The 72,089-nt window shown below is 38.0% G+C and overlaps 1 long non-coding RNA gene across 2 annotated transcripts; it reads left to right on the top strand.

The window, feature by feature from the left end:
- The first annotated feature begins 21,318 nt into the window (after positions 1 to 21,318).
- On the top strand, positions 21,319 to 55,099 carry LOC111091969. Of its 2 annotated transcripts, none has more exons than XR_005376983.1 (4): positions 21,319 to 21,380; positions 48,449 to 48,591; positions 50,632 to 50,772; positions 54,747 to 55,099. It is a non-coding gene; the product is annotated as an uncharacterized LOC111091969 (long non-coding RNA). The 2 variants fall into 2 exon arrangements; XR_005376984.1 differs by lacking the exon at positions 54,747 to 55,099 and adding an exon at positions 50,926 to 51,118.
- Positions 55,100 to 72,089: the final 16,990 nt, after the last annotated feature.

Raw genomic sequence — 72,089 nt, 5'->3', positions numbered from 1 at the left:
GTCCATGAGATAGTGACATCTGTCCTATGTCCAGGAGAGTGGTTCACCAGTGGGCTCTGCTTCTGGGAAGCATGTTGGGTATAGTTAGTGGGTCACCCAGAACTCGAGTCTATTCTAGAAGAGAATGTGGCTAGATGGGTGACTTTTTAAAATTCTATGCTTCTGTTGGCTTAGCGTGGTCCTCTTTTTAGATAATTGGTTGGCGGGGGCGGATGGGGTTTACAATGTTCAGTATCAAGATAATGTAATCTAAAGATACTGGGTTTGTCACAGATTAAATCTAATTATGTTATATTTGAATGTATCTTTGCTGCTTAAAAATCCCATAGAATGACAACTTTTTAAATGGTCAAATAAAGTGACCATTTCCAAGGGAGTGTTCTACTCTGTACTTTTAACACCATCAGCAAGGAGGTAAATGATGATATACGGATAGCTAGAGAAAATTTAACAAAATTTAATTATCTTAAAATTGGAAGGCATATTTTGTGGATGTGTAGTTAGGATATATTGTTATATACAGACTTACTACATATAACAATTGTCCAGTTAATGAATTTTCACTATGATAAGACTATTTCTCAAACAACTATTTTGTGTGTGTGCATCAACTTTTAACCCCCCATACCCATGAGTTAAACATGCTATTAGGAATGATGTTTTGACATTATTGTTTCAGGCAAAAACATACTAATTCATTCAACATAAGTTTCCAGTCAAAAGAATAACACGTGGAACAAATTTTAATTTCATGATATATTTGGATGAACCCCTAAGTTTTGTGTTGTATGTACAAAGCAAGTGAAAGGGAGAAAGATGTAGCATTTCCTATGATCCTATAGCCATGTGTGTCAAAGCTCAACTTTACTCTTTTTTGGTCAAATTTTCAAAGGAAAAAAATGATAAAGACAAGGTTGCATGATTCTGATATTGAGTGTGTGCATGCAAATCAGTTTCATGACTTTCCATCACCTTCCAAAAAAGGCTCTCCTCTGTAGTGCATGCTGTGATGCACGGCATAGGTTTCCCTGTAGCGCTGAAGAATTATTTTCTGACAGCCCTCAACTCGCAATCTTCTCTGGAAATTGCCCTAGTTGAAGTTGAAGTACCTTGACCAAGCTATTGCCACATTCCTGGGAGGGGGCGGGCAGCCTCACCCCAATGACTGGTCAAAGTGAGGGTATAAAATCCAAGCCCCTTCATCTCAATTGAGGGCAATTTAGGAGGTCCATCCCAACTCCAGAACTCCCAGTGAAATTGGTTGAAGAACTTGAGACCACTATGTCTAATCTTACTTTCTTTCCTTCCCTTCCACAATTTATTGATCCTGGAATCTGTCCTTAAACTTTTGGCATGCTAATCTCTGTTTCAGAATCTTGCTCCCTAGAAAGAGACCCTGCCTGCAACACTGTTTTATACCTTTCCAATAACTACCACTAATCACTACTTTTGATGACTACAATAAACCTTATTACCTTACAGTTTGTGCACAAAATATATTTGTTTAGTGTCATCTTTTTTATTATTTATGTGATTTTTTTCATTGTTTGATTGATGATTTTTTTCAATCCATGAAATTATTTGGATACCTTAGATTGAAATGAAATGCAGCATAATATTCCCCCATTAAAGTTAACAAAGGTATATTTTATTCAAATGCCTTCACATAGCAATGAGACTTTGGGAAAAGTGGAAGTTGTCAAGTGAGGCATAGTTATTCTTCAAGGCTGTATCAGAGAGCTCTCAGCTATGTGTAACTGAAGACCCAACCCAAAGTGACTGAACAATAAGAAAAAAAAATATTCTTTCAATTAGTAAGAAATCCAGAGGCAGTAAAGTTCCAGGCTGGATAATACTTTGGCTCACTAATGCCATCAAGGATCTAGCTTCCTTCTGTCTTTCTGTACTTCATCCTCAAAATATCAGGTATGCCTCATGTGGTTACAAGACGATTGCCACCATGATAGGCATGTCAAAGACTAGAAGAGGGGAAGAGAGCATGGCCCTTCCCTGGGACTATTTTAAGAACAAGAAAACCTTTCTCAGAAGCTCTTTTAGGAGATTTCATTCATATCTCTCTGGCCAGAATTTTTGTCAAGTGTTCATCTTAAACCAATAACTGGAAACAAGAATAAAATTACCATGATGTCTTAGATCAGTGTTCACCTCTTGGGGCTGGGGCTGCACTGGGGTTCATCCTTTCCTGAAGCAGAAGGCTATCCAATATTTGAACAGACTTGGAATTTTGTTAGTTAAAACAAGGGGGAGAATGGCTATTGGATAGATGTTTATTGATGTTAGAAAATCCCATAATTCTTCTTGCCAAGGATTCCTTCGCCTGTTCTTGACTTATAGTAATTAATATATGGCTTAAACCTAAGAACCATGATTCAGTAATGACTGTAGAAGCAAAATTATTTTATAAATTCTTTATAAATAAAAAATTCAACATATGCTTAGTGTGTGTGTGTAGTATAAATGTATGGATATAGATATGAATACACAACCATGCACCAAGCCATGAATGTATGTGTTCATGACTTCCAGGATGCCATTAATTTTCTGATTAAAAAAAACTGTCATAGGTATTGTTTTAAAGGATGTTGTATAAAAAAATTATTTTCCCATCTAATTAAATTTCATTATAATGGTACAGTTTATATATAGGATTAAATATTTTATTACTATTTGCAATATAACATATCTTTCTTATTATAGAAAAATTCACTCTAGATGCAGAAATCTGTGAAAGTCTAAAAGGCACTGGTGACTTGTTTTCCAGAAGGTCTATAACAGTCCAAGGAAATTAAAGTCAGCCATAATTCAGATGTCCAGGGATGACCCCTTTCTATGCCCATCAGGTATTAGTCTAGCAAAATGTTTTACATAACACATAAACTCAGCCGTCTGTAGTCTCTGGGATTGTGTGAAGTAGCTATATGGTACATAGCAGCTTATTATGTTTTAAAATTTAATAATATAAGTATTTTCTTTCATGAATAAATGAGGTTACATGATATGATTTAGAATGCTGTATTCTACTATATGGAAGTAACAATCAGATAATTTATTATTGAATATTTAGACTTAAAAATCTTTATTTTTAGCTATTATAAACATGTTAGAGCACATTTGGGTATGCTTACTCAGAGCTTAGGTCATTTCTTGAAGGTAAGTTTCTTGAAAAGGAATTGCTGGATCAAAAGACACACCCATTTTAAAGATTTTTGATCCAGATTTCATTTGAGAAATCTTCCTGAAAAATTTCTGTTTCCACACTGTCACTAGTGCAAGGGATAGATGATGTTTTAAATTCCATAGGGGAACAATTGTATCTCCTTTTTGTTGCTTTACAAAATTAAAATTTATTATTTTTTTATTAAAATAAAGGTTATTGATGTAATGTACAGCATGGGAAATATAGTTAATAATATTGTGTTGACTTTGTATAGTGACAGATGGTAACTAGACTTACTGTGGTGATCATTTCACAATGTATGTAAATGTCAAATCACTATACTGTACACCTGAAACTAATAGAATATTTTATGTCAATTATATCTCATTTAAAAAATCCCCATAGGATAAAACAATTAACAAAAATAACAAAATAAAATATATTTTAAAAAAAGGTAATACATACAAATGATACAAAAGTGAGAAGTGAGAAGTAAAACCCTATCTTACCTTTACTTCCTTATCCATCTGGTTTTTCTGGAGAGAAATGATGTTAGAAAATAGATTTTTGCTTCAGTTACCTATTGCTGTGCAACCATTCACTCCAAACCAAGTGTCTTAAAAAATTGTGATTTGTTATTTCTCATTCTGTGGATTGGCTTACTAGTTCCACCGCTAGCTTTGTCTGGGTTTATTCATTGGGCTGCATCAGCTGGAGAGTTGGCAAATCCAAGATGGCCTAGCTCACATGTCTGGCAATTGTGCTGGTTGTCAGCTGGAGGGCCTCAGTACCCTACATGGTCTCTTATCCTCCAGTGAGAATAGATCAAGCTTCTTCAGTGCACAACAGTCACAAGGTTCCAGGAGGGCATAAATGCAAGTTATAAGGTATGTTAAGACAGTGTCTCAGAAATCACATAATGATATATCAGCTGCATTCTATTGGCCAAAACAAGCCACAAGGTCAGCCTTGAGTTAAAGGAGGGGACAGGTTTCACTTCTTAGTGAAAGAAGCTAATTGTGGCAAGTGACTAAGTTATGGCTAATGGCATATAAGTAATATAAGTGTGAGAAATATGTGTGGTTTCCCCAAATTCGTTTTTAAAGAGTGGAGACTTGCCATTTCCTATATTTGTTCTTCCTGCTTCCGGAATGTGAACATAATGACTGGGTTCCAACAGCCATCTCCAATCATATTGACAAGAACAAGATGGAAGGAAACTGTGTCCTTGATAAACCAACGGAACTGCTAGAGCAGCCTTGTACCAACCTTCTGAGAAAATAAAACCCATGTGCTTAAAGCCTTTTAATATGAAATTTTCTCCACACGTGGTCAATTTAAAACCCAACTAATAGGGTATCCCTTTATTTTCAACCTTTCTGTTTTATTTCTTTTTATATGTATCTCATATCATCAGAATATAATTAGGCTTTGCTTTAGATTTTATCTACATTCAAATTTAGCTTACCTTTGTTTCTTTTTAATGTCTAGTTGTATAGACTTAAGTACAGTGAAACCTCTATTTTTTTGACAGATCTTTTTCTCTATGGTTACGGTGCATCTTTTGCCAGGAACCTATAAATTTGATCAAATGTTTTTTGGAAGTTGAGAAATATCTTTTTCTCTTTGGTCTATTGTCATTATGTATCACATTAATAAAATTCCTCTTATTGAATTATCTTTGTACTTCTGAAATAAACTATGTCTGTGGAATATTATTCCTTTCACTAGAGGGATAATGCTGTGTATGTTTTAGGTGTTTTTTTTATTATTATTTGGGACATGGTTGTAGTATTTTTATTGGTGAAGTTGAGCTGATTATCTTGGTGTTAGAGATCTGAGTTTTAGTGACAGAATTTTGCTGTGTTCTAAAGTGATTTTGGAAACGTTCCACTTTTCTCATGTTCTGGAACATTTACACAATCTTGGACATAATTGCCTGTATTATTAGACCTGAAAACTTTCATGTAGATAATTTTGGGGTCAGTTTCTTCAATTTTTTTTTTTGTCTATTCGGGTTTATTACTACTGCTGCCACTAATAATTCTTCCTCTTCTTTTTTAAAACTGGAAAAAGCTAAATCTGATTTGACTTGACACTTCACAATGATAATACAATGTTATTTTTCAGAGGATTTCTGCCTCCTGGTAAAATTTGGTATACTTCTGAATGTTATTATACTATCCACTAATTTAATTTTAGTGGGTTAGTCTACTAAAATGAAAAGTGATTTTGAATGTATTTATTGTCACAAGTGGATTTCAAGTAAACATTTTCTTGGTTAACATTTACTGAAAAATGTATTAATTAGGTCAACTCTAGTCCAAAAGGTGAAGTTGAAATCCCACTCTAAAAATTGGCAATTAACAGGGCCATTTGGGTGGCTCAGTTGGTTGAGCATCTGACTCTTGATTTCAGCTCAGGTCATGATCTAGGATCTTGGGATTGAGTCCAGTATCAAGGTTCTGCATGGGGCATGGGGTGTGGAACCTGCTTGGGATTCTCTCTCTCTCTCTCTCTCTCTCTCTCTCTAAAAAAAAATAAATAAACTTTAAAAAATATTGGCAATTAACATAAATTTATATACTCAAAAAGCAATGTTAATGTGGCACAAATGCTGCAAGTATCACTGAACTGAAAAATTCTAGCATTTTTAAAGCCAAAGAGTTAAAACATTTTCTCCCCAAATTTAAAATTTCCTATTTGACTTTTCCTATTTCTCTTCTCTGATTTGTCCCCAATTTTTCCCACTCTCTCCTTTTCCATTAGTATGTTCTCCGTCTCCCTTTAGAATGATAATACAAGTAGTAATAGGTGTTTTTAGTTAGATTTCTAAAAAAACATATCTATAAATCTCTCTCTCTCTCTCTCTCTCTCTCTCTCTCTCTCTATATATATATATATATATATGATCTATATATATCTCATAATGCCCCCTCTTTGTATGACCAATTCATGTTAGGCATTATCAGTTTAGGTATACAAACTCTTCAGACTGAAGGTTTCCTTTGCTAAAAGGAGGTAATATTTATTTCTAAAATAAGGTAACTCAAACTGAATTTCTTAGTTATTAGAGAAGGAGATAGTGACAATATTTTAATGATATATTAAATAAAATTTGATGATATTTATTTTGTCTGCTAAAGGCATCACAAATTATCTGTTGATCTTTTAAAAGGGACAAATTGGATGAAACCCATGAATGGGTGATGATATTTAAACTCTATAATTAATATAACCCAAACTTTGTATCTATTGTAACTATTTAAGGCCATACAAACTATTCCTTCAGTTTTCTTTTTAATTTTTTTCCCTTCAGTTTTTAAAGATGAGAAATGATTGAAATGTAGTAGTTGAGGCATAGGATTGACTGCACCATTGGCTGGCTGAAAAAAAATGATTGCAAGGACTCAAACTGGAGAGCTATGATTAGGCACTTTGACTCTGTTTGGTAAATTAAAAATGAGGTTAATTACCAAATTTAAAACAAACAAACACAAAATTTCATGAAGATGATGTATTTCAAAAGAGTAAGCTTATCTCTCAACAGGTGCCCCAGTATCTGTGGTAGCGTGTGGACTGTGATAGTAAGAGGTCTTCCAACTTTTAGGGGGAAAAATGCAGGTAGAGGGAAAAAATCTCAGTATTCTCCACTATTCTCCACAATTGCCTCCCTCAAAGAAGGACATCTGGCATCATCCATTCTTTAATTTAGTATTTATAGTGGGTGTGGACTAGATGCCCAACACTACACAAAGTGCATAGCTACAGCACAATCCCTGTATTCATAAAGCTTACATTCGAATGGATGAAACTGAGAATAAACAAGTTAATAAATTAATTTAAAATAAACTTACATGAAATAAGTACAGATTCTTTATAAGTCTAGGAAGGAAATTAGCAGGGTAGTATGATAAAGAAAATTCAGGACTTATTGAGGACAGATGATCAGGGACACTCTCTCTAAGTAGGTGATACTTAAGCTGGAGGTACGTTCTCCTACCTAACAGAAGAGCTATGTTGTTGGGAGGAGAACCCAAGATGAAGCTGGGGATATAGGCAGAGGCCAAATCATGTGACATGTTGTTAGCCACAATGAGAGCTTAGATTTTATTCTAGGATCAATGGGAAGCAACCGAACAGTATTAGCAAGGGGATGACATAATCTGCTTTACATTTTAAAGTGTATATAACATTTCATAATGGCTTCCAGATTTCTGGCTTTAGTAATTAGATGGGCTTTTAACATCATTATTGAGATAGGAATGACTTGGGAAAGATCAAGGATTCTGATGAGACAGCCAAGGAAACTGTCAAATAGTTAGGCTATGTGATCTTCAGTGCAGAGAAAATTTTGATAAGAAGAGGAAAACAGGGAGTTGATAGCATATTAACATGACAGTGGTTGAGACATCTAGGGATGGAGTGCAAATCAACAGGAGAGCCCAGGAGTGAACTCGATAGAATTCCAACAGTTGATGATAAAATAGAGGTGTGAAGCCAGAAATGAAACAGAGAAGGAACAGTCCATGAGGTGGGAGAAAAATCAAGAACATGTGTGATGTCACAGAAAAATTTTCTGTGTGGGGGCAAGCAAGTCTTAATCTGGCCCCATCTCACATACTTTTTTCTTCCTTTCAAGTTCCTCCCACTGGTGTCATCTGAAACTCCAGAGGGGTCTAGGTAATGTTAAGCATTCTCCTTTCCTGACCATTCTTGAATTCCCCCTTTCTTTCACATCAAATTCACTGCTTTCTGTTATCTGTCTCAGCCACTTCCCTTAATTCATGGAGTACACACAAGCCTCAACATACCCTATAACATCCATCATTTTTGGTGATTTCAATATGTAGGTAAATGAGCCTAGCTTCTCAGTTCCTTAACTTCCTCCTCATCCAACACTTTCTCCACCACCACAGCCATCATCACATATAGTATCTTCTTATCACTAAAAATTTCTCCAACTCTGAACCTGAACTACTCTGTTCTTAGGCTTGTATCTTTCCTACTCACCTAGGCTAGTTCCTAGGCTAAGTGATCTCCTGCAATTCTTTAGCCACATTAAGTCTTCCAATGGATTGACCCCACCAGTTCTGGTTAATCCTCTCTTCCTTATCTTCACTTACCTTTTTGTTCAGAATCCATGGTCCAGCATTAAAATTAATCTTCATTGTACTCACAAATATTCCTAGAAAAGTCTAGGAAACTGACTGATTTCACTTAAATCAATGATCTCAAAATCAAATAGACATTTACAACAATACTGCTATGTTTCCTTATTAAACTCACTTTAGCATGATGGTTGGAGGTGGTGAGGACAAATGAATTTTTCAATTTCTCTTCATGGATTCCAGTTTGTCCTTATGGGTTCTGGCCTGTGTTCATGCATTCTAGTTTGTCCTTGCTGTCTTCCACTTCATGTCTAGTTTCTAAATTTCTTTCCCAAGTAGAAAATATGATACCAGGTCTGATGCTACATACAGAACTACAGCCTTCCATGGACTTCACCAGCTCCCACAATTGTGTACAGTCTAATCATGGTAATGAATCCCTTATTTTGTAAACCCATATAGTTCTGCTTCTTTAATTGAACTTTAACTGATAAAAATATTCTCTCCTCAACACTTCCCATATCCCTCTGCCATTATTATTATTCTTTAAAAGATTTTATTTATTTGTTCATGAGACACACACACACACACACAGAGAGAGAGAGAGAGAGAGAGAGGCAGAGACACAGGCAGAGGGAGAAGCAGGCTCCATGCGGGAAGCCCAATGTGGGACTCAATCCCGGGACTCTGGGTTCACACCCTGAGCCGAAGGCAGATGCTCAACTGCTGCCATTATTGATGAGCATTCTTCATATTTCATTGCAAAACAGAAGTCAGCAGAGAGGAAAATGTTCTCATCTATTACTGCACCCATGATCCATAGTAGAAGAGTGACCTCTATTTCCCCACAGACTGATCTCTCCAGACTCCATCCTCTCTCTTCTCCTCTCTTTTGATTCCTCCTGCATCACCTACCTTTTCGTTTCTACTGGATCACTTCAATCAGCTCTAGTACCTCTCATCTTTAATAAACTTTTTCTTGACCCCACATTCCCCTTCACAATCCCAATTCTCAGACTCCTTCATAGAAAAAGTTCTCAAAAAGCTTTCTAAATACACTGTCCATACTTCTTTCTGTCCTAGATGCTCTTGAATCCATTCCAAAGTGGCTTCGTTTCACCTCAGTTCCACCAAAAACTGATATTGAGACATCACCAACAAGCTCTACATTGCCAAATCCAAAGAATATTTTTTTTTTCTCTCCCTGCTTACTTGAACATTAAGTGCCATTCTGCTGAATTGGCTTCTCCCTCCCTCCTTCAGGTCAAGGAACTGAGAAGCTAGGCTCATTTACCTACATATTGAAATCACCAAAAATGATGGATGTTATGGGGTATGTTGAGGCTTGTCTGTGCTCCATGAATTAAGGGAAGTGGCTGACAGATAACAGAAAGCAGTGAATTTGATGTGAAAGAAAGGGGGAATTCAAGAATGGTCAGGAAAGGAGAATGCTTAACATTACCTAGACCCCTCTGGAGTTTCAGATGGCACCAATGGGAAGAACTCGAAAGGAAGATAAAAGTATGTGAGATGGGGCCAGATTAAGACTTTCTTTCCCCCACACAAGGAGGAGAAGCTGTATGAAAATGGATGGATGAAGGCTCAGAATTTGATGGTCAATGCAGTAACTGTGATATAAGACACAGTTGGGATAAAGCTTTGAGGCTTGCTGGCAAATGTTCCTCACATTTTCACCCCTCATATTTTGCTCTGTTGAACAGGAGCCTCTGGAATTGTACCTCTTGGAGCTACAGGAGGCTGTATGGGAAGGTTTTATGCAGTGGAATGGTGGTGTCCATAGACATATGAAGCCATACAGTTGAAAATCCCACGTTCACTATGCTGAAACAACTGCATGAAATACAAGAAAGATTCTTGTTCCTCCTCTCATTTACCCTCCACAAAAAGGGCAAAGATTCCACAGAGGCATATTCAATCATTAAAGGTACTTTACTCTTTATCTACTGTTCCTTTAAATGTGTTCTGTAGGGCCAAGCTCTTGCCTTGCCCTTATGTGAAATCTAGGGCAAGCCCTAGGATTCTTCTAGTCATCTTAGATAATCAAATGTCCCCCAGTCTCTCCAAGTTACAAAATACAGACTCAGGTTTGTAATTAATATCTCCAGTCTAGTATAATAATAAGACTAATATTAAAAACCAGAATTGTAGGGAGGTAAGCAGCAGATAGTTTCTACCTTGATAAATACTGTTGTGATAAAATAGTTTCCATAGTCTTTGAGTTTGTCAAATTTAAAACTGAACTCTTCTTCAACTAATGTTTTTTCAGAATCTTTGGAGACACCCTATGTATCAGACATTTCTCATTCCTTACCTCACACCTTAACTCAAGTGCCTTGTGTTTCAGTCATTGCTATGGCAAGCACGAAGTGAAGGGGTGACCTGGTACCATCTCACCTCTGGTAGACCATGCATTTCTTTCTTTCTGTGCTGAAGATTTTTTGCTGCTGCTATGTAGAATACTTCTGGGAACCCACCTGAAACTCACATGTAAGTCTGAAGGAATTTATGTCCCATGGATAAATGCTCTTTTTCCTGTAGACAATTCTGATGTGCATTGTACCCAAGGAGGTCATGGCAGTCTTGCATCCCAGTTGCTCACAGCTAAGCTCAAGAATATACTTGTATAGGCTTTCCCTCTTTGTTGTTCTTTCTCACTCATTCCCCACTGTTTTCATTTGCTTTCTTAACTAAGCTACCAGTCAGCCTCCGGCTCTGTGACTTGGGGTAACCCGTACAAAAACAGCCCATCGCTAGGGAGCTCCCTGCCACAGTTCCCCTTAGCACAAGTAAATGCATCCTCCCAGCTGATCCCTGACTACCTCTTAGGCTTCTTGGCTTCCCATGGTACACTTTCAAACTCTTTCTGCTAAAATCTTTTTTGTCCCTTTGGCAGAATCGTCTTGGTTGGTATCTAACATGACCCCTACTTCAGCTCTCTGTCTTTTCATAGAAAACTTGCCAGTTGTAAGTCACAAAACCTGTATATGCAGGCTGATTTCACCATATCCAAGTTTTTTCGTTCTACCACTAACCAGCCTTTCATATATTAGATATTTTAGGAGTGAGGAAGACATGAAGTCACTGTGACATCCAGGCTCAAAAGACACATCTTGAGTTCTTCAAGTGGTTTCCCCCAAAATCCATCCCCTGACCCTCATGGTTTTCATCTTGAGCACAGAGTGGGATTCATAGCACACCAAAAACTCTTTCCAAAATATTGTTTTTTCATCGATTCTTTTTTTCCTTATCTTCTCCACCTTTCTCATGGGATAAAGGTGGGTGGTCAGCTAAGAATTGCAAAATTGGGCATCAAACACTTCCTTTGTATGGCTCTTACATGGAGGTCTCACACTTTGGCTTAGAATGCTATTTCTATTGTTTTGGGACCTTAGCTAAAAGTAGTTCCAACTTAATATTATTACATATCCAAAGGACAGAAACTTTATGAGTGCTCTGGGTCTCCAAAATCTGATTGCTGGGCACAGAATTCTTTGACTATGATTAACTTTGTGGTATATTTTGAATAAGTATAAAGATAGACAGTTCCCCATGTTGAAGGAAGTGTCAAGGAGATGACAAAACTTAAAGACCCCTCTCCATTTTAGGAAATAATTGATTGGCAAATAGATACCAAATTAGTGATGTGTGGTGGCTTTCCTACAACTCAAGTCTTTGTTTAGTTCTTTGTTGATGATTAAAAATATAATCATTCCCTCATGTAAAGCTGTTTTCACAAACTCGCTGTAACTCTTTCTGTATTTTGGGGCCTCAAAAGAGAAAAAAAATGATCAAACTGATGAAGAGAGAATGGGGAAATAAATGGAGTAATTATGAGCTTGAGTAACAAATACTACTTAGGCATATACCAATTATTTCTGCAAAATCCACAATTTATGGAAAGAAATCTCAATGTTTACATATTGATCAGCTTTTATTCATACCAGAAGAGAATACTTTGTAATAAAGATTTCTCAGTGATTTGGAGGAAAGTGTATTCCACTAAAGTGTTAGATTACGGCTTCATCTCATCATCTCTTATTTTTACTACCGCAACAAAAACAGCTTATGTGAGGAAAATATTGTACTGTGTAAATCTCTTCATGAATGAATGAGCCTAAAGAGGAGAGAATTGTCCAGGTTCTGTTTACTATCTGGCTATTCATGTTAATGTATTGTCTGAAATGAAAGTAGATTTGGGTAACTCTTGTATCAAATCTTCTGACAAAGATTTATAAGGTTTCATCACAATGAGTAGGCTTCCCTTTGAATAATGATGTAGGGGAAGCAGTTTTTATCTTATCCATGTTTTACGAAGATGATCTTTGGTTCACAGAATTAGGGAAGTGAGGAAACCAACTTAGAGATCATCTCATTTATTCTCTTCTTATTATGAATGAAGAAAACTGAGGCCAGAAAGATTAAATGAGAGGCAGTGGGCTAATGGTAAAAGACCATCTAGAACTCAACTCCTCTAATTCCAAATCTATCAACCTTTCCACTGCACCTTTATAATACTAATTAGTTCTTTTGCCAAGCCTAGAAAGGCATTACAACATTACTCTCTGAAATAGACACATGCTGGTTAAAATACAGTGGAGAGTTCAAGTTATAAGTGAAATACAGGGCTTTGTATTTCCAAAATGGAAAGGAGGTCAGCTTTCAGTTTTTATTTGATATTTGACAGAGAATTCTTTTCCAAATATTTGTAATCTTACCCAGATCATGGTAGTGATGAACCAAACCACTGATGCTTATAAACAAGCCTTTGTCATTTTTAGTTATCCATGAGTATCACCACAAAATCGTGCTCTAGAATGTCTGTATAAACATCTAGGATACAACCCTACAAGAGAGTTCATTAATCTAGCAGCAGTATAACTGAAAGAACAATCTTTCATCCTCCCACCCTAGTTTCCAATTCTGGATAAAATGAAAATATATATTTATTCTTACCACTTTCCACTTAGGGTTATAGCGGCTATCCTACTTAAAAATCTGATTTTAACACTGTGCAAAAAAGATGTCATTTCAGTGTTTGTACCTAACTAAAGAGGGCTAAATAGCTTTGTTACTTGTAAAGACCCTTATACACCAGCAAGCCTATAGTCGTGGTCTGGAAGTCAGAGAACAAATAGAAGGGAACCAGTGATGTACTGCACCACGAAGTGAAGCATTATTTCTGCTTAGACAAGAAGAAGATTACATTACATACAGGATAATTTTTCCTCTTTTGTAGTTTAGGTGTGCACTGCATTGTTTCTGAGAATTATAGTTTTATTTTGGTAGTGTGTGTTAGGTGAGGGAGATACCCTCCTGAATATTATAGAAGATGAAAAAACATTGTCACCACACTTGGGCGAGGAGATCTTGAAAGGGGATTATCTTAGACAAAATAATTCAGACTTTGGGAAGTATAATTTGTGGGTTATCATATCTGCCCCTCTTTCTTATGAGGAAAAGAGTGTAGATCATCTGCCTATGATATAACTAAGTCCTGTGGAAAAGATATCAAGAGTTCCAGAAAGGAGGTAAATAGTTGGAATAGGAAGACATTAGAAGGGCTGCTTCTTCTTCTTCTTCTTCTTCTTCTTCTTCTTCTTCTTCTTCTTTCTTCTTCTTCTTCTTCTCCTATCTTCTTCATCTTTTTCTTCTTCTTCTTTCTTCTCTATAGATATAGATATAGATGATAGATATAGATTATAGATATAGATATCTTTCAGGGGAAGCAAATCTAGGAATTAAGGACTACCTTCAGAAAACCCCAGGAGGAGTTTAATCTTTTGTTATATACCCTTAGACCAGTGGTTCTTAGCCAGGGGTGATTTTGCCCTTTAAGGACCACTTAGCAATGTTTGGAGACATTTTTTATTGTCACAGCATGGAGCATGGTGGGTAGAGAACAGGGATGCTGCTAAGCATACATACAATGCTCAGGATAGTCCCTTACAACGAAGGATTATCCAGCTCCAAATGTTAATAGTGCTAAGGATGAAAAGTCCTATCTTAGATTAACAATCACTACATTATGCATCCTAATTTAAGTTCTTTTCCTTATGGTTTAATTCTCAGCCCATCTGTAGAGTGTGTTCTGCACATATTGTCTTGTGTTTATAGTGCTATGGAAGATGATCAGGAAGGGGTAGCATAGGGAAATGTGGTCTTCTTCATATCACCCTCTTTGAGGTCTATGCACTGGTAGAAGCATCACATCTAGGAGGGAAAAAAGGCCCCAGTTCTGAAAAGTCATCACCTGCAGAGAACACAGCAGCCTATGTATTCTCTATTTCCTTGTTGTCTCTGAGCCCGAGGCTCACCTTTCCTCTCTATTCTACTAGGAGTCTGTAAACTACATTTCCCATATTCCCTTGCTACTTAGATTTCTACTAGGTTCGTTCTGTTAATGGGTGGCACTAACAGGAGATTCAGAGGATGGGAGAAGGGCTTCCTGTTTCCAGCTCCTGGCACATTGCTCCAGCAGCAGAGAGCAACTCGTTCTCTGGTCTCCAGTTTTTTAAAACACTTCTAGGCCCAACCTGTGGCACTGCTTTATAGATACCATCACTAGCCCTATGGCTGCACTCCTTTGTGATAATAAGTATACCAGCTCTACCTCATCTTCCTCAGAGACCTGATTATACCAGTCATGTGGCATCTTCTTACCTGAGAGCTAGCAACATAGGGCCAGCCCTTCCTCTCAACGCCTAAGTTCTGTGAGAACAATCTACCCTTTGCTTTCCTCAACCCTGAGAGTAGTACCTGCTTCCAATAGTTACAATTATTTTTAGGCCTTCTTTTTGTTCTTTTAATCTTCAACACCTGTGTAACCAATTGCTTGTATTAAATTCCTTCTGTTTGAATATGCTGCATGGCATCTACCTTCCTGAATGAACACTGACAGATATACCTATGGTAGGTGAGAGTAATGGGCAGATGCTGACAGAGTAGAATAGAAGTCACCGACTGCTTTGGAGGCCACCATGAGGTAACATTCTTTTTCCTTCAAACACACATCTAGTAACACTGGAATCTGGGGAGGCTAATGCTGACATTGTATTAGTGAAATACAGAAACATTTGCTCCCAGTCTCTGTGGTACAGAGAAAGAACTCTGGAGTTAGCTGTCCCTCTTGCATGGAATGATATTTATCTTTACCCTGGGATAATGGTGAGCAGGACAGTTCTCATTTTCTTCAGCTCACATCTACTCTGGACTGGTAGCCATTCTAGCCCCTGGCAAAGAAGCTTCTTGACAAGAGATAAAAGAAATAGAGAACTCAGTTATTCTGGGAAGGTACACAATGGAGATAACCCTGCCCTGTATTTGTGGTGGGAGCTACCACAAATATTACCCTCTGGGTCAAGGGGCTGAAGTTAGTCAGGCCACAAGGAGTAACAACCAAGTTTGCACAGACAAGGACAACAAAGTCATGAAGGGTTCTAGCCAACCAATGACCATCAGATGTTGGTAATTGTCTGACACATTCCAATTTCAGAGATGTTAAAAATGTGAACAAATGTTTGTCATGAAAATGATTAAATATTGAAATCCAGAAGCCAGAGAGATAAATGGTAACCAAGGAGGCTAATACAAATAGAGTGGATATAAACAGAAAGACAAATACACAACAACAAGGACAAATGCCTTGAAAATGGAAACAGCTCTCCATCGCAGAATTAGAATTTGATGAAAGCTTAGTACACAGCAAGTTCCTCATGGAAGTCTCCAGATTCAATCGAATGCCAATACCTCATTGGCATGAGGTCAACTTATGTTTAAAGCATCTTTAGACACCATTCCTTTACAGGTTGTGTATGACCCACACTCCTACTTATAGATAGAAGCAAATTGGAAAATCAATGATTTCTGTCCTAGAAAGTGCTTCTATTAGAGTGCTTTGGTTTCTAATAATACCATATATTTTCCTTGTAGTCTATCTAATACTTAATATGAATGTCTATAGTTTTGAGAAATAAGTCATCCCTTTTATGGATTAGTAATAGAATCTTATATGATAGCAGAATTTCTCTTCCCTTCCTCCAATACTTGGCTGTGATTGATTACTACTTAGACATAACATAGAGCAACATGAGTTATCATGGTAGCATTGGGCAAAGGAAGAAGTTAGGATATGGTTCAAGATCTGTATGACAATGCAGGATAGCTAGGATATGTGGCCCAGCTGTAACGATGGACCCTGGAGAGTCAAGTGGGTCATTAAAAACTGTGTCCTGGTCTTCAAAGAGCTTACTGTCTTGGATGGGAGACTGAGAAATGAACAAATCCACTTTAAGCCATATGCTGAATCATGGCATATGAATGTGTTCTAGGGGGCACCAGGTTCTAGGGGAACATAGAAAAATGATATATTAAATGTTTCTGGAAAGCATGGACAAAATTTGAAATGGATGTAATGTTTGGGTTGAGTCTTGATGGATGGCTTGTGATTTCCCAAAAAGACAAGTTTGAAAAGAAGAGAGGTTAAATTCCAAAAATAATGAATAGCATGTGCAAAGTCAGAGTAAAAGATCATGTGTGAGCAGTCTGGACATTTCAGGAAATTCAATAAGAATCTTAAGGAATAGAAATTTTATTCTGAAAATGATAGTTTGAAGAAGGGAGTGATGTGATCATACTTACATTTTAGTGTAACCACTCTTTTAAAATTATGAACAAGGTAGAAACATCAGTAGGTGGTCATGCAACTAATCTAAGCAAGAAAGAAGAGGGCCTAAACTAAACAAGGATGGAAAAAAGCTATTAAGTAAAAAAAAAAAAAAAGACAAAATAATAGAAAATGGAGAACTTGGTGACTGGCTATTTAGCAAGGCTAAAGCTTAGGTGAGAAGAGGGTGATTTTGTGGATGGCATTACTAGTACCTCCAATAGAAATGCAAGAGGATGGAGGAGAAATAAAATCATTGAGGTGCCTCTCTCAGCTAGAAGTATGGCCTTAGAGCATAAGAGAAGGGCCAGGCTTTGGGCATAGATTTGGAAACAATCAGCATTCAGGTGTTAGCTGAAGCTTTGGGCATGAATGAAATCATTCTATGATTTAAAAAAGAAAACAAAAACAGGAAGGGGCACCTTGGTGGCTCAGTTGGTTAAGCATTCGACTCTTGGTTTCGGCTCAGGTCATGATCTCAGGGTCATGGGATTGAGCCCTGCCTCGAGCTCTTTGATCAGCATGCAGTTTGCTTGAGATTCTCTCTCTCCCCCTCCCACCACTTGTGCACATACAGTCTCTCTCTCTCTCTCTCTCTCTCTCTCTCTCTCTCTCGATAAATAAAATTTTAAAAAGAAGAAGAAAAGGAAAAAGAGACCCCTGTGAACAGAATGCTGAACATTTTGTCCTATCATTTGTATGGAAGGAAAAAGAGAAAAATGGAAAGTAGTTGAAAAATAAAGGTCAAGGAGGCAGGGGAAGGACAGAAGATAATAGAGTCATGGAAACATGAGAGAAGAAAGTTTCATAAAGGAAGCAAAGTTGCCACATATAGCAGAAAATGAGAATGGAAGAACAAAGTGTTTATGGGATCTCCCAAGTGGGATGATGATGATGATGACCCATGGGTCATCTCAGCATGAGTATTTTTAGTGGAGTTGTTTAATGAAAATTGGGTAAATCAAGGAACAAAAAGAAAATAGAAAAAGCTAGTGCAAACTGGTTCCCATGACAGTGGAAGACACCATGTAAGAGTAAAGAGAAAGAAAAATAGAGTGTTGGTTAGAGGTCAATGTGATATTGAGAAGAGATGAACCAGACTTGAACATGCTTATATGCTGAGATGACAGCAAGACAAGAGGGAGAATAATGGAAGAGAAGGAAGGGAATGGAATCTCAAGCACACAGGGAGGTAGGTCTTTTATTCTTAAGAGAGGTGTCTTTTATTCTGAGGTAGAAGGGAAGAATAAGTTTGATATAAATATATATTCATCTAGTAGATGATTGATTCAAGGGGAGAAAGTATGACATGGTGGCAGGGAATCCATATGGCTGTCAACATTCATGAGTAAAGTGGGAACTCTGCAAAATTTTTTTCTTGAAAAAAAAAATTTCTAGCCATGGTAGGCTTTTGAAATACTGGTTAAAAACATGGGCTTTGGAGGGTGACAGACTAGTGAGTACTGATTCTGATATGTGCTAGCTGAGTGACCCCAAATTATTTAAATCCTTTCTAGGATTTAATTCCTTCATGTGTAAATTGGGGGTTATAATAATATCAATGTTATACAATTTTGTGAAGATTAAATGAAAAAAAATGCATGTAAAGAGTCTGGTACCTCATAAGTATGCACATATAATTGGGCTAAAAAAAAAAGTAAGAGCCAAGGTAGAAATTCAGATAGATGTATGGACTAGGCCAACTTGGAAACAGGAAAAAGAATCACTGGAATTTAACAGTAACTCAAGAGACCAGCTGGGATTGGTAGCAAATGATTTCTGGGAGCCACGTGGGAGTCCATCAGTTATGGCTGACCCAGTAAATAATAGATCTGCATGGGCACCCCAAATCTAAGCCCTAACAGAGTGATTGCTGCAGCCTCTGAGACACACTCTGCACATTAAGATTTTCCTGTTCACTTCTAGGCAAAGATAGCATCTTAGGCCCAGGAATCTTCCAAATGCCAATGAAAGTGTCAAAGGGAACAGAAGAATTGGGGAACCTTGCATCAGTGTTAGAGGCTAGAGTAGAACACCTTTTGCATGCAGAAATGTCAGGGAACTTTTTGCAAATGGAATCCTATTTCTTAGAAACACTATATATTTCTTGAGAAAGTGAGATGGCCTCTCGAAGAAAAAAGTGAAGGAGATCTTGAAGACATTTTAATAAAACCCTGGAACATAGGTCTGTGGTGGGAGGACCCAATGGGTGGTGGAGCTAGCTGTGAATTTCTCGCTTGCAGGTTCTACAGAACCTAAGGGCAGTCGCAGCTTAAGACCAGGTACCTGTGGCTGTGCCATGTAGTTAGCAGTTGCATTAGGGAGTAGGGGATTCTCCATAACATCAAAAGGGTCTTTTTCAGTCTGTTTTCTGTTTTTTGATATCAAAAAGAATAAGGCCAGACCATTCCAGATCAGGTCCCTGGCACAATGGCTTTGCCATATACAGAGAAAGCTATGACCTCACCTCATGTAAAATCAGGATAAATTCTTTGTCAGGATGTTTAACCATTGGATGAGTAAGTGCTGTATACTGTAAGGCCTAAGAGAAGATTAGAACAAAAACCAAGTAAAGTATAATGGGATCCTAGAAAAATCTATTCACTCTGTTTTGCAGAGAAATAACAGACCAGATAAAATAGTCATCATTCAAGGATGAATAAACAGGCAAAATAAAACCTCATTATGAGGCATATGAAAAATTCTGTAACTTTAAGAAATGAAAATATAGCACTCAAGAGGCAGAGGAAGAACATACTTTTGAAAAAGATTTACTACAGGAAATGGGAATAAATTTTAAACAGCATATGCTTTGTGATCTAAATAACATTCAAGGACCCCATGAAGCAGGAGATGAAAAATGAGAGCAAAAAATATATTGAGGTATGTAGAAAACTGGCTGAGAAACTAGAATATAGGGAGAGCAAGATGAAAGAAGAGAAAATGCTGTAAAGCTGAATATGAAATATGAAAATTGAAAATATATTAGAAGCACTAAAGTACTTAATTGACAATGCTTATAATTAATCGGTAATATAGAGAACAAATTTGAAGCACTCTTCCAGAATTAAAAGAAAGTGAATATGAGATAAAAATATTGAGAAAGGAGATGATAAATTCTACTGAAATGCAACATGAAGAAAACTAATATCTGCGAGGAAGGCACCCAAACAAATAGAAAAAATTGCAATGATTCCAGAGTTTTTAAAAATAAATTCCTGAATTTAATACGTAGATGTTCAGATCAAATGGGCTTGATGAGTATTAGACACAATTTATATGAAGAGACCAGTTCCTATGGAGATTTGGAATTTTAATTTTTCAAAATAAAATCCTGGAAGATAGGAGAACAAAACAAAACAAAAAAAATACAATAAACAAATTAACCACAAGGAAGAAAAAAATCAGGACCAGAAGTTAATGGAGCAACATCTTTGGAGGCCCAATTCAAGAAGAAGACTAAGATCTAAGAATGTTAAATCTAGACATGTTATCATTCACATTTGAAGGAAAAAGGTCATTCTCTGATACCAAATGTCAAAAACTAAATCATTCAGGTTCTCTTCATGAGAGAAAAAAATCAAAGCTTTCTAGACAACTATGAAATGAGCTCAATTTTTTAAAAAAATTTATGTACAAGGAAGATGTACTTTGGGGAGCCTGGGTAGCTCAGTTGGTTGAGTGTCTGACTCAGTTTTGGCTCAGGTCATGATCTCAGGGTCCTGGGATTAAGCCCTTTATTGGGCTCCATGCCCAGCAGGGAGTCTACTTTGAATCCTTTCTCTCCTTCTGTCCTTCCCCTGGCTCACACACTCCCTCTCTGTCTCTCACAATCTAAAATAAAATAAATAAATCTCTTAAAAAAGGAAGATGACCTTATACAAAAGACTGGCAGTAAGTTCTAATATATTTTAGTGAGGAATCAAGTACAAATTGGAGCAGATACACTTTAGCTAAAACAGAAGTTGCAAACTTCATCAATAATCCTTGAAAAAGAAGGTATAGCATGTACATACAGTAGTCCCTTCTTATCTGCAGAAGATGTATTCCAAGACACCCGAATGTCTGAAACCACAGACAGTACCAAACCCTATAAACACACACATTTGTGAAAAGTTTAATTTACAAATTGAGTATTGTAGGAGATCAACAACAATAATAAAATAGAACAATTATAACAATATACTATAATGAAAGTTATGTGAACGTGGTCTCTTTCACTCAAAATACCTCTGTATTATACTTACCTTCTTCTTCTTGTGATGATATGAGATGATAAAATGCCTACATGATGAGAGGAAGTGAGGGGAATGATGTGGGCATTGTGACATAGCATTAGGCTCTTACTGACCTTCTGACAATTCATCAGAAGGAAGATCCTCTCCTACCAGACCATGGTTGACCACAGGTAACTGAAACCACAAAAAGTGAAACTGCATGAGGGAGGACTACTGTAATACCATTTAGCAAATTAGAAGTTGAGTCTAAATTTGCAGGCAGAGAAGGAGATGTAGAAAAAAAAAATAGTATGCTAGTATCTCTATTGTGCATAAAAGAAAAGTGGTAGACACTGATTTATTCTCCTTGACATGGACCGAAAAGTAGAACTGTTTATTTTTAAAAGACAATAATTAGCAAACTTAAAAGGAGGATGTATGCTATTATATTAGAAGAGAGAAAAGTGAAAAGAAAACAGATATGAGAGAGTCAAAGATAAATATCAAAAGAAATAGCAAAGAAGTTGAAGTAGAATAAAATGTGCTGGTTTGAGTAAGCACAGACATGTAATTTATGGCAAATAAAACTTTAGCATTAGATCATAATCATCAATATTTGCCTACCAAAGATACCTCAGAAAGAGTAACTCAGGAAAACTCAAAGTATATGATTATGTTAAAATAATAACTACTCTCCCCACCAAATGGTTGGAATTACAATCATATAAGATGAAATAGATTTTCAAGGAAAAAATGTAAATGTTTCATATGTACTCTTTTTGTTGTTGTTAGTAAGAAGATCCCAAATGAAAATGTAACAGGCTTCAACTTTCATGTGCTAAATGACAGAGTATGTAACAACCATAAAGCAAACACAAGAACTAGAAAGAGAAATTGACTAAAATAGATGCATAGTAAGAAAATGAAGCTTTGTTCTGCTCTCCAGACTTAAAGCAGGCAATAAACAAGGAAATAAAGGATTTGATAATATAGTCACTTGAGTTGATTTGAAAATACACAAGGAAAATTAAAACCCTCATACTGATGATATATTCTCTTTGTTAAATATCTTAGAAACACTTAAAATTTCATATATACTGGATCATAAAAAGAAAGCATCAGAATTTTCTACAAAGTAGAGCTATACAACCATATTCTTTGATCAAAATGCAACAAAATTAATGGTTGAACAACAATAATTTTTAAAAAGATTTCTCAAGCTTTAGATGATGACAAAACAAAACAAAATTCTTCTATGTAACTCTGGATCAAATAGGAGATTTAAGTTGTAATTACATCAGCCATCAAAAAGAATGAAATCTTGCCATTCCCAATGATGTGCATGGAGCTAGAGTATATTACACTAAGTGAAATGAGTCTGTCAGAGAAAGACAAATACCATACATTTTCATTCAGGGATCCCTGGGTGGCGCAGGGGTTTGGTGCCTGCCTTTGGCCCAGGGCGCGATCCTGGAGACCCGGGATGGAATCCCACGCCTGGCTCCCTGCATGGAGCCTGCTTCTCCCTCTGCCTATGTCTCTGCCTCTCTCTCTCTCTGTGACTATCATGAGTAAATAAATAAAATCTTTAAAAAAAAATTTTCATTCATATGTGGAATTTAAGAAACAAAACAGATAAACCTAGGGGAAGGGAAAAAGAGAGGGGGAAGAAAACCATAAGAGATTCTTTTTAAATGTTTTTTAAATGTTTATTTTATTTAAATTCAATTAATTAACATAAAATGTATTATTAGTTTCAGAGGTAGAGTTTAGTGATTCATCAGTCTTTTTTTTTTTTTTTTAATTTTTTAAATTTATTTATGATAGGCACACAGTGAGAGAGAGAGAGGCAGAGACACAGGCAGAGGGAGAAGCAGGCTCCATGCACCGGGAGCCCGACGTGGGATTCGATCCCGGGTCTCCAGGATCGCGCCCTGGGCCAAAGGCAGGCGCCAAACCGCTGCGCCACCCAGGGATCCCTCATCAGTCTTAAATAACACCCAGTGCTCATTACATCATGTGCCCTCCTTAGTGTCATCACTGAGTTACCCCATCCCCTGATGCCCCTCCCCTCCAGCAACCCTCAGTTTGTTTCCTACAGTTAAGAATATCTTATGGTTTGTCTCCCTCCCTGGTTTCATCTTATTTTTCCCTCCCTTCTTCTATGATCCTTTGTTTTGCTTCTTAAATTCCACATATGAGTGAAATCATATGATAACTGTCTTTCTCTGATTGACTTACTTTGCTTAGCATAATATTCCCTAGTTCCATCCACATCATTGCAAATGGTAAGATTTTGGTTTTTTGATGGCTGAGTAATATTTCATTGTGTATATACACATCTTCTTTATCCATTTATCTGTTGATGGACATCTGGGCTCGTTCTGTAATTTGGCTATTATGGACATTGTTGCTATAAACATTGGGGTGTACCATAAAAGATTCATAACTGTAGAGAACAAACTGAGGGTTGATAGAGGGGGAAGTAGGCAGGGGATTGGCTACATGGGTGATGGGAATTAAGGAGGGAACTTGTTATGTTGAGCACTGGGTGTTATACATAAGCAATGAGTCACTAAATTCCACTCTTGAAACCAGGATTACACTACAAATTAACTAACTAGAATTTAAATAAAATTTTGAAAAAAAAAAAAACCCTAAAACATACTTTTTAAAAATATATAGTTACAAAATACTTAGAAAATCACAATTATAAAAATACTACACATTCAAACCTATGGTATTTAGTCAAAGCCCTAATTGGGCAAATTCACTGGGGTGCCTGGGTGGCTCAGTTGCTTGAGCTTTCAACTATTGGTTTCTGCTCAGATCATGCTCTCAGGGTTGTGAGATCCAGCCCTGCATTGGTCTCTACACTCAGTGGGGAGCCTGCTTGAGATTCTCTCTCTCCCTCTCCGTGTGCCCCTCCCCCTACTCACACATGCTCTTTCCCTCTTTAAAATAAGTAAATAAATCTTTTTGAAAAGCCATAATTGGGCAAATTCACAAAACATACTTTTATTACTCTTAAATAATAAAAGAAACAAATGAATTAAGCCATTAACTTGAGAAGCTTGCTTGAAAATAAAGCAAGCCTAAAGAAAAAAGGAGAAGAAATTATTATAGATGAAGCCAGAAATTAAAATTTAGTGAACAAAAGGGAATAGAATAGATAAATAAATCTTAGAGTAGTTCTTTAAAAAAAAAAAAGCAAGCAATAAATAGAACAAAAAGCATAAAATATACAAACCTCTATTTATTTTAATCAAGGAAAGAACAAGAGATGAGGAAAAATTAAGGATAAGAAAGGAAGTGTCATCTTAGATACAAAAACATTTGAAAATCTTGATATAATGAATCATTTCCATTCATATTAAATGTGAATATTAACTGCAGAAGAGGCAGGAAACATTCTTAAGAATGAATTGAAAAACAAATGTAAATATTTACCCTTTAGAGGATTAAAGAAAATTATTTCCAAATTTAAAGAGCATATAATTTTCTCACTTTGTTAACTCTTCAAGTCTATTAAAATATATGGACAGAAAATCCCAATTCAAATACAAAACTCTAATGCTAAAAACTTTTCAAACTAACACAAAGGAGAAAGCACAACAGCCTCATACATATTTAGATTTTAATGCCAAAATCTAAAGTGCAATACTAAATTTATCCAGCTATATGAAATAATGAAAAGAAACCCCAGTAGGTTTTGTTTCAAAAATGAAGATAATTCAATATTATAAATTCATTAATATAATACAATTTTTCACATTGATATGTCATAGAAGAAAAATGAAGTGATTATCTCCAAGTATGACCAAAAAGTAATTTGAAAAAAAATGCAATGTCCATTTTTAGTAAAAGCACCTGATAAGTAGGACAAGAATAGGAATGAAGTCTTCTTTTTCAAGTTGGTACAGATTATTCATCTTAGTAGATGATACCTAATAATAACCTCCAGGAATATTCACTTTAAGAGAAGAAAAAAAATACAAAGATTTTTTTTATTATAAATATTATTCAGGGATCCCTGGGTGGCGCAGCGGTTTAGCACCTGCCTTTGGCCCAGGGCCCGATCCTGGAGATCCAGGATCGAATCCCACTTCGGGCTCCCGGTGCATGGAGCCTGCTTCTCCCTCTGCCTGTGTCTCTGCCTCTCTCTCTCTCTGTGTGACTATCATAAATAAATAAAAATTTAAAAAAAAAATAAATATTATTCAACTCTGCTCTGCAATATCTAATCCACAAGATAAGATCAGAGGGAAAAAAAAGTTTAGTAATTGTACAGAAAGAGGAAAAATACTATTATTTACTGATGTTATGATAGTCTATCCAGAAGTATTGAAAACAAGAAAGAAGTTGAAACATTTATATCCTTAATAAGAGATTTTGTCTAAGCGACCAGTCACAAACTAAATATACAAAAATCAATTGGTTTTATGTATACAAGCAATAATTAACTTGAAGATTTCATTTAAACATCCCACTCATAATGAAATGAATAAATTACCTAGGAATATATTTAATACGAAATGTTTAAGACTCACAGGAAGAAAACTACAAAATGTATTACAGATTTAAAAGAAGACTTGAATAAATGGAGAGAAACACTGTACTTTGCTCCAGTTTGTTTACTGAGAACTTGTAAAGCTGTCAGTTTTGAATGGGGCTCAGAGCAACATAATCTAGTTCCACTCATGAATGTAGATGCAAAAATCTTAAGCAGAACAATATCAAATCAAGTCTAGCAGCATATTAAAAGAGTAACACATCTAGAACAAATAAGATTTATTCAAAGAATGCAAAGATTGATCAATTTGGGGGCAGAAAACTTGTCTGTCTTGTTCTCGTTTATATTCCTGGTATTTATCATAGTTCTTGGCATATAATAGGTGCTCAGTAAGTACACTTTGATTGAATGAATGAACATTAAGTAATTTTTTATTTTGCTATATTAACAGATTAAAGGAGGAAATCACATAAAATCTCAATAGATGCCCCCCAAAGTTTGATAAAATTCAAATCCAGTTTTCATCCAACTCTGAGATAGAATGAGCCCTTTTATCTTGCTAAAGTTTTCCACCAGAAACACACAGCAAGCATTATACTTGGTAATGAAGGAACAAGAAAAGTATGTTTACCTTGATGTTTCAAACCTCACTGGAAGTCTTAATGAAACAATAAAGAGAATTAAAAAAAAAAAAAAAAAGCTATGAACCTGGGGGAGCAAAAAGACAAAACAGTCATTATCCACAGAGGACACCATCCTATGCTCAGGAACTAGAAGAGGGTCAAGTGACAACTGATAAAAGATTGATTCCAAGATCAACATACAGTCATCAGTGGCTTTTTCCTATTCCAGCAATAATCAAATAAAACTTTAATAATTGTCCCAATCATGATTGCAATAAAACAATTAAAGTCTTAGCAGTAAACCTGAGAGAAATATGCTGAGACTTAGGTGAAAAATATTAGAAAACTTTATGGAAAACTTGAATAAATTAAGAGGAAACCATGTTCCTGGATTATAGATATTACTTCCCTATAACTTATCTATAAATTCAATTAAATCTTAATAAAAAATCACATATGAATTTTTTGGAAAGGAACTCAATAAATCACTTTCCACACTTGGGAATTAAAAATAAAAGTCGTCTTTTTTTTTTTTTTTTTAAAGGGACAACTTGCCCAAGGAGCAACTTGCCTTGCAGTATGTGAAAATAAACTATAATCTCTAGTAACTAAAAAAGTACGATATTAGTCAGGAGCCCAATCAATCAATAGATCTAAATGGAAATCTAGATGCCTATCCCACCCTATTCACTACGAGAAAACTCCATATGCATTAAAAACTGTGACATTTTTTAAACATTTAAAAATATAGAGGACAAAGATAATATTTTTATAACTTTGGCATGGAGGCCTTCATAAGTAGGATATAAAATCCAAAAGACACGAAGTAACAGATGGATAGATTTGCCCACATCAAAATCAAAATTGTCTGTATGACAAAAAACAATATGAAGCTTTAAAGCAGGTTTAGGCTTAAACTGTTTTTGTACCATATTTAATAGAGGATTCATAATCTGAGAAAAATGGGATCACCTTTAAATAGTAAAGGAAGGGAAACAACCAATTTTTAAAACGGGCAAAGGATAAGAATAAAAATTTACTGAAAAAGAATTATAATTAGCCCCTAAAGATGTTTAATGTCATTATTAATTGGGGACATGTGAATTAAAATGAGAGAGTTTTGTTCCCAGAACACTGACTCAAGTATTGGTGAGGATTAGGGAATAGGCACTCTCATGTGTTGCTGGTGGGGATAAAAATTGGTGAAGACAGTTTTGCAGTAAACATGCAATTCTCCCCAATTATGCTTTATGGGCTTTCCATTGAAGGAAAATACATTGTTCATCATAGCCAAACATTGTTCATTATACCCAAACATTGGAAACATCATACATATCTGACAATATGAATCATCTTTAGTACTCTAGTATGTGGACAGAAGAAAGAAACATTATGTGGACACAAAAAAGGAACTATATTGACCTGTATATATGGACATTTAAAGCAAGACATTACTTTAGTCCATGAACTTGAGGACTTTGTTTTGTTCATCCTATATCCTTATCACCTTCAACAATGCTTGGCATGTAGAAGGTTCTCTGTTAAAAATTTCTTGAGTCAATGACTGTTAAAAAAAAAAAAGCAAATGTGTGAACAATGTAAATATAATAGTCTTGTTAATGTTTAAAATTGAATAGGTACATATATTTAAAAGTATAGAAAAGGGACCTGAAATGAAGCAGCAAATTTTTCCAGTGTGGATTTATAGGAATAAAGTACAGAAGTTACTGGTGAAGAAGGGGATCTTACTTATCCTCTTCTGTGTAACATACTACTCTAATTCAGGGGCAGAAGACCACCATCATTTTATTATTTTCTCTGATTCTGTGGACCATGAATTTAGACAGAACAACAGAGATAGCTTGTGTCTGCTCTAAAATAGCTGAAGCCTCAGTTGGGCAGACTCAGAGGGCTGCGGATATTTCAAAAGACTGGCATTGGATCATCTGGAGACTTCTTACATGTTGGTGCCTAGGTTAGGAAGGCTCAAAACCTGTTCAGCTGGGACCGTCACCTGGAGCAGCCACTTGTGACTTCTCCAGGTGGCTAGGGTATCCTTGTAGCATGGTAGCTTCAGGGTATTTGGAGGAGTTATGGCAGCTTAGAGCTCCAAGAGCAAATATTCCAATGCAAATAGTAGAAGGTGTGTGACCTATTATGACCTAACCTTGACAGGCACACAGCATCACTTCCACTGTACTGTATTGGTTTAAGACTTCACAAGCCCACACAAAAATTCAAGGGGAGGAGATCTAGATCCCACCTCTCAGTGAAGAGAATGGTAAAGAAACTGGCTGCACTTTCAAACTACCAGATAAGGGAAGTGCTTATTTCTTATTACTCTTTTAAAAAATGTAATCTTTGCGATTTGAGGATTTATTCATGGCAATAAAAGAAGTAGTTAAAAACACAGACTTTGTGTTTCAGAGCCAGGCTTTGAACTTCCGGTTCAAAGCCTGGCTCTTCCATTTAATAGCTGACGGATCTTGAGCAAACAGCCTCTCTGGGCCTAGGTTATGTGATATGTAAAATTAGAGGTAATGATAACACCTACCTCACAGGACTCTGCTGACAATTTCATGGGTCAATACATTGAAAAGTCTATAGAACGAAGTCTGACATGTAAGTACTAGTTATAACTCTTGCTTGTGTATTAAAAGGAAAATGAAAAAGAATGGAGCATGCATAAGAATTGGTATTTTAAAAATAATAAGAGATAAGGCTTCATATTGATTGAACCCTTAACCCTCAGCTGAGTTAAAAATCTTCTGTTCTAGACGCATAAGAGATCACTGTAAAACTAGTCTGAGCTTCCTCACAACATGGCCACCTGGTGCATCTTACACAACCATTCGTGGCTGCAAAGATGAGTGTCTCAAATGAACAGAATGGATGCTGAAAAGCCTTTTCCTACAGCATAACCTCTGAAGACAACAGTCTTTTCTACCATACCGTATTGGTCCACCACTCCCTGAGCTTAGTTCAGATTCAAGGACAACACTTACAGGTTACCTGTTCAGGAATACTTATAGATCACCTCTCCATAGGGAAAATCACAGAAAAATGTGAAGATATGTTCTAAAGTCTCTACTCTCTCACTCAGGATGGCATATTGGAGTAGAAACAGCTTTAGGTGTCAGATCCCCTGGTTTGAATACCATCCTAGTCACTTACTATTTAGACTTGTTCTGACTGTTTAATAAATTAACACATGTGAGATACTTGGTATATATCAAATTCAGTGTGATAGTTAGCTTTATTACTTTAGCTAAAAAATATTGATTTATGAATAAAGGATTTATTTGAATAATCATAGTTATTATCTGTTTCTTTTGACAAAGAATAAATCTAGGGCTGCTATGCTATAGGCCAGAAAATTTCAAAAAATAAACAGTAGGTAAATTTGTATGAATTTTATATGAATATAAAATATGGTAATAAAGTTCAACTCAGGAATTACAAAAAATGCACTGAGTAAATGTCTAGTTTCCCACTTTTAGGGTAGTCTAGCTTCAAGCAAATGAAAGCTTCTGTCAGATTTGAATATATACTTCCTCTTTCTCTTTCTAATCACCTTGGCATTATAGCCCATTTCTAGAAAACTTAAGACTCCTATAGAAACCCTTCTCAGGATTCACCGTTCAATTCTCTTCTTCTGCCTAGATGGTGAACAAGGGCTCATAAAATGCATATCATATCATTATATTATGTTTAAACATTTTTATTTCTCCAGAGAATTTAAAATATACAAACATGTGACTCTGTGAGGAAATGATCCAAAAAAGATTATAAATACAGCCATAAATGTCAAAGTTCCTAAAACATTTCACTGGCTCTATCTTCAGAAGAAAGTGTTTACACAGAGAACACACGCCAGCATGTTTTATTATTGTTATTGTGGGCATTAAATGTTACAAATGCAATCTGTTTGACATATACATAAACGATGGTCTCCACGAACCTGTAAGAATCACCTCCAACATTGTGGAGCCTGGGAGCAGAAACAATTCAGGAAAAGCGTGGGCGACAGGCTCTCCAGAACAAGCAAGATATTGCCATCCCAAGGAGACAATTCGGAATTCCTCTTTGGCTTTTATCTTACCAAAGGCTGAATTTAAAATGTTATCTGTTTTACTTGCAGATTTTCTGGGAAGTTATTATATAGTAAGTGATTAATCATCACTTGCTTTTCTGTTGGACCCATTCAAGATAATCAAGACTTTTTCTCTTTTCTTAAAAAAAAAAAAAAAAAAAGACAGGGAAGAAAGAAGGAAGGAAGAGGGAGAGAAGGTGAAGGTGGAATAAGAAGGGAGAGAGGAAATCAGAGAAAGGAAAGGAAGGAAAGGAAATGGAACAAGGGAGCAGATGTGTTCTCCACCCGACAGTGGTAGGTAGCTAGAGGGTCTCTTTCCTTATTGGTTTCCCTTGCTCTTCGTTGGGTCCACAGAAAGCTTTATCCATGATGCCATGTTCCTTTCAAGAGGGAACTGCCCCAGGGCTCCTGGGTGGCTCAGTGGTAGAGTCTGGGACTCTTGACTTGATTTCTGCTCAGGTTGTGTTCTCAGGGTATGGAGATCAGCCTGTGCTCAGAGGGGAGTCTGCTTGTCCCTCTCCCTCCCTCCCTCCCCCTGCCTTGTGCTCACTCTCTTTATCTCCCTCTCAAATACATACATACATACATGCAAATAGAAACTGCCCCACTCTCAGTCACTGCTGCTTTTCTGTTTTGTACAATGAGAATCCCTCCTAACCTAAACCCCAACAGAGACATCTCTAGAGCTGTGCTGTCCGGTAGAAATAGGACAGGAACCTCAAATGTGAGTCACCTCTATAATTTTACATTTTCTCTTAGCCACATTATGAAAAGTTAGAAGAAATAGGTGTAATTCTTTTTGAATAATTTATTTTATTTAAGCTGATATATCCAAAATATTATCATATCAACATTTCATCAATATAAAACTGAAATATGTTACATTCTTTTTTTACCACTGACTTTATGAAATCCAGTGTGTGTTTTGCATGTATAGCACATCCCAGTTAGAACCAGCCATATTTTCGTTATATCCCTGTCCTCTACCTTGCTTCTTATTCATCCTTAAAATTATCCTCTCCTCTCTTGAACCACTTTGAGTTAGGCTCTGCTTCTTCAAACCAAAGCTGAACACAATAGCAAATGGGGGATTTGGTCATGGTGTCTTATTTACATATCTCTGGCCTTTTAAAGAATTAATGGTATAGCACCAGACTCCTTTTATTCAGCTATGTGCCAATGGAGATGTTTGGGATTATTTGTGGCTCTGTGGGATGATAGGGCTTAACTTTGTTTTTTATTTTTCCTATCATGTACCCCTTTCTGTTCGGTGTTATATTTTGTTTGCAAAAATCCTGGCACAATGCAATTTTTCATCAGGCAATTTGGAGAGTTCCTCTTAACAATGCCCTTTGAGACTATTACAAAAGTTGTTAACATTAAATCGCCCTAGTGAGGTGCTGTCTTTGATACTGTATAATTTCATTAACTGAAATCCAAGATCAAATTTTCCAATTCATCTAAGCTATTTATTAGCCCTACCTTTCTTGGTGATTAACTTTGATGACAATAGCATTTCACACAATGTTCAAACATAAAATTCTGTTTCTTATATTACTATGGGGTTATCTTTTGGTAAACATTTTACTCAGGAGCAGCTTAGAACAACCATGAATTTACGAGTTAATGATCCAAATATCAGTTTACCTATTAGTTAAAAGGAAGTTTTTTGACTGTAAAATGTGCTGAAAACAACAGATCTCAATACTTATGAGTGGTGTATGAATGTGCTGTGACACAAATATTATGATTGCTTTAAAAAGTATTCTAATATCATCTATAACATTGAAGAGTAAGATGACTACTCGTGAAGAATGAACATTTTTGTTATTTGTAAAATTTATCCCGATTGTAATTATTTCCTCACCTTTTACGCCCAGGAAGGTTGGGACTATGATCTTGGGTGCACAATTTAAGGGATGCCCCAAAACTCAGTAATCAAGATAAAAAAATATTTTAATATAATATTTAAAAAAATAAAAATTAATGCCAAAAATGTGTGATGAAAAAGTCAAGAGTTTTAGATAAAGGCAGGATCAGAGATTGCAGGGAGGAGAGAACACTGCTCCCAGACCATTATGGGAGATCACTATCGCCACATTACTGTGATCTGCATTAATTTCAGAAGCTTCCGCCATACACAGAGCTCAATCAATTTTAAGCTCCTAAGCAATCACTGGGCTCTAATATCTTCTCTTACGTACTGTTGTTCTCCTCTCCATCCTCGCACTTTGGGGTTCTCCCCAAATATTATATTAGGAAATTCAAATGTATTTCACTCTTCAGATCAAAATTAAAGAAGTTCTCTGTTGGTGCTGCATGATTCTAAATAACTGTGAAACCTACTTTTAGGCAGAGTATAAATAACATGGTTGAGAATAGAAATCTATGAATAGTGCTTTGAGTGAAAGAACGGTGTAGCCAATTTCACTCCATTGAGGTAACGCTAAACAAGACGAGCTTGTTTTATTTCATACAAAGGAATGACCAAATTAAGCATGAGAAAATGTGAGAAGATTTTCAATCGTGACTTTTTTTTTTTCCAGCTTGAATTTTTACTCTTCTGTGCCGCTAGAAATAGAATTCTGGAGAGCCATCCTCTCTTTCATGAGCTTTAGAAAAACCAGTTTGCTCTAGACTTTATCAGTGGCCTCCTAATGCCTCGGACTTTCATCACTGTTCTAGATATTAAGGGCAAATGGGAAAAAGTGACTAGTAAGTGTGGTAGTTTGGGATCTAAAAGCTAAGCCAGCACTTCTCAAGTTCTCCAGTTCCCCGGATGTTGTTAAAAATGCAGATTCTGGGATGGGCTCTGAAATTCTGCATTTCTGACAAGTTCCCAGGTGACGTCAGGGTTGCTGTTTCATGCACCAGACTTTGAGTAGTAAGGATCTATGCTAATTGTGAATTTCTATTGTTTCTTTTGGGACTGAACGATTAAGAAATTACTGTACTTAGAAATATAAATTAAGTTGCTACTCTAGAATATAAGGTTCTTGAAAGTAGGAATTCTGCCTTTTTTCTAAGATCTTATTTATTCAAGAGAGACACACACAGAGAGAGAGAGAGGCAGAGACAGAGGCAGAGGGAGAAGCAGGTTCCATGCAGGGAGCCCGACGTGGGACCCGATCTCTGGTCTCCAGCATCACGCCCTGGGCCGAAGGCAGGCGCTAAACCGCTGAGCCACCCAGGGATCCTCTGTCTTGTTTGTTCCTATATCCCTAATGCTTAGAACATTATAGGGCCTGTTGAAGGTACTCAAAGGTTGGTTGTGTCAAATGAAAGGAAATAAAAGAGAATTGGGGCCAATTTGAGAACAGGGGCTCTTAAGGCTTTTGGGGGCCTGGTTTCCTATCCCTTCAGCAATCTGGTAAAGACGACGGACCCCTTCTCAGGTTAATAGTTTTAAATGCATAAAATAGAATACATAGAGATTACAAAGGAAACCAATTATATGGAATTATAGTTATCAAAATATATAAAAGTCATATGTGTAATGTAATAATACGTGCTTTTAAAAGACAAAAATTTAGCAGATCTAATGATTACTATAATCGTGAAGTGATGAATATAAACAATGTTTTCAGATATCTGCAAGAACTGTAATTTGATAGGAAAATATCTGTGATTTGGGGGGTATGAAGAGACAGGTACTGCTAATATTACTATCGGTTATTGCCCTATATACATAATTGGGAGATGTACTCAATTCCAAATGGAGGTGAGTGAAGATAATATAATTGTCTTCACATTCAAGTTCACAGTGCATCCTGAATTCTATTCATAAACCTGTTAGGGTCTGTGAACCCCAGTTTAAGAACTTGTTTTTAGATAGTTTTTACTTATTGAGCTTTTCCAATGTTGGCTAAAAATTGGTGTGTGAAGAGAAAAAAAAACAGTGATACTTCAGATTATTTCATTTTATCCAACAAAGTGTCTAGTGCTGGATGTATTATTTCGCTTTCTTTTTTAACACAGCACTTCAACTTGCAGAAATCTGAAATAGCTTTTTCTAGTGATAATTTTCCTCCCTTTCATTCATGTCTACAGCAGTGACAAAAATATAATGGATACCTATATTCACTGAATAAACAACTCACAAATGCAACTTTGTAAAGTGCATTCCCATGAAACAGATCCATAAACCTGGTAAGCACACCAAGACCCCATCAGGAATGTTTGAACTAAATCTTAATTTGTTATTCTTGAACACTTCACATGGCCTTCTAAATGAATTATGTGCTGCCTCATTGACAAGAAATGTAACAGACTACACATTCGAGAGACAGAACAGGGCTTGTGGGATTGTTTTATTGAGCAATTTCACAGGTGTTAACAATAGAGGTGGGCTAAAGAGTTGCAACCGAAGAAGGTAACTCTGAGCCTGGAGTTATTCAAACACCTGTTGGCAAGTTGTCCTCTTTCCTCTACCTCCTATCCTTTGGAATAATTTTGAAGGGCTGCCTTATTGTCTTTCCTTGGGAAGACAGAGAGTACAAAGAGGGGAAAGAAGAGAGACAAGGAAGGAGGGACATGACAAACCCGAGAGTCTAACACCTAGAGCCAGGGTCTAAACTCAGAGCTGGCTACGGGAGCACATGAGCTCTGTTTGACAATAACCATTGATAAAAATGGAGTTTGAATGAGCTCAGGAGGTAGTGTGCAGGTACATATTTAATAAGCAGCTCCCTGGGGGTGGGGGCAGGATGGAAGCCCCGATGGGTATTGTTTGCCAATTCTGCGGTATAAATGGTTGATTTCAAGCTACCAAGGTGAGGATGCTGCAAGGGGATTCAGGAAGAGATGTATGTGTACCATCAACTCGGGTGCCCTGCACACCAGCTCCAGCACCACCTCTGAGCAGGGCACGCCCTCTCTTGGGTTTCCAGCTCTGCACGGCGCCTTCACCTGACTCCCCTTCCCTTGTCCCACCCCCTTGGTCCAATGGGTGCTGGATCCCATGACTTCTGCCTAGAGCTTTTCTGGGCTCCTGACGTTGGTCAGAAAACCAGTGTGAGGAACGTGCTGGCTATTTTGAGGTGCGATCGGAAACTTGCGTTCATTGTGAAGAAAGCAGGGGATTTGGCAGAGAACAGCAAGGATTGAGCCTGGATGCAGCTGCTCCAGGAAGTGCGGCTTGGGTGTCACTTGATTGGCTGCTACCTGCCTCTGTTTTTCCATCTGTCAGAAACAGCTGGGAGGTCACAGCTAAATGAAAGGTGGAAAATAATTTGAAAAAGTCATGGGGCCACACAGAAAAAAACAAAAAAAAAGTAGTACTATCACTTCGTCTCCTCAGCTTCCCCACTCTACTAAATGAGAGATTCTGCAAGGATTGGATACTATTTCTGTCTTTTCACACTTTTTCTCTTGCTAATTTTCAGTGGGCTTCTGAGATCTGATATAAATGTGCAGGCGATGTGGAAACTGATCAAGAAGCAGAGATTTATATTAAAAATGATATGCATATATTTTACCACCCGTTTTAATGTTGCGATTTTGGTGATGATCCATTTGCTTAAAAGGAAATAAAGACTTCAAGAACACATTACTTAGAAAAAAAATCATATCATGTGTCTTTTGGCCTCACATTTAAACCAGATTACAAAACCTATATTTACTGGTGGTAACGCTTAGAAGAGAAGTAAAAGATTTTATGCAGCGTTCCTAAATCAGTAGATCAGGATCTATCAGGAGATTGCAAAGCCCTATTGAGTTCCAAACCAGTTACCGAAGAACACCCCCAACTTCCCTCCTCCTGCCCAACATATACTTCCCTCCTGGCTGATTTATTAGAGGTGCTCTGCTGGGGAGGGAGCAATGAAGCCAGCTGCTACGCTTCTCTACAGCCCATTTCTCCCCTGGACGTTATTGTCAGCACCCCGGTGACACTAACAGAGTGCTGCTTCTAGCTGGAAGTTTGGGAACCTGGCTCTCTCTCTTTCTTCACTGAGTCTTCTGTCTAGCTTCAGGGCCACCTCTTGCCCTGCCAGCTACCAGAGGGATGAGAGGAGTAAAGTGGCAAGCAGCAAGATGTGAATATTTGTTTAAAAAGAGCACTTTAATGGTACTTCAGGAAGATAAATGGTAAACCAGGTTTAAATATAGTAGCACCCCTTGCGAGGTTGGGGGTTGTGCTCTAAGACCCCCATTGGATGCCTGAAACCATGGATAGTACCAAACCCTAGATATGCTATGTTTTTTTCCTTTATGTACCTGTTCAAGCTAAAGTTTGATTTATAAATCAAACACAATAAAAAATTAACAATAACTACTAAAAATAATTCAACAATATATTGTAACAAGTTAGGCGAATGTGGTCTCTCTCTCTCTCTCTCAAAATATCTTACTGTACTGCACTAACCCTTCTGGTGATGCCATGAGATGATAAAATGCCTATGTGATCAGATGACATGAGGCAATGATGTATGCACTGTGACGTCAGAAGGCAGGTCATCTGTTTCCAACCTACAGTTGACTGTGGGTAACTGAAACTGCAGAGAGTGGACTCATGGATAAAGGGGAACTACTATAACGATAAGAATTCTAGAAACCATCTCCTACTAGTTTGTGATATTTACATTATCTCATTTAATTCCTCCTTCACATGTCCATGATCTGCCTATGGTCCCAAGGGCAAGTCAGTCTGAAGGGGGAGAAAAGACAGACTCATGAACACTTGGATAAAAGAAGCTACAATGATAAATGTTGTTCTTGTCATCCTGTTTCTAGTCTTGGCACTAATCTCCATGCCCTGGATGCCCAGCCTGGCTAACTTCTACTCATCTTCTAAGATGCATTACAGAGACTATAGCTTTCGGGAAACTTCCCTGTTAGCTTTCCCACCGGCACCCCTTTAGATGGACTCCTCTGATCATCACACTAACCACAATATATGGTCCTTCTGTCCAATCAGACCGCATGCTCCTTGAGAGTAGAGAATGCAACCTGCTCTTCTCTCTGCCCCATTTTTTTTTTTTTTTTTTGGTACAGAGAGCACCCAAAAATGTTTTGTGAATGTGTGTGAGTGACTGAGCCCTGGAGGGATAGTGCAATAAAGGAAAAGAAACCGGATAAAGGTTATAGCAGAAAGGACTTTTGCACAGAATTTTAAAGAAGACAATGTTTGGGGTAGGAAGATATGTTTCTATAGGGAAACGAAGAAGTAAGCAATATACCTGTAGAGGGAAGTGTATCACTTTGTTTAGCTTAAGGTCTGAACTTCAGATTCACAGGAAAGAAGGGAAGGCAATTGGTAGAAGTTAGTTTGAAGCCACTATGCAGAGGAATTTAGCCATGACAAGGACCTATTGATGCCACAGTGAATCTGGATATGCTGTGCGTCTTGAATGTTCAAGTGCATGCGAGGTTGTCTTGCAAAGTCAAAATTCCCAAGAGTGTTATAGGCACCCTGGAAAGGAAAGGAGAAAATGCTGGGCTCTAGGTTTTGTCTGGGGCTGCCTCATTCAGCAAAACGAACCTCTTGTGGAAGTCCACATGCCCCCCTTCAACCTCTGGAAAGTAAAACTCAGTTGCACATATGTATTTTCACTAAATTATTAATGGCATCAGAAAATGTTCCCATTTCCACTTTTTATGATTAAATTTCATCTTTCATGAAAATCATGTGTAGTTTCTTCATCAGCTGGTAGGCAGCACAGCTTGATACCTCAGAAAATCCCTTATGCCTTAGATTCTTTGTTCTCTCATTAAGCACTTTTGAGAAGGATTACTCCATTTTCTCCTAAGTATACAAGCATGCGCTCTCTCTCTCTCTCTCACACACACACACACACACACACACGCGTGCGCGCACGCACACCCTTATGTCATTAGTGGTGTATCTTTATCTTCTACAGCAAGCCTGCCATGTATTTTTTAAAATCTCCACTTTGTAGCTGTTATTGCCAGGTTGATAAAGAAGACATGAAATCCTTTCTGGCACCAGAAGCAGCTAACCAAAAACCTGTACTGCCCCTTCAAACCTCTTCTTCTACTCTTTAAGAACGCTGGCCCCTTTCTATCTAATTTATTATCTTAAGAAATTTGCTATTTTTCCCCCAAGGGGAGGGACAAAAACTCACTCTTCAAGATGTTACTTTGTTTACTCCAGTTAATTATTTAAGAGGATTCTTTAAGCCCTCACTACTCAACCTTTACAATTCCACACAGAAACAAAGATAATTTAGAAGGCTGAGAATCTTTATGCAAATTGAGATTTTTCAGAGCTGGAAAGGGCACATCACAGCTTCAGCCTGGTGAGGGTTGGACACCGGGGCATCGTGGTGTTTGGTAGCTCATGATGAGGGGGATTTTGGCCACGAACGTGGAGCCATTTGTAGAACATGTAAACAAATATTAATAATACAGCATTAATTTATTGCTTCTGCAGATTATTTCTAATACAGACTTGCTGACTTGTACATGTATAATACATAAACACATCCATAAAAGTTTAATGCCTGCCGACTAGTACGTTCACCCACAACACTGCCTGTTGACACATTTTCGCTCTTCCTAACACTGCTTCCTGAAAGAGTCAACATGATGTCAAGGTGGCAAAATTAAGACTGACACCAGAGGAAGGGTCAGCAAATTAACTTTTTCAAAACTTTTGGGTCAATTAGACATTTGGATAGACATTCAACAAAATGTGTGGTGATCATGAATGTGACTTTAGTTTTTATTTTCAAAACTGGATCCTGAATTACTCATAGGAGCAGAAGAACCTGTCTATACTCTGAGGACGAGTTGCAGTGAGTTCCAAAAGCCATTCTGAAGAGTACCCTAGACATTTTGGCTGAAGACATTTTGTACCACTTGATAGAGCCTCATCAATCTTGAAGGAAAAACCTTAACCCATGTATTCCTTTCAAAATTAACACTTCTAATAAACAAAAAAAAATTTTTTTAATTTAAAAAAACCAAAACGAACACTTCTAAAAAGGGAAGAGAATAGAAGAATGGTGATAATATGTTGCAGGATCTGAGTTCTAAAGTTTTGGGCATACATGAATCCTGCCTCTCTTTCTGTCAGAGCAAGATCCCTCCCTTACTGAGAGCTCAGATTTCCAAGCATAAGCCCTCATTCCTTATAGGAAACATAGGATACAATAGAAAAGCATTCCAAATCATTTGCTCTTCACCCTTTGCTGATTGGAAACCAGACTCACCCATAGTTTGGATTGTTTTTAAAGGCATGTGAATATACATTCTGCTTTTTCAGCTTCTGTGTGTCTGGCACAGAAATGGAAATTGGAACCAGCCGGCTCCATCCGTTGTCCACCCCCAAACAGTCTCTGAAATTTCTGTTCCTCTCTGGATAGTGGATGTTCAGTCATTTTGCAGCACTCAGCTCGGCTCTAATAACAACTCTATTATGGCCCTGTGGCCTTTTTCATAACATTTATTTTCAGGTCCGCCATGTGTTGGGCATCCATAACAGCCGGGCTGACTATCACTCTGTGGCTCCAAAGGCATCGGCAGTGAGAGTAGATCTGGACTCCTGCAAAGTCTGATAGAATTGGCTGGATTTCATGCGACAAGCTCAGATTATGGTCCTTTGTCCAGAGCAGGCATGAACGAAACAGAAAGGCTTGACGGGGCCTGCTTCCTAAGAAAATAAAGGGCCATTTGTGGTGTTGTTTTAGATTAAAGCTCAACTTTTTTTAGATCTTAAAGCTCTCTCAATTAGGTAGGCAGCTTGCTTTACCGGGAATTTTCTTACAATTACAATTTGTGGAGGAAGTTATTGCTCAAGTGAAGCTGGTTCCAGCTTATGCCTGAAACTAACATTTGGATAGCACCTTAGCAATTTCCTTCCTTTCAAATTAGTTATGACCACATTCCCCTAGAATCTCGACCTAGGATCTCTTCATGGAGATTTCTGAACCACCTGCTTAGAGGTAGATATGTATATATTACTTATATCTACCAGTGATTAACAAAGTAATAGATTGCTTCTTTCATTTTTACCTTGTACTGGTTCTTTAATCATTGCACTTATCAAAAGTTTTTATCATATTCAAAGGCTACGTGAAAACCCCACAACCATTGGCCTGGGCAAAAAAGTAATTATAATTATAATTTATCACTGTCCTAAACTACTTGTTTCAGTATTTGAATAGCTAACTAGGAGAACAGCCATCTTTACATAAACATACTGTTAGATTGAGCCTATTGAGAGCAATTTATAGTCAGTATACCAACTTGCTGGACCACTGATGGACAGCCAATGCCCAGAAAGCAAAATGAAGCTGCATGATTTAAACCCCCCAAAAATACTTTGAGTTGGACAATTCTCCAGGATAGGCAATCACCTACATGATGTCTCCACTTGGATGTCTAATATAGGTCTCTCAAACAAGTCATGTCCACACAAAATTCTTGATTTCCCTCGCACTCCAAAACCTATCCAGTCTTAGGCTTCAGTGTCTTTTTAATGGCATCATTTTGGCTGAGATACTTAGGTTAAAAACATGGGTATCATCCTCAATTCTCTTTTTATCACATACCCTATAAAAGAGAAAAGCATAAGGCGATATTGGCTCTCCCTTCAAAATCTATCTCAAATCTGAACATTTCTCAACATCTTCATTCCTCCACTCTCATCCACACCACTATCAAGCTGGCCTGAAAGGACTTCTAACTCTTCGTGCTATCCCATTGCTCACTGTTAGTCTCTTCTCCACCCAGTAGCTACAGTGGTGATTATTTCACAATGTTTTAGGATTACATCGCCTCCCTGCTCAAAACTCTCCAATGGTTTCTTTTTTTTTTTAAGATTTTATTTATTCATTCATGAGAGACACACAGAGAGAGGCAGAGACATAGGTAGAGGGAGAAGCAGGCTCTCTACAGGGAGCCGCATGTGGGACTCAATCCCAGGACCCTGGGATCATGACCTGAACCAAAGGCAGACGTTCAACCACTTAGCTACTCAGGTGCCCCTCTCCAATAGTTTCTGATCACACTAATGATCTATAGGATCCTACCTGATTTTCTTCTGCCCCATTCCTTCAATTCATTGTGCATCACTCTTCTCCCCTTATACTGTATCCTAACTGGACTCACGTTCTTGCTCTTCTTCAAACACAGCTGAGGTTTGTTCCACCTCAACATCATTGCACTTACCACTCCTTGAACCTGGAAGGTCCTATCTCTGTATCTGTGCCTGGCTCACCCCCTCACTTGATTCGGGCTTCTGTTGATATGTCATTTCCCCAAGGGAGCCTGTCTTGACAACCTCACCTAACTATATCCCCCTCCCATTTCCACAGCATCTCTCCATTCCCCCCTGCTTCATTCTCTTCATAGTACATGTCCCCCCCCCTGCCCCCACTAAGGGCTCTCCAGAGAAACAGAATCAATAGGATCCTTCTGCATATGAACATGAATAGATTTATTTTGAGGAATTTGTTCGTGCAGTGGTAAGGGTTGGCAAGTTTGAAATCTGTATAGCAGATCAGCAGGCTGGAAAGTTAGGCAGGATTTCTGTCAGAGTGTGGAGGAATTTCTTCTTGTCCAGGTAACCTCAGTTTTTGCTCTTAAAGGCCTTCAATAGATTGAATGAATCCCAACTACATTATCATATTTAATCTCCTTTATTTAAAACCAACAGACTCTGGCAGCCCGGGTGGCACAGCGGTTCAGCGCCGCCTTTACCCCAGGGGTGTGATCCTGGAGACCCAGGGATCGAGTCCCACGTCGGGAGCCTGCTTCTCCCTCTGCCTGTGTCTCTGCTTCTCTGCCTGCCTCTCTCTCTCTCTCCGCCTCTGAATAAAAAAACAAAACAAACAAACAAACAAACAAACAAAAAACAGACTCTAAGTGTTATAATTTAAAATACAAAATACAATATCAACCATCATATCAACATCTAGGCTAACGTTTGACTGAACAACTGGGCACACATAAGATTTGACTATCACAGCACCCATCATTTTGTGGCATCATACAGACACTGGTCTTACTTGTTTATAATAAATCTTCTTCACTAGAATGCAAGGGCCATGGCAGAGAAGATCCTGTCTATTTGTATTAACATCATAGTCCTGTGGCTATAAGAGTAACTGGCTACACAATAAACACTGGATAAATAAATTAATTGATCTGTTTTCTTATCTTGCATGAAACCAAAAAGTCAGAGACAGTATTTTGACAGCAAAGCCATCACCAAAGTGGTGTCAACTACTCAGAAGTTATTGAAAATAGGTCTTCTGGTGTGCTGTTAATACTTGCTCAGGTTTTGTTTTGTTTTTTTTTTGTTTGTTTTTTTTTAAGATTCTATGTATTTATTCATGAGAGACACACACATACAGAGAGATTGAGAGAGCTGCAGAGGGAGAAGCAGGCTCCATGCAGGGAGCCTGATATGGAACTCAATCCCAGGTCTCCAGGATCACACCCTGGGCTGAAGGCGACACTAAACCGCTGAGCCACCCAGGCTGCCCACAAGTTTGTAATTCCAACATCAATTATTTCATTTGAATATGAGAGAAGAAAACTATTAATGGACATTCACTTTGTGTTTTGTGAAATAGTAAACAAGTCCTATTTTAAATTATTTTTCAGAATAAAAATTAGCACCTCAAGATACTCAGCTGTTTAAGTTATAACTTTATTCTGACTTTGAGTTTTGGGGGACTACATGGCTAATTGTATAGTTTTGATAAGATTTTTTTTTAAAGATTTTATTTGTTTGAGAGTGAGAGCAAAAGCCAGAGACAGAGAGAGGGAGAAAGTAAGAGAGCGCACACATGAGCTGGGGCAGAGAGGGACAGAGGAAGAGGGAGAAGCCGACTCCCTGCTGAGCAGGGAGCCAGACTCAGGGCTCAATCCCAGGACCCCAGGATCATGACCTGAGACAAAGGAAGACCCTTAACTGACTGAGCCACCCAGGACCCTCTCTATGAGATTTTTAAGAACTTTATGTATATCTTCATTAAAGGATTTTTTTCTTAGTTAATTTGATAGAGTGGGAGGAGATAAAAGTGACAAACATCAAGGGACTCAGGAATTTTAGGCCAAGCACCAGTAATAAAATAGGACATTGTATGCTCTGGGGATGGAGTCAGGTGGTTTTGAGCCAACAAGTTTTTCAAGTTGTGATGTGTTTGCCAAGGCAAGATTAAGAAAGTCAAGCTTTCCAGAGAGCAGGAAGACTTAAGCTTACTTGATCTTGGTAGTTATTAAAATATTTTGCAAAAATGGACCCTGTGGCCCTTCCAGACTTTGGAATTGTAAAATCCGACTGATATATTTTGGACCTGAAAAATCCTGTGGGTATCCTTTTAACTTTGTCATGTGAAATTTATGGATTTCAAAGCTCACCATATTTAACCCTATAGTCTTCAAGCCCCAATGTTTGCAAAGATCTTTTCCACATTTCTCATCTTGTGACAACTCTACGAGGAAAGCAAGGTAATATTATCATCCTTATGTCACTGGAGTAGAAATTGAGGCTCTGGACATTTATGTGACCCAACAGAGGTCACACAGCTAGGTAGTGACAGCATTAGGATTCAAACCAAAGTCTTAGGAACCTTTTAAAGTCCACTCTTTTGTCTTCTTTTTAGGGAAGGCTGAGATTATCAAGGTATGAACCTTTTGGCTCTTTAGAACTAAATTATTGATAAGATGCTCATTCTAATAGCTGGTGTGCTGAATTTTTTTTTCCAATGATGAATCCAAGAGTTTTGTTGAGACACAAGAGTTTCTTTGTTGAAGCCTTGTAACAATTTAGGACATGCTTTATTCTTAGCAGAAAATGTGTCCAGTTCTGGCCTCCTGTGTTGAAGGCCTCTCTCCATCAGCATTTTCATATATAGTGTGACTATCTTTCTGTTTCACATAGAATCATTAGGAAATATTTTTCCCCAAGAGACATAATTTCTCCAGTGATCAACATATTCTTTTCTGGTTTCTGGTTTGGATTTTGGAGTGTGCATATGTGTGTGCATGTATGTGTGTGTTTTGCTTTATTTGTTTTGGTCCATTCCACTGCTTCAAGAAATAAATTTTACTCCATGTCAGTAACAGTTTTGCAGACTCTTTGGGGTTGCTTTTATCTTTTTCTGACCTATTCCTCTAGCTACAAAGAATACACTAAAAAGAAGAAGAGAAGAAGAAGAAGAAGAAGAAGAAGAAGAAGAAGAAGAAGAAGAAGAAGAAGAAGGAGGAGGAGGAGGAGGAGGAGGAGGAGGAGGAGAAGAAGAAGGACAAGAAAGAAGAAGAAAGAAGAAGAATATGGTATAAATTTGGACAAAATATTTTTTACACAAATTAAAACAACTTTGGATTTGGCAAAAATTGAAACATTTAATAATATGAGGCACTGGTGAAAGTGTAAGAAACCAGGAAATTTCCTGTCCTGATGGTGGGCAATGCATGAGGGCAATCTTTTTGGAAACAGTCTGGTAGCAATGATGCCAAAGATTTTTAAAACTTGCAAACTCTTTGACATTCCAATTCTATATTTAGGAATGCATCCAAAATATTCAAGGATTTGTGCAAAGATATATATCCATGGCTTTCAATGAACATTACTTTGAAGGGTAAATTTGGAATAGATTAGATAGCCAATGTCAGGAGATTGGTTAAATACATTATAATACATTCTGACTCCAAATTATTGTCATCAATTCAAGAAGGAGGTTGAATCAAAGTATGTGACATTATAGAAAGATGTTTAAGATATATTTTAAATTAAAAATCCAATTAGAAACAGTTTTTGGAATAGGATTTCACTTTTTTGAAAAAAAATGTTTAGGAAAAATAAACTGGACAATTACACACAAAAATATTAATAATTGATGTCCTTGGGTTGTAGGTTTATGAATTATTTTTTCTTACCTATAGTTTCTAGGTTTTTTTAAAAAAGTTTGTATTAACTTTATGAAGAGAAAAAAAAGGTAGACATTATTAAAAATCTCAAACACTTGATTTAGTAGGTCCTGATTGGTTATGAAGTGATTTATTCTGCGTGATTTTATGTGCTTTTCAATGATCATTTTATCTTCTAGGATATCACACAGACTGACTTAAAGGTAAAAGTTTTTGAAACCATTATATTGTTTTTAAATGCCATTTCATTTTATTTAGATATAATTGACACATAATATTCTATTAGTTTCAGGTATACAATATAACAATTCAATATTTATATATATTATGAAATGATTACCACAAAAGGTCTATGTAGCATCTATCATCATAAATAACATTTTATAAAGCACTAATGAACTACTTTCAAACACCTTATTTAAAATATTCCAAATTCACTATTGGCAGATGGTTAGAGAAGTGATCATCCTGTTAAAAAATGACAACTGAATTTTTTTTCTATTTCTTTTTTTTAAGATTTTATTTATTTATTATTATTATTATTATTTATTTATTTATTTATTTATTTATTAATGAGAGACACAGAGAGAGAGAGAGAGGCAGAGACACAGGCAGAGGGAGAAGCAGGCTCCATGCAGGGAGCCTGATGTGGGACTCCATCCTGGGACTCCAGGATCACACCCTGGGTCAAAGGCAGGCGCTAAACTGCTGAACCTCCCAGGGATCCCCCTTTTTTTTTTTTCTATTTCTATTGCAACAATAGTCTTTGGCATAGCAAATCCTACATCTAGCAAAGGAAACCTTTGTAGAGGAACTTGTCCATAATTGTGAACTAAGTCCAAATGGAGTACAATAGATTTAAACAAATGTAATCAAGTAACTGTTTTAGTCTTACTGAATTTGAGGTGCCAAAGATACACAGCATGATCTTAGAATTATAAAAATTTGGAAATTTAATGTTGGATAACACTGGTGGGATCTTTTACTCTCATTTTACAGATAAGAGAATAATGGCCCAGTAAGGCTAAGCGATGCATTCAAAACACAGACCCAGTTAATGCCAAAACATGGAAGAGATTTCTACTCCTCTAATCCTTAGCACAATCCTTTTTCCAGAATCAGGGTCCAAGTACCAAGACTTGGAGCAATAAAATATATGATCTTGAGCAAGTTATTTAACCTCCCTGAGCCTCTCATATGTAAGGAGTGAACAATACTATCTATGTGTAAAGTTGTGGAAATAAGTTGTAGAAACAAAATAAGACAATTTGAATGAACAACCTAGTACTCTGAAACATGTAGGTACTGAATATATCGTGGCTGTTATTTTTGCCAGTATTATTCATCTAAGACCCTCCTGAAAGTTGTATTTGTAAGGTGGAGCTTGGAAGAAAGGTTAGAGCCCATCTGAGGAGTTCTCTGAATGGTGAACCAGAAAAGTGGATATGATCGTTGACAGCATAGAGAGAGAAGGGAGAAGAATTGAAGGTAGAACCTTGAGTAAAGCCACACTGAAAGTTTAACCAATTAAAAAGACAGAAGAAACAAGATGGTGGACATCCCACAGACCACATAAGCAGCAGCCCTTGGGTTTGTCATTTTCATTGGTCATCTTTGAGCAAATCGTTGTGGTTGGGAGAAAAATAGAATTCGGATGCGAAAAGAAGAGAGATTGAGAGGGAGTATGTATGTGTTGAAAGATCTCAAAGGGCCAAAAAAAGTTGGTTATTTAAGGTGGTGATAGGGTGAAGGAAAGATTTTGCTTTTTAAAATGTATGGCAGATCCAAGCATGTGCAGGAATTAGCAAGAAGAGTTTGACCCAACAGAGTAATGGGAGATGAGATAAATAATAGCTAAAATTGTAAGGGATAGGATCCAGTCATAGGATATGGTTGAGTGAGTTTGGCAAAAAAAAAAAAAAAAAAAAAAAGGGAAATATCTCTTCCTCTGAAATAAGGGCAAAGGGAAGCTGAGAGTAGAGTGATTTTGAGGTCAGGAGGAGAGAGACCGAGATTCTTATATTGTATGCTCCTAGTCTTTGGCAAGGCCGACTAAGTACTCAGGTTATTTCTCTCTAATGAAGAGCCAGGGGCTGATGTGGGAGTATGAGAGACACACAAAGTTTGGAACAAAGCACTGTGGGGAATTGGCAGAGTCGATTCAAGAGCAATACAAATATGTTGGTATAGGTTAACAGCCCACCTGTGGTCCAACAGCATGATGGGATGGTAGACTGTGTCAGCCCAGTATCAATATCTTGACCTCCTAAGCTTGCACAGACCACAGCGCTTCCAAAAACAAGAGGGTTTTTGGAAATAACAAGGGAGCAGGAAAGTCCAGGCTGAGAGAGGGTAGATCAGAACTGGGGTGATAAGAGTGGAAAAATAAAAGGAAAAGCTTTGTGCTCAGTGGACAGGAGCTGAAGAGAACTTTAGAGAGTGAAGTCTGGGCACTGGAGCAGTTTTGAGGAGACAAGGTTTGTGGCTGAGATGGGAGTGTCTGGAGCAGAGGTGAAGAAACTGAATGCAGATGTTCCATCAACGTTGACCTTGGAGACTGGGGACAGAGAAGACTGTGAGCTAGGGGGCCACCCCCACTGCTGGATGTGGGAATGCTGCGACATGCCCTGCGTTGGGGGCCTCCTTACAGCAACCTCAGCTCAGAGCCTGGCGTTTCTGCTTCCCCTCCCGCCCGCTCAGTCAGAGACTTTGGGATGTCTCCTCCCAGGAATCTTGACAGGCTGGTATTTTGAATTCCAGTCATCCTATTCATCTCAAGAGACCCTGCACTTCTGGGTCTCCCTGCAGGGAGAGAGTGTGCCTACCTACATTCTCCCTGAAGTGCCTGTTTGTTCGCTACCCAGATTCCCCATATCGTCAAGCTCCCCCCGTCGTGCCAGCCTGTGCCTCTCATTTAGAGCCGAGTGCGATGCTGCTATCCATTTTGCAGTCTTTGTACACATCAAAACAAACAAACAGAGACCCAAACACACCCCAGCAGGCTTATTGTCAGAGAATTAGCTCCCATGCTGGCGCAGCCAGACGAATTCAGATAAGAATAGCTTAAAATAAATCCTCCCAGGCAAACTGGTCACAGGCCAGAGCTATGGGATAACTTCTGGCTACAACCACATTCTGTACACATGTTCTGTCATCCTAAAAGATTTTATTTTATATTTTTAAAAGGAGCCAGAGATCACAGAGCAGAGAATTAAAATTGCCTTCTCCTCACTGGAACCTGAGGTAGTTGAAGAGGTATTTGGTTGAGAAGTCAGACCGAGTGGCTGAACGTTCAAGAGCACCTGTTTATGATTGCTTTTTGCCTCCAGGTAAATAGAAATTTGATCTTCTACTGCTGGAGGCTTCTCCTCCCTACAAACATTAACCACATGCATCAGTTGGAAGGGATTCCACTCCCAGGTCAAGCCTGTGGTTCCCTCCTCGATAACCTTGAAAGCTACCGATGAAGACTCCTTGACACTTGGTACCGGTTTAACATAATAAGCATCTTTGGGGACTGTCTCAGTAATTACAGAAAGAAAAATAATTTTCATCTTAGACTTAACTCAGGTGGATTCGAAGCAGGGGCCTAGATTATCCTTACGTACCTCTTCCTTCAGGGAAATCTGAGTCAAACATTGTGACATCGCATATGACAGTTTCAAATTATTATAACTATTATTTCAACATTCCCATGTCTGGCTGTGTGGATAGACGATGACCCAGCAAGGGAACGAGGTGTAGAGCCCGGAGTCAGATGAACGTTTTTCAGCTGGTGATGCGGAAAATATGTATGAGCCTCGCTCGTGGCTGTTCTGTTTTCTTTCTGAGTGAATTTTTACAAGCTGCAAGTCACTTTGATTGTCTCAAAAGTGAAGGGATTTATCATAGCAACAAGCTTTGATTTATTTCCCGGACCATTGAGTGAAACTATGTTTCTAAACCTTCATTTCTGAATCAAAAATTTTTGCTCTTTCTTAGCACTTTCCCCTATCCAGGTGGGCTCACTCCATTCTGGAGTGAATTATGAAGTTGGGCAAGAGTGTGACATAGTATAAAGGGGCAGTATTTGTAGGGTCACATAGATCTGTGTTTAAACTTCAGCTCAATTACCAAGTGGTCTTGAGCAAGTAACTTAGCCTTTAATGCTTTAGTTTCATCCTTTATAAGGTTATTCTAACACCTTCCACCTTGCAGCATTTACCATGAGGATGAAATGACGAAATGCATATTGAACCATTAGTACTATGCATATTTGATAGCAAGAAGAGGAATTAAAAATAGGGAATTCTGACTATGTATGAGGCATGGTGCTCAATTCTTTGTACAGAGCAAGTCATTTAATCCTGACAACAAACCTACAACATAGAACGTATTGTGAAGATCTTTTTTTTTTTTTTCCACACAGTAATATAAAAAGGTCAAAGAACAGAGGTATGAGACTAAACCATCTGTATAGGAATAAAAAGTGGGTTGATGGTGGTGGTGATAGTAGTGGCAGCTAACATCTGTTGAACACTGAAAAAGTACCAGGTCTTCTGCTAATTTTTAAAATATGCCTTACCTTGTTCATGCCTCACAAAAATAACAAGAGATCAGGTACCATGTTTAGCCCATCTTATACTGAAGAAAACAGAAGGATGAGGGCTAAAACCTTGCTCAAGGTCCCACAGCTGGTCTACAGCAAGGCTGGGACTGAATTTATCTCCTTGCAACTTTAGGAACTGCACTCTTAAGTATTAGCCCAGTAATTCTCGAAGTATGGTCCTCAGATGCAGGCTTGGTGAATGTACTTCTTGCTGAAGGCACTGTTGGTGAATGGATTTGATCTTTTGGTTTGGTTTAGCCTTTGCAACTGACTATCTCCAGAGCAAGAGCTCATCATCCCATCCCTTCTACCTTCCATTACTCTCCTCCTCATGCCATCCATCTCCATGCAGTGCCAGTGACAAAAGATCTTTTGGAATCATATGTAATAATGTATGTCATAGACCTGTTACTGTATATTTGCCATTGGAGGTGACTGGCAAGATTACACCTCACACCTTATCAGCTATGTGTGGGTAACTGAGTTAACTTCTCTGTGCCCCCATGTCTTGAGCTGGGCAATGGAGATCACCACATCACCTATTTCAAATGGGTGTAATGAAGATTAAGTGTAACAATGCATGTGTCAAGTATGAGCTCTGAGCTTACCATCTTTAACTACTCAATAAACATTAGCTGTTATTATTAGAAAAAAATTGCATCTGAAAAGAATCAGGCATTACCCTAAAAGAATATATAGGGCAAATGAAAGTTTATATTCAGATGCATAGAGACAAACCTCAGGGAAAGGCAGTCAGTGTCAAAAGTATCTTGTTTCCCAGGTACTGTCCATTTCCAGAAATAACTAACTCATCCAAAGACGATGATCTTTCTACCCTGTGATCTCAACAAAGACCACAGACTCTGCTTAAACGGGCTGTGAGTTGTGGACCTCACTGCTTCCAAATGGATACTTTTCAAAGGTATTTTTTTCTTTTTAATTTCACCAGGGCAAACTGCCTCTACATAGCCCACTCATTAAAAGACTTGAGTAAAAACACCTAAGCAAAGATAATGGGGTTTGTTCATCAGCCAGCCTTTCTCTGTACCCAACCTCTTCCCACTTCTATTTAAAGGCATGGAAATCTAAATGCACTCTTTAGTGCGAGCAAGTGCTGGACAGCTAAAAGCCTTGGAGGCATCACCTGACCCTGCAAAGAAAAGTGAAGAGCCTGCAGGAGGTGCTGATGGAGGGACTATGAGGGCCTGAGAGGGAGGTGGCATCTTGTGGCCTATCTATTCCCCCTAAGTTTTTGTGTTATCCAGAAGACAGATGTGAGGGTGTCTTTTCTAGGGCACCACATGCCCAGGCCCTCCATCCTCAGGGATAGTATCTTTGTTTGCTAGGGCTCCTCTAACAAGTGCAGACCAGGTGGCTTAACCAACAGGATTTTATTGTTTGGTGGTTCTGGAGGCTAGAAGTCTGAGATGGAACTGTTGATGGGGCCATGAGGGAGGATCTGTTCCGGGCCCCTCTCCTAGATTCTGGTGTGTTGCTGGCAATCTTCGGTGTCCCTTGGCTTCTGCTGCATCACCCTGATTTCTGCCTTCACCTTCACATGGTGTCCTCCTGTGTAAGAGTCTGTGTCCAAATGCCCCCTTTTAAAAGGGCTCCAGTCACATTGGCTAAAGGGCCTGTCTTACTCCAGTATGACTCCATCTTAACAAATTCTATCTGAAACAATCCTATTTCCATATAAGGCCACATTCCTGTGTAGTGGAGGTTAAGACTTCAACATACGAATTCTGAGGGGCCACCATTCAACTCATTACAGATGGTATATGAAACTCCATCCACCTAATTGACAATTCTGGCCCTTTGAGCAGGCTTAGAGTAGTGTTTCTTCAACCATAATATCACAAATCACCTGGGAATCTTACTAAAATGTAGACTCTGATTCCATAGGTCTGAGGCAGGGGCCAAGATTCTGCTTTTCTAGCAGCTCCTGGTGATGATGATGATGCTACTTGGAGTAACAAGGTCCCAGAAGAGTTTTATGGCAGTTTATTCTCATTTGCCATCTCTCACATCATTATGCCAGAGCTCATCATGCTTCATCCCAAGGGCTTGCAGGTCACCACCTCCTCACCTGGAACCCCATGATAGTTCAGGGCATACAAGTAATCTGATTAACAAAATTCAGAGACTCTTAGCACCACTTAGGTCTGAACCAGTGGAGGATGAACGTTGTCTGCTCTACAAATTCTTTTCTGAACCGTGTCCACAGCACCTGGTTCATCCATGTCATCTTTCATAGAGCTGTGGTCTGAACATGACCAGCGAGGCTTCTGTGTGGTTTAATTCTCCTGGGATCCCATTAGGAGTAGCTGATGATGGGTTAAGGTTTCCTTGGAGTACTTTAATAAATTAATACTCCAACTGGGGGAAGCATATTTGCCATACAAACCAAGTATTAGCATGCAGAACTTATATAGAAGCTCTACAAATCAAACGACTCATTATAAAATGGCCAAAGATTACGATGGAGGGAATTCACCTAGGAGGATTTCTCACTGACCAATAAATATGTGAAAATCTTTTATCTCCATTAATAATTTCAGAAATTCAAATGAAAACATACTGGAATTAAAATTAAAACTTAAAATTTTTTTTAATTTTTTAAAAAAGATTATTTATTTATTTATTTATTTATTTGAGAGAGAGAGAGAAGAGAACACGAGCAGGGAGGAGGGGCTGAAAGGGAGAAGCAGGCTCCCCTCCAAATCGAGAGCCCAATGCAAGGCTTGATCCCAGGAGCCTGGGATCATGACCTGAGCTGAAGGCAGATGCACAACTGACTGAGCCATGTAGGCACCCCAAAAACTTAATAAAATTAAATAAAAACATTAAAGCAAAATTATTTTTTGTTCTTTAAGGGGATGAATATTTAAAACACTAATTGACAGCAGGAGTGTAGAGAAATGGGTACTTCATGGACAGAAGTATAAATTGGAAGTCAATTTGGCATTACTGCTACATCTTACATGTGTAATTCCATCTGTGGAACTGTGCTTTTTGTATCTACCCTACAGAAACACATGGATACATAAGGAAGTATATTGAGGGACAGTCATGAAGTATTTATTCATTATTGATAATAGCAAAACTTGTTGACAATCTAAATGTACATCAGTAAGGAAACAACTGTAGTATAGATATAGCATGTAGCCAATAAAATGAAGACAACAAATAACATTTCTTGGCTAATGTACAAGGTACCAGACTGTTCTAAGTGCTTTCATGTATTAACTTTTGAATATGACATAGGACCTATCTCAGCCCCATTTTAGTGATGCAGAAGCTGAAGCATAGAAGGACCGAATAACTCTTACAAGGTGATTGAGCAGGGGCAGAGGTGAAATTTGGGTCCACGTAGTCTGGCCTCAGGGGACGCATTCTTAACCATTTCAAGGTGCCATGCCTAGAGCAGGAGAATGGGGTGTTCTCTATGTCCTAATGTGGAAAGATCTCTAAGAAAAAAATATTATATAATATAAATGCAAATACATAAATAATATAAATATTAATGAATGAAAAGCAAGGTGCAGAGTGAGTCATATGGCCTATGTTTAAAAAGCTCCAAATGCGCTTATACACCACATGGGAACTCATGTATGCATGTAAATGTATTGAAAAATTCTGAAAAGTACCATAATAATCGGTTATTTCTGAAGAGGGAAGGGGTGGCTCTGGAAGTTATGGAGATGGTATAAAGGACATTTTTACTTTTATTGGCAATAATGTCTTTTTGAAGGTTTATATATTACAGAATTATTTTGTAACTGAAATTAATTTATTTTTTAAAAAGATTTTATTTATTTATTTGAAAGAGAGCAAGAGCAAGAGAGAGAGAGAGAGAGAAAGAGAAAAGAGGGAGCGCACAAGCAAGGGGGGAGGGGCAGAAGCACAGGGAGAAGCAGGCTCCCTGCTGAGCAAAGAGCCAGATGTAGGGCTGGATCCCAGGACCCTGGGATCATGACCTGAACCAAAAGCAGAGGCTTAGCCAACTGAATCACCAGGTCCCCCTGAAATTAATTTTTTTTAAAGATTTATTTATTCATCTATTATAGACAGAGAGAGGGAGAGAGAGAGAGAGAGAGAGAGAGAGAGAGAGAGAGAGGCAGAGACACAGGAGGAGGGAGAAGCAGGCTCCATGCCGGGAGTCGGACGTGGGACTCGATCCCGGGACTCCAGGATCGTGCCCTGGGCCAAAGGCAGGTGCTAAACCGCTGAGCCACCCAGGGATCCCCCTGAAATTAATTTTAAAACATTAATTGCAGTATCATTTCTTAGTTCTGCACTGATTTGGCTCTGCCCTCTGAGAAGCACAGAGACCTCGCCCCATGTACCTGGGGGGGGCAGATCCTTCTACTCCTGCTTCATCTGCATGCAGCCAGCCTTCTAGCATATTACCTTTCCTCTGTTCCCATCATCATCACTATTTGTTTATCTTCCGTTAAAGTGTTATTTATTAGCCCTGTGGTGGTTGTTTATGAATGTTCCTGTTGTAATTGGGAAAGATATGAAAACTCTAGTTTGAGAGAGGCTGGGAATCTAGTGGCTGCTGCATGGCTTAAAGTGGCTGATACCTGAGGAAGGGGAAGTATTTTGGAACGTCTCTGTCCTCTCGGAATTATCTCTCTTCCACTAACTCACACAAAATCCTCGATTTTCCAAATTAATCAAAATGACTTTGTCTCTTACATGTACTTTAACCCAGTTTATCTCCTGGTCCTCTCATTCCTCCCCACCCCACCACCCCTGTAATCAAATGAACACAGCCTTGTGAGAAGAAATGGCATTTATAGTGGTTATTATTTATTGACCAAGTAGATATACTAGGTGATGCCTAGTGAGTATAGATGGTAAATTTAAATAGTTACTCTTCATTTTTAGGCTGAAACCAGATGGCCAGTTCTACTTGTCACTGCATCTAGCACATTCTGAGTGGTTGGCCTGAAAAATGATACGCTTGCAGCGTATTCCAGTCCCATCCTCTTCTCCTCTGCGCTTATACCCAAGTCACGTAAAGAAACCACTTACCCCACCAAAGACATGCTCACTTTCTAGGACTCAAATTTTAGGGATTCTTTTATCCCTGACCACCAGACTACATTGACAAGATGTCAGATTCTGCTGAACTCCAATACACACAGGTTTGCTTCTTTATCCCTTAGGCAACTGTCATAATTTTTTTTTTAAATATACACATGCAAAAAGGTGAATTTAAAACGTTCTCCTACAAAAGTGGATTGTAGGCTTAAGTATGAAAGTGAAACAATAGAAATTCTAGAGTAAAATATAGAAAATCTCTGTGACCTTGGGTTGACCAAAGAATTCTTATCTACTGTAAGAAAAGCATGATCCTTAAAAGGAAAAACTGATAAGTTGGACATTATCAAACATGAAAACTTTTGTGCTTCAGAAAATATTTAAAAAAAATTTTTTTAAAGAAGGTATCATTAAGACAATGAAAAGACAAGCTATCGGCTGGGAGAAAATATTTGTAAACCATATATCTACTAAAGAACTTTATTCAGAACATTTTAAGAATTATGATAATTTAATAATAAGAGATACAACTCAATTATAAAACAGGTAAAAGGTTTGATAGACATTCCACCAAAGAAGAATTTGAATGGCAAATAGGCATATAAGTATATGCTTATAATCATTACTCATTAGAGAAACACAAATTAAAAACATAATGAGATAGCACTATATACCCCTTAGAAAGACCTTATTATTAAAAAGGGCCAACTGTTGAGAAGGATGTGTGTGGAGCAACTGGAAACTTCCTGCATTGCTAGTGGAAACCTAAAATGGTTACAGCTATTCTAGAAGCAGCTTGGCAGTTTCTTAAAAACAATCTTTCCATACCTCATAGGAATTCTACTTCTAGGAATCTACGCAAGAGAAATGAAAACATATGTCCACACAAAGATATGTGTGCAGATGCTCATTGCAGCATTATTCATAATCACCAAAAACTGGAAATAACCTACATGTCCAACAACTGATGGATGGATAGCCAAATATGGTATACATACATACATTGGAATGTTACTTAGCAATAAAAAGAAATGAAGTATTGATTCTTGCTGCAACATGGAAGGGCCTCAAAAACCATGCTAGGTGGAAGAAGTCAAATGTTAAAAGACTACACACTGTATAATTCCATGTATATGAAATATCTAGAAGAGGCCAATTGATACAGATAGAAAGCAGACCAATGGTTGCCTAGGGCTGGGGGTGGGCCCAGGTAATAATTGGAACTAGTCATGAGAAAATGTTTTGGAACGATAGAAGTATTAACAACTTAGAATATGGGGACACCTGGCTGGCTCAGTAGGTAGAGCATGTGACTCTTGATCTTGGGGCCATGAGCTTGAGCCTCATGTTGGGATAGAATTACTTAAAAAAAATTAAGAACAAAAAAATACCTAGCATATGGTGATGGTTGTGAAACTATAAATTTATGAAAAATCAATGAGTTGTATTCTTACAACTGGTGGGTTTTATGGTATGTAAATTACACTTCAATAAAGCTATTTAAAAAGAAGACAACTTAATAGCATATCCCCATGTGCCTGACCTGGACAGGGTCATTTGATCTATCACTCCAATACTAGCTTAGTTATTTGCCAGCCACATTAACCAGGACCTTTTGTCCCCAGAGAAATTCATTACTCACATTAGGGATTGACCAGTACTCTGTATCATTTTAAAGAAAGAGTACCAAAATCGTAAAGGGCAGAGCAGATAACAAAGCTGCCTACTCTATCACACAGTGGTTACAATTCCGAGAAAATTCAACTTGCAGGAAAAACAGCTGCCAACCTATAGTTACTTAAAGAGGTCTCGATAAGAGCTGCTGGCATTTTTGTAGACAAATACCCCCTTCTCACCCATGGCTGAAACTCTTCTTTTAGATTAATGTGGCCATTTTATATCCTCCAATCACTTTTATTGAGGCCCAACAAGCACATTGAAGAGGTCGGTATGGAATCGAGATGGAATTAGAAGTCATAGATTCAAGTCCCAACTTCTACAGCTCAATGAAGTAATACATAACAGCGCTCAGGAATTTATAAAGTGCTCTATGCATACCGGCCAGTGTTATTTTAATTCAATAATTTGATTAGTGTTTAAAAGAATTTTTTAGATGATGGTTTAACTTAAAATCAGGGAGTCTACTTTGAATTATTATCAATAGGAAGCCATATTTACAATAATCTTGATTTGAACTCACCTCGTCTCCCAAACTTTTAACTTGTCCATTGGTTTAAGGACTTAAGTCCTCCAAGCTTAAATTCATCCCCAAATTTTGCTTATTTGTCTTTTGGCATATTCCCCTGGTTTCTCTCCTTTGCTCCATTTCAGTGATCACTACTCCAATGAAGATCATCAGCTCCTGAGCTTGTGCCAGAAGCCTTTTGTTTTGCTTCTCCCCTTTAAGCCATTCACATGGCTGTCCTGATTCCATCACTTTTCTGGTCTAAAATATGCAGTGGCTCATTACCACCTCCAGTCTTCCTATCTGTTGATTCATTAGCTAGGCCAGGAGTCTCATCTCATCCTACAGGTCCCAATCTCACTGCTCCCAATGTGGATCCCCTTCTTCAATCAAACCAGGCCCCTTCCTGTCCACCCAGTCTTGTCCATTATGGCTTATGTCAGGAAGGCTTTCTTTTTATTCCTATTTCCATCAAGAATCATCTCAAGACTCACTTTGTAAATGGTGAAGCAGAAGGGTGGCTCTTGGGCCTCATATGCTCCTTGATCTGGTCATTTTCTTAGACACCCACTACCTCATAATTCTGAGTTTCTTGCTGAGGCTTGCTCAGCAAAAGGAACCCTAAATAGGTTGCAAAGTTATTTCCTCTCTTGACCTGTCCATCTACAGTTCCATTTCCTTGATGTTCAGACTTCAGAAGCTTTTTGGAGCTTAAATGGCCTGATAAACAGTTCATATAATAGAATAAATATAGATACACTTTTGAACCCTGTCATAAATATCTCATTTTCAAAAGGGATAGTCTGTGACATGATCCAGTAGCCGAACAATCACTAGAAATACAGCAAGCATGTCATGCAAGTAGAAGGGAACATGGGAGAAGGTGAGACAAGAGCACAGGAACATCATCCCAATGTCCTTGATGTCACTCCATTTGCTCTGCTTGTCAAAACACTGCCTTTCCCCATGGTGATATGTGTCCCATCTCTTTCCTGGCATAGTGTTCCTGGGGAACAGAGTTTAAGAGTCAAAAAGACCTGGATCCAAAGTCTCACTCTGCTACTGAGTAGCTGTGTGACCTTGGGCAAGTCATGCAACCTCCCTGGGCCTTGGTTTTCTCATCTGTATATTAGGGACTACAATATTTATCTTATGGAGTGGCTGTGAGGGTCAGGTGTGATAAGATACGCAAAATGCTTAGCAACGATAAGTATAGTACAAGGTGAATACAGAAGTAATATAGTCCCTTATGAAACCTTGCTCTTGAATAATTCCATGAATTCATGTGGCATATCCTCAGACTGTTTTCAAATATACTTTGTCTTATTTTTCTTTTTATTTTCAGAATTACAATGCTTCTCCTATTTATGTGTGTTTATATATATTTATTTATCCTTATATCATCCTATAAGGTTTTCCAAGTAGCTTTTCTTTTTCTAAAATGAAGCATTTAAAAAAAAATAACTGGGGCGCCTGGGTGGCTCAATTGGTTAAGTGGTGGGCTCTTGATTTCAGCTCAGGTCATGATCTCAGGGTTGTGAGAGCAAGCCCTGCTTTGGGCTCCCAGTGGGTGTGGAGCCTGCTTGAGATTCTCCCTCCTTCTCCCAGTCCCTCCCCCCAAAAAAGAAATAACCTCAAGTTCACTTTCAGTTGTAAATTTGCATAAATCTACATATGAAAGCAAAATTCAAGAAGTCATTTTGTCCACCCAAGAAGTGCTTGCTATTGCCTGGCTTTTTGTTTTGTTTTGTTTTGTTTTTTCAATCCAGGATATCTCTAGTAATATAATATATCAACATACCAGATTTTTTATGAGATCAGAGTGCTTCTAAATGCATTCTTATTTCAATCTAAATACTTTTTTTTTTCTTTTCTTTTCAGGGAAAGTATTCAATGTTTTCAAATACCTGGATAACTTCATTATGAGTATCTCTGTGGCAGATTCTAAATAGGTTTCATTTTCTAATATATAACGTGAGCCTTTGGGATTAAAAAACAAATGAATATTTACTAAGAGTAAATATCTTTGGAGAGTGGTTGGTAACAAAGAGCATAGTTTTAGTTTTGGCTTAAATCCCAGTTCTTACCCTCTCAGAAGGCTTGACCCTTCCTCAGCCTCAGCTTCCTCATCAGGAAAATGGACCAGAACTACAACCTAATCCATACAGTTGAAATGAGGATAAATGGAAATAATGAATAGAGAGGATTTGTACAATGTTTGGCACATAGGAAGCTCTCAGTTATTACTCTACTTATAAAATTATCATTTCACTAGTCAAATATTATACTTTGTTTCATTACACTTCCCTTATTAAACTTCACAGACACTGTACTCCACCATGTGTAATAAATCTCTTGGTGCCATTTTTCTAAGAGCATTTGAGCACTTCATGTTTTTGTGTTGCATTTTGGTAATTCTTATAATATTTTGGGGCACCTGTTAAGTGTCTGCCTTCGGCTCAGGTCATGGTCCCAGGGTTCTGGAATGGAGCCCAGCGTAGGTCTCTCTACTCAGCAGGGGGAGTCTGCTTCTCCCTCTACCTCTGCTTGCTGCTCTGCCTACTTGTGCGTGCTCTCTCTCTGTCAAATAAATTAAAAAAATCTTTTTAAAAAATTCTCATAATATCTCAAACTTTGTCACTATCCTTAGATTTCTAATGGTGGTCTGTGATCAGTGATTAGGACTCATTGAAAACTCAGACAATGGTTAGAATCTTATAGCATTAAAGTATTTTTTAATTAAGGTATCTACATTGTTGTTTTAGACATATGCCATTGCAACTCTATGAACTACAGTATAATATAAACATAACTTTTACAGGCACTGAGAAACCAAAAAATTCATTAGACTCACCTTAGTGAAAGATTTACTTTATGTAATAGTCTGGAACTGAACCCACAGTATCTCAAGGTTTGCCTGTGGTAGGTGCTTTCACATACATCCTCCTCATGGACCTAGGACTTCTTAGATCCCAGAAGTCTAGAGAAAAGGACCATTCACAACAGCTGCCAGCATTTCCCTGATTCCTCTTCCACTCATTCTGAAGCCCTGTTCTTTTCCGATCACTATTTTTTTCAAATCTTAGTAAAATACACATAACATAAACTTTAGCATCTTAACTTTTTTTAAGTGTTTAGCTCAGTGGTATTAAGTACATTCACATTGTTGTGCAACCATTCTCCAGAAGTCTTTTCATTTTGCAAAACAGAACTTTCTACTTAATCAATCTTTCCCCATTCTCGCTCCCCCTAACCCCTGACAATTGCTCTTCTATTTTCTATTCCTATGAATTTAACCATTCTAAGTACCTCATCTAAGTGGAACATACAGTATTTGAATTTTTGTATCTGGCTTTCATCCAGCATAATGTCTTCAGGGTTCATCTATCTTGTAGCATGTGTCTGAACTTCTTTCCTTTTTATGGCTGCATAATATTCCATTGTGTGTATTTTATTTATCTATATTTTATTTATTCATTCATCAGCTGACAGACACTTGAGTGTCTTCCACTTTTTAGCTACTATGTATAATGGTGCTGTGAACACAGGTGTACAAATATCTCTTCCAGATCCTGCTTCCAATTCCTTTGAGTATATATCCCAAAGTATAATTGCTGGATCATAGGGTAATTTCATTATTTTTAATTTTTTTTGAGGCACTGCCATACTGTTTTCCACAGTGTGAACTACCCTTTTACGGTTCCCTCTTGAGTTCCAATAATCCTCAGAGGCTGACACATGACCTTCCAGCTGCCCCATTTCTTCCTGTCTTATTTTACCTGCCTAGCAGCCTTGACTTGCCTCTAAGAGTGGCCAAAGTTTCCTGTGTCCTGCTGCTTATCTTGACATCTGCCACAATTGATACTCTGTGCACTGATGCTGTCTGTGCCTCAGTGAAGTCTAAAGAAAGCTAAAGAAAGCTGCCTATAACAGTCAAGGTTTATTGAATGACCACCACATGGCAGGGCTAGGCTATGTACTTTGCTGCATTATCTCATTTAACCCCTACAATAGCCTTCTGGAATGGGCCAACATACTGGCCCCTGGGACCAGTGTGGTTCTCAAAACAGCCACATATTAGACTCAGTGAGGAGAAAAAGGTGGGCCAGGGCACATGCTTAAAAGATCCCAATATCTGGATGAGGCCCCAGGCTAATTAAATCAGAACCTTCAGGGAGTGTTGCTTTAAAGAAAAAAAAAAAAAAAACTTTTTTAAAGTAATCTACACCCAACATGGGGCTCGAACTCACAACTCTGAGATCAAGAGCTGCATACTCCACTGACCAAGCCAACTTGGTGCCCTACCTTTGGCAAGTTTTTAAAAAACTCTCCAGCTCATTCTAATGTGCAGCCAATTTTGAAAAACAGAGACTTTAGACCCTTGCTCTTCAAAGTGTGGTCCAGCAGCATTGAACTCATTGGGAACTTGTCAGAAATGCAGACTCTTAAACCACACCCCAAACCTGCTGAATCAGAACCCCCATTTTAATGAGAACCCCCTGGGATCTGCATGCACATTAAAGTTTGAGAAGCACTGCCTTAGCACACAGAACATTTAGACAAATAAATCCAAGAGAGCAATAAAGCTTCCACCTGAGGTCTCTAAGTGCTTCCTGGTCATTAACTAATTCATCTTCCTAATGGGACACTAGACCTATTTTAGAGATGCATAAAGAAAGGCATATTTGCAATTTTTAATTATTTGATTATTTCTCATTGTTGAGTATTCTAATTTCCAGGTTGAGACATTATGACTCCTTAAATCATTCCCTCCCTTATAACCCCTTAACCAATCTCTAAAGTAAAAATCAAATGCAGTGAACAAGCAGATGAAGGCATATCTATATACAGAAAAAAAAAAAAAATGCCTTTTTACCCTCAGAACAGGTTCTTGCATGTTTTTCTTGTTGCCTGTGCTGTATACCTGATAACCACCAGAAATGTTTCCTTTCAGATTTTCTGCAAGCTTCTACTTGCCTAACTGCAAGGGCCCAGCTTCTCCTAAGAATTTAGCACATCATGTGCACTTAGGTCCTATTTTCTTAGCACTCCGCTAACCTTTCCAGTTTTATACTAAAACAACAAATTAGCACTCACCTTCGCCAAACCCACAAATATTTGTACAATTAAGCAGCAAGCTTTGTAGTTAGAAAGAGAAGAGTGTTCCCTTGTATTTTGTGGCGCCAAGCAGCCTTTTTTCCTCTTTTGGTTCAGCTAGATTAAGTCAGATTAGCAATATCAGATAAATAGGGCAACTGTCAAGGCACTCAACAATAAATTGAAACATTCTTGTTTAAGGAATGTATAATTCAACAGCTTTGATATGTGGAAGTTCTCAAAAGCTCCTAGGGAGGAGGCCTGTAGAGAAATTCATCAGTCACCAGAACAAGAGATTTTACTGGATTTTAGAAAATTAACAATCAAGGAATATGCCTGGGACAAAACCCAAAGTCCTAGAGGGTAACCAAGGTGAATGCTTTCTGACCCCAAGCCCTATTAGAGCTCTTTATTTCCAGGGGTATTGTGAGCTAATCTTCTGTAAATGATCTATGCTGCACTCAGCTTTTGGTTTCTGGTTCCCGTGGCCAGTCACAATGTGAAAACAGGCCAGAGTTCAATGGAAGGCAGATCCCACGCCTGGAGCAGATATGGTGCATACCATCAGCTTCCTATTCTTCTTCTAAGAGTAACTGTTCCTTGGCCTCATTCTTTTTGGAAGGGTGGAGTGTATTAGCCTTAAGATAAATGTCTCTATCTTAAGACTTGGCGAACAAAACCTCACCTCGTTTGAAGAAAGAGTGAAAAAGGACAGGGTGGAGCAGAATAGAAGTTTGAGTGGAGGAGGAGGAGGGCATATCACTGCATCCCTGGAGGTAAAACTCTATTTGAAACACAGGCCAGAAACAAATGGCATGCAGAGCTGTCTTCAGAGGATTCTGGTATCATTATGGACTTGGGCCAGAGGCAAAGATGCCCACATTAAAAACAAAACAAAACACCAAAACAACAGCAACAACAACAAAAAGAAAAAACAGACCAGAACAGAGGAAAACATTCCACCAAAGATTTTTTTGTTTTACTTTATTTTTAAAACCACATTGTTAAGATTGTTTGACATGTAGAAAGCTGTATATGTTTAATATCTACAAGCTGAAGAGTTTGGAGATATGTATACACCTGTGGAACCATTACCACCATTAAACACACTCATTCCCTCCCAAACTTCCACCTCCATTTTGATGATGATTATTTCTGTAAATTTTTTTGTACATGTGGTAAGAACACTTAACATAAGATCTACCCTCTTAGCAGATTTTACATATATATTATTGTATTATTAGCTGTGGGCGCTATGCTGTACCATAGATCTGCAGAACTTATTTCTCTTGCATAACTGAAAGTTGGTAGTTTTGACTAGAATCATGAAATATGAATGTAGGTCAGCCAGGCCAGTCTCCCTGAAAAGTCATTAGGCCTGCAAGCTTTGGAGCAAGGGACTTGTTTAATTGAATTAGCCCACCCAGGATGAGCACAATCCATTGTATTTTCTTCAGTCCTCACAACCTGCCAGATTGCCCTCCTCATTACAAAAAAAAAAAAAAAAAAAAAAGGAATGGAGGTTTCCTGCCCACAGTGAAAACATTCAGATTCCTCTAAGGACAACTGTATTCCCCAGGTCTCCTTTGCTTAGCAAAATTGGTCACAGTTCATTAGCACCCTCTATTCCTGGGAGAAAGGAGAATCATTACAATGGGGAGTTTCTCGAGAATTCCAAACAATCTAGCAGAGATGTCCATGAAAACAGTGCTTTTCCTCAAAGACCCTAAATTTTTGTGGGATTTAAAAAGAGAGGAATGGGAAGAACAGAATAGGTTCCCCAATGTATTTGGAATCACCCTTCCCCTCATTTCCAACAACTTGGCTACTGTTGATCAGCCATGCTCTGTATGTGATGACTCTTCCCCATAGTGAGCTTGTGTCTCAGGTGGTTCTTCACCAATCTTCCAGAAATCTTGTCTACCTTCTAATAAAATAGACCCTAGAGTCCATACCACATGCCACTCAGAATGTCTAGTCTTTTCTGATCCCTAGCAGTGAACAGAACTTAAATGCCAGCTGGGATGTTCCAGTGGATATCCAATGTAGACACCACAAAATCCAATGGCCCAGGCTACAGATATGCATCGCTGCATGACCACAAAGAATTCTCCAGGGTAGAGGATAATAGTACTAGGAAAAGAACGATAGCCAACATTGGAGTCCTTAGCATATGCCAGAATTAGTACAAATGCATTGTATTTATGAATTACAAGTGCATGGTATGTTTAATCCTCACCACAATTAAATGTTTTAATAAAAGAAGTAAAAAAACTTGCTCAAGGTCTCACAGACAGTAAATGACTAAACCTGGATTTAAACCCAGTAGTTCAGTACCGGATCCTGTCCTTTTAACCATTATGCTATTCTGAAGAGAAACAAACATCTATGATTTTAGCTAATAAGCAGTTAGATCTAAGTCCATCAATTCTGAAAATGGAGATTCCCCACCTCTTCCAAGACCTTCAGTAAATTCCTCAGGGTAAAGCAGTCTTTGAATAGACTCTCAGCGTGGTCTCCTAATGAGTTGTTGCAGTTGCTGGGTTTTAACACCCAGAAGCCACCATATTGGATGTGTGTGCCAGAAGCCAAGTTCAATGCTTTCAAATGGTAGAAATACCCTCTCAAAAGGGAAAACCCTCCTCCTAAAGGGTCCTTACCCTTTATGAGAATTCTCTCTCATTGCATCAAAAGGGGATAGGAAGGCAATAGATATCCCACTGCCACAAGTTTTATATCACTAGAAAGGCAAATTTTGGTGTAAAGTAGTAGCTCTCTTCCAGTGGCATACTCTGGTGCTGCTTGGCTGCTTCCTGTTTCCCACAACTCATGACAAAATTCCACAGTGCTTGGCAAAATTGTCCAAGCATTACAGGTGTCCCTAGTACTTACAAAGTAGTGGGATTAAAGAAAAGGAACGGTCAATATAACTGAAAGATTTGAGAACAAAAAAGGTCATATCCCTTCGGTTTGTTTTAAATAAATCAAATTAAATCCAGATCTGCCCCCTACTCAACAAAATTGATGAAAAATCCAACATTGCTCAATTTTCAACTTCAAAGGCTCTTTTCTCCTACCTTCAATGACATAAAATCTTAGGGATTTACATCATCCAGAGTAAAGAAGGAGAACTTAGATTCTCGGGCCCTTGTGTAGTAGTTGTTTTGCTCAAGTCTCCATGGATTGTTTGAAATTCCAGCTCTGGTGTCATTGCACTCTCTCCAAACCAAGCTCAACCTCTGGAGCCTTTCAGGCCACGATGCCTGAGAGTCTGGTCTATACCAGCACCATACAGCCCAGCTTCCTGTGGGAATTCACATAGTCTGCACTGTTTTCAACACAAATCAGTTCAATTCTGACACTAATTACCTGAAATAACAGCAAGCCTGTATGAGTTAAGGGCTTAGTCCCACAAGACTGCAACTTTCAGTTGCAAGTCCCAGGTTGTACTTCTAAAGAATAGGCTATAAATGGAAAGTTCCTGTGACCTCATCTTCGGGTTCTACAATTTGCTAGAACAGTTCATAGAACCCAGGAAAACACTGTATTTATCCTTATTGGTTTATTTTAAAGGACACAACTCAGGAATAGCCAAATGGAAGAGATGCATAGGGCAAGGCATGAGATAGGGGTGTGTTGGGCAGCTTACATTCTCTCTCTGGGTGAACCGCCCTCCCAGGACCTCAATGTGTTCACCAACCCAGAAGCTTTCTAACTCCTGTCATTTAGGGAGTTTTATGGAGGCTTCACTCTGCAGGAATGATAGATTTAAATCCTTTGGCCACTGGTAATTAACTCAACTCCAGACCCTCTCCCCTCCTTGGTGCTCAGGGCTGGAGTTTAAAGCTCTAATCTCCTAATCATGCTTGATTTTCCTGGTGACCAACTTCATTTTCAACTAGCAATCATCTCGTTAGCATTTAAAAGACTCTTATCACACCAGATATCCCAAGGGTTTTAAGAGTTTTATGCCAGGAACTTGGGACAAAGAGCAAACATATCTTATTATATCACACATGGCAATCTGGTCTCTGTCCCCTGTAGTACTCATAATTTTCTCTCTCCCCTTTCTATTCTTCAGAATCATATGCAGTCAAGCTAACCTTATTAGTCCCTGAAGTACACAGCCTCATCCCACCCTTCCTTATGGTGGACATACTTCATAGGGCTTCTCTTTAGGTTATTGAGCAAATAGTACATAGCACTTATTATAGTCAAATCTGTTCTTAGCACTCTCCATGTTTTAACTCATTTAATCCTCACAACAACCCTATGAAGTAAATACTATTATTATCTCCATCTGACAAATGAAAAAACGAATGAATCCTGAAGCACAGGGAGATTCAGTAACTTGCCCAATGTCAAAGGGCAGTGGAGCCAGGATTCAAATTCTCTACTTGCTCTGAAATATAAAACACTGTTATCAACTCCTTGCATCACCACCCACCTCAGCAAGATGTTAATCCTTTAGAAACATGGTGCTGGCATCTCTCGTCTGAAAGAGGGAGATGCTTCATTTCTTCCATGATGAGTCTATAGCAGGAAAAAAAAAAATGTCACTGCCATAAGATACTGAATTTTCAGAAAATTGTTGGTTAGAGAAACAAATATCCTCACAGCTCAGAGTTAGGCAACATCTCTGAGATAAATCACAAGAAGGGTACAAAGAGCCAGGGCTGAGTTCAGTGATTCAAGATGAATGGGCAGGCTTGAGGAAAGAGCAACATGACTGATGACAACAAGCACCAGAGTCCCTGGCAAATATTACAACAGCTGAGCATTGTCTTCCCTGACATCTCGAAAACAAGATAGAGGCTTGAGTAAGCAATTTACTCCAAGGGCAGTTGTAACAACTGAAGCAGGAGGCTGAAGCTCATTACAATGGGCCACACTATGGATTCCAGCACCTGTGGTAGGAGCCACAGAGCTAGAATCTACTGGGGCTGCCTGGGTTTACTGTAACATCAGGCCATTGACAGTGATGGTAGCTCATTACAGAGCTCCCATTTTCCAGGAGCACTGTAGTCCTTCCAGCCTCAGAGAGGGCACCTGAATAATAATAACTCCACTGTTGATGTGGAGCAAATAGGACTGTTATTGACTATTGCGCCCTTGTTGTTACTCTTGGCGTTTCCTAAATATCTGAGCAATATAGTGCTTGGGGAGAGACTTAGAGATGAGAGAATTTTGTAAAAGAGAATGAGACTTTGGAATCCAACAGGCTTGGGTTCAAATGCTGACTCAGTTATTTCCTTGCAACTTGCTCTTGGGTGAAATTATTATGCTTCTCTACTTCCATGTCTAATTTGTAACATTGGGGCCTATCCCTGTGACTGTTGCTTGTATTTAGTGAGACAATGTTTTCCAATTCAGTAATTCAATGTCTCAGGTATTGTTAATACTTGGTAAATGATAGAGGTATTATGATTATTATTTCTTAAGTCTACCTTACCTTCATTTCCTTGTCTGAAAAATGGCGTTGCCTTACAAAGCTGTTGGGGAGAATAATTAAATACAGTTAATAATTCAAAGTGCTTTGGAGTAGGGGTACCTGGGTGGCTTAGTTGGTTGACCGTTGGACTCTTTCAGCTCAGGTTATGATGTCAGAGTCCTGGGATCCATCCTCCCATGGGTCTCCATGCTCTGTGCAGAGTCTGCTTGGGATTCTCTCACTCTCTCTCTGCACACAACCACCACCACCACCACCACTACCACCACCACCACCACCCCACTCGCCTTCTCTATCTCTCTTTAAAAATAAGTAAGTAAAATCTGTTTTTTTAAGTGCTTTGGAGTGGAGGCACCTATACTATATAGATTTCTAAAAACAAAACAAGCACAGCTACTTTATGTGCCTCTCCTCCTCAAGCACCCCACAGATTGTCTTCATGAGGTCTTGCTGTAAGATGATTCAATCTTCTCTTTTGGGTGGAACTTTTTGAAGGGAGAAATACTGAAATCTTTTTATATAGCTTGTCTATTTCCACAGTCAACATTTCCCTGCCTGTAATGTTCCCAGTTCTTTGAAAAATGAAAACAATGTAGTTTTCTGTGTGTCTGTTGGTCTTCAAAGAACTCTCCTGCCTGCCCCTGGCAGTGGAGGCCTCTTTATGCTGTTGTTTAGCGACATTTTGCATGCTTTTTAACAGCATCAGCCTCTCCACCCGCATGGGTTCTAGCTATCTTGGCAATGATGGGAGTGTTTTTCATTGTTCTTGTGGAAGGCAGACATTTGGCTGCTTCAACTATAGCTGCTCAACTTCAGCAAAGATAGAAATGAGAGGATCTGAGATATCCTTTAAACAGACTTCCTTCTTTTTACATTAGGTTGAATCTTTGAGGATCAACCATTATAATCACATTGTGGCTTTACTGAGATCGTAAAGCAGTAATTCTACTGTTGTTGTTTAAACTGTATGTGCTTCTTTGCAGTTGTAATACTCCTGACGGATTATTTGACTCATGCCACTCAAATTTGACCTCTAGGAGTGTGTGCCAATAAAGAGTTCAAACTGGAAGCAGAAGAACATTTAATTAGTCTTCACTTATAACAATCTGATGAGTTGGGTTAGCTTTAAAACAAAAAGGTTCAGTTGCCAACGAAGGATGCTAATTTTATACATTACATGTGGAGAAGGTCCAGAAATAACCTTCTTACAACATGTTACTTGGAAGCCAAGCATTTCAAGTCCACTAAATTAAAAGGTATAAGCATTCATGGTCAAATTTAGAAAGCGACTAAAATCTCATGAGCCTTTTTTGAAAGCCTATTTTGGAGCAGTGCTCTCCACTTGGCTTTTACTTAAGTCCAAGTACATAGGTTAAAAATTATATTGTATCCAATTTGCATAAGCTTACTAAAGCTGCCCTGTCCTTCTTATCTGCTAATGGTGATAATACTTTCTTTACGCTTGTTATTTATTTCTGCTCACTCATTCCATGGCACGTTATATTCAAAAGTATTATGAGAACATACAGAATGGAATTCCCTAGAGACCACTTTCCACTTGACTAAGATAGCCTTCACACTCTAAATCCTATACATAAAGGCCCCTAATAGGCTGACTAATTTGAGGATATAATTTAGTAAGACAAGATGGAATATGATATGAACACAGAAACAGAAACACACAGATACTCTTAAAAGAGGGGAAAAAAATTGTACCAGCAAAGGAAATTACAATACAAAAAGGAAAATTAATACTGAATAAAAACAATGATTTTATTGAGCTCTAAGCATTCATCTAAGTACTATACATATATTATTTTATTTATCCCTCAAAACCCCCCCAATAAGCTATGATTTTATTATCCCCATTTTTGAGATGAGTAAAGTAAAGCCTAAGCAGAATAAGTAATTCTTGTTCTTATGAATTAGAATCACAAGAATGCACCAGTGGTGCATAACAAGCAAGAATTCTGAAATCTGAATCCTGTTGTATAAAATGACATCAGTATAGACAGAGCACAGGTGAGAAGAATAGGAAAACATCAGATACGGTGAAGTGAGAAGGCAAAGAATCACTGGGAAGCTTCTCACTCTGGTGAGAATTGAAGCAATATAGGAAATTTTTCATTTTTATACAGGAATGATATGAAAATTCATGGTGAGTCCCATATTTTTGTTAACTATGCATAGTAAAATTTCAAGGGTAACCACTAAAAGAATAGAATTAAAGTATATAGCTTCCAATCCAAAAAAGGAGGAAACATTTAATAAGAAACAAACAAAATAAAAAGCAAATGCTAAATCATAATTTCTTTAAAGGAAGGAAAGGGGGAACCCCAAGTGGCTCAGCAGTTTAGCACCACCTTCAGTCCAGGGCCTGATCCTGGAGACCATGGGATCGAGTCTCATGTCAGGATCCCTGCATGGAGCCTGTTTCTCCCTCTGTGTCTCTGCCTCTCTCTCTCTCTCTCTGTCTCTCATGAATAAATAAATAAAATCTTAAAAAAAATAAATGAATAAAAGGACAAGTAAGCATTTAAAAAGCACAGAATATGGTAGATCCAAATTCAAACACATTAGTAATTACAATAAATGTATTTGGATAAAATTCTCAAGTTAAAAGAAAAAGAATTTCAGTTCGAAATTTAAAAATTCAGTACACACTGCTTTCAAAATAACATTCAAAATACAAGAATATGGTATTCTTGAGATGGAAAATATACACCCAAAATATTATAATAGTAACAAACGAAATAGATGCTAAGACAAAAAAAAAAAAAAAAAATCCTGTGGATCAATCAAGAGAGTATATTAGTTTTCCATTGCCATGTAACAAATTGTCACAAACTCAGGCTTAAACAAAACAAAACAAAAACACCAATTTATTATCTCATAGTTTCCATGGATCAGAAGTCTGGCACAGCATGGTTAGGCTCTGTGTTTAGGGTGTCATAGTTATCAGCAAGTTGCATCTCCATCTAGAGTCTTGACTGGAAGGGCTTTGCTGAAGGCATCTTCTGCTTGTTGGCAGAATTTGTTTCCTTGTTATTGAGATTTCTATTGTTTTGCTGGCAGTTATCCAGGGATCATTTTCAGCTTTTAGAGGCCACTTTCAGGTCCTTGACCAGGAGTGCCTCCCATCTCAGCAACAGAGAATTTCTCTTACAAAAAATCTCTCTGATGCTTTAAATCTCTCTGGCTTCTGCTTCTGCTCCCAGTCAGAGAAACCTCTGCTTTGAAAAAGCTGTGTGATTAAGTTAGACCCACCCAGATCATCTCTCATCTCTCACCTCTCTTTTTCAAGGCCAAATGTAACATAACATAATCATGGGGTAAAAGCCATCAAATGCCCAGTCCTGGGAATTGTGCAGGGTGTGTACAGCAAGGGCAGGAAATCTTGAGAGCAGGTTAGAATTCTACTTACCAATAAAGCCATTAGATGAGAGCAATGCCAGGGAAAGGGGCCTACTCTTGGACTAAAGTTTCAATTTTCCAGGAAGATAAAAAATCTAAATGTCTATGCATCACTAAATATCTCAAAATAAGATGGCAACAAGAAAGAAAATTACATATCCATGATAATAATGTGATGTTTCAATATAGCTGTCCCAAATGGCCAAAAAATTAGTAAAGCTAGACTATCTGAAAAGGACAACAAGAAAATTTGTGATTCTGGGCTTGTTTCTTTTATTGCAATAAAAGAAAACACATTCTCTTTAAGCAAGCAAAGCACTCCTACACGCTAGCAGTAAATTTAAACCTTAGATAAAACGTGAGAATTTCTAGAAAAATGTAACGTACTCAACTTTCTCAATAAGATTTAGAAAGTCTGTATAAGCCAATCCTCTGAAGAGATTAATCAGTAGTTAAAATATTTCTATAAGAAAATGCTAGTCCAAGATGGTTTTTTAAGCAAGTCTACAAACTTTCAAAAACAGTAATTCCAAATTTACCCCAAACTTTCCAAAATATGGAGGAGAAGGCAAATATTTCTAATTCAATTTATGAATCTAGTAAAGATTTAATATCAAAACTACACAAAGGAGAACAAAGAGATAAGTCATTTTTATATGTGAACATAGATTTAAAAACTTTTATTTATTTATTAAAGATTTTATTTATTTATTCATGAGAGACACAGAGAGAGAGAAGCAGGGTCCATGCGGGGAGCCGGATGCAGAACTGGATCCCGGGTCTTCAGGATCATGCCCTGGGTTGAAGGCAGATGCTCAACCACTGAGCCACTCAGGCGTCCCAGATAAAAAAAATTTTAAAACAATACTTGGCCAAAATGATTCAAGAAGCATGTAAAAAGATAATACATCATGACCAGATTGAATTGATCACATTTATATAAGGACTTTATAACATTAGAAAAATGTGTAAATATAAATTACACCATGAAAAGATTCTTAAAATGTATATATACATTTATATATATATAAATATATATACA

This window comes from Canis lupus, chromosome 23, assembly GCF_011100685.1.
Source record: "Canis lupus familiaris isolate Mischka breed German Shepherd chromosome 23, alternate assembly UU_Cfam_GSD_1.0, whole genome shotgun sequence".
NCBI classification, from domain to species: Eukaryota; Metazoa; Chordata; class Mammalia; order Carnivora; family Canidae; genus Canis; species Canis lupus.
Note: the sequence above shows the minus strand (reverse complement) of the source record. Positions and strands in the feature narration are given on the sequence as shown.